This window comes from Mobula hypostoma, chromosome 7, assembly GCF_963921235.1.
Source record: "Mobula hypostoma chromosome 7, sMobHyp1.1, whole genome shotgun sequence".
In the NCBI taxonomy this organism is placed as follows: domain Eukaryota; kingdom Metazoa; phylum Chordata; class Chondrichthyes; order Myliobatiformes; family Myliobatidae; genus Mobula; species Mobula hypostoma.
The window spans coordinates 106,396,426-106,468,514 of NC_086103.1; positions in this window are offsets into that span (position 1 = coordinate 106,396,426).

Genomic DNA, 72,089 nt, shown 5'->3' on the forward strand with positions numbered 1-72,089 from the left:
TTTGTTAAGAACATTGTACATAGAGAGGCAAGTCAGATTTCAAATAAAATACAACTCCTGGATTACTATCAGACCAAATAAAGTGTGTTAGGTAAAGTTACAGATTTAAGAGTAGCCATACAAATACCACAAACTGAAGTTAAGCAAAATGAGTTAAATAAAAGGCTAAAGCAATAACTCACACAGAGACCTACACCATTCTGCAATGTACAAAAGGAGCTTCATCAGTAACTCATCTCACACAGGTACACATGGTCACTAAAATAAATCAACCAGAAGGATCAGCAGTACTGTCACTCAGCTTCCCTTATGGACTAGACACTGGCCCAAGCATGTGTGGGCAACATGCTTAAGGCCATCGGGGGAGGAAGATCCTGCAATATATTCCCTCCTGCCAGAAACAACAAGCACAATTCTCTGATCCACCTGCGTACAAGAATTTCAGAGGTTCTCATCGTGAATTCATTAAATTGTTTCAGTTTCATCAGTGTTTCTGACTGCACTTTTGTGAATGAGTCAGTTGATGTGACACTAGCCACTGAGCAACACATAGGTGAAATTTGTTAAATGAAATCAATCTGACTTATCATTTTGCCAAAATTTGCAAGTATTGTATATACCCAAGTTAATTGTATATATGATAGGTAGATCTAAATATACTAAGGCTATGCATTTTCTGAAAATATCTTCCCAAGTAGCAAATCCTGCTTTCAAAAAATCATAAACAAGACAAAATCTGCAGATGCTGGAAATTCAAGTAACACACACAAAATGCTGGTGGAACGCAGCAAGCCAGGCAGCATCTATAGGAAGAAGTACAGTCGCCGTTCGGGTCGAGACCCTTCATCAGGACTAACTGAAAGAGATAGTAAGAGATTTGAAATTTGGAGGGGGAGGGGGAGATCCAAAATGATAGGAGAAGACAGGAAGGGGAGGGATGGAGCCAAGAGCTGGAAAGTTGATTGGCAAAAGGGATACAGAGCTGGAGAAGAGAGGCCTAGGGAGAAAGAAAGGGGGAGGGGAGCCCAGAGGAAGATGTAGAGCAGGCAAGGAGTGATTGTGAGAGGGACAGAGAGAGAATAAAAAGGAGTGGGGAAATAATAAATAAATAAGGGATGGAGTAAGAAGGGGAGGAGGGGCATTAATGGAAGTTAGAGAAATCAATGTTCCTGTCATCAGGTTGGAGGCTACCCAGATCCGTCATCCCCATCCCTTATTTATTTATTCATTATTCCCCCCCCACCACTTTTTTTCTCTCTCTGTCCCTCTCACAAACACTCCTTGCCTGCTCTCCATCTTCCTCTGGGCTCCCTTCCCCCTTTCTTTCTCCCTAGGCCTCCCGTCCCATGATTCTCCCCCTTCTCCAGCTCTGTGACCCTTTTGCCAATCAACTTTCCAGCTCTTGGCTCCATCCCTCCCCCTCCTGTCTTCTCCTATCATTTTGGATCTCCCCGTCCCCCTCCCACTTTCAAATCTCTTACTACAGTTGGTCCTGACGAAGGGTCTCGGCCCAAAACATCGACTGTACTTCTTCCTATGGATGCTGCCTGGCCTGCTGCGTTCCACCAGCATTTTGTGTATGTTGTTCAAAAAATGATGCTCAACAAAAAAATCCACTTGTTGTACACATAACTAAAAATAAAAATATTTTAATCTGAAAATTGGATGTATTTGCACATACACTAAAATGCTATTTACATAAAGTTGCCTGTACACATAAATGACCATAGAGATTCATGTCACTAAAGGAAACCTCATCATTGTTTCAAATTTCCAGCTCTTGGCACAATGCCATTAAGTGGTTCTCCGCACACTGTTTAAATGTAATGTAGTTTTCTGCCTCTACAACCAGAGAAACAGAGAAGTCAGACCGCTGGGTGAAAATAATTTATAATTCACCTGGAACCTTTCAATTCCCCCACCACCAAGTCTCCATCACTCTAAAGGAAAGAACCTCATCCTTTGTAACCTCTCCTCCAATCTAGCATTCTCCTGGCAAAATTTGCTGCACACTCCCTTACCTCAGATCTTCCCCCTCCCTCAAGACACACTCTTATTCTACTGTTTCACTCTCTCCACCATGTCTCACTCCCTCTCTTTCTACAATAACCTTCTCTTCTTCTGTTCCTATTCTCCCTTTCTACGTCCATCAAATCAGTCAAGACTTTCCCCAGTCTCTGCCAGGGCTAAATTTCAACAACTAGTTTGAGGTCTAACAAGACCAATTCTGCTCCCAGACTCTGCCCGCTGAAACTGAGTGAAACTCTTGTTGCCTGCCAGTGCTGTCTGACTGCCCAATGACCTGTGAGCTGGTCAGAAGCCCTGGCTCAGGTTTTGTAAGCAGATCGAGTCAGAATCAGCGTGGGAGCATTGGACTGCACAGCTCAGTCAACAGCTGTTACTTGGGAGGTTTGAATAATCTGACACCAGTCTCTATGGGGACTGGGTCATGGGTGTTGGTCATAACACATGTGTCATAGTGGAGCAGTGGAGAATGATGAAACTATTCTGAGGACTGCAAATTTAAGAATCCTCTATAATTCTCCCCAACTAGAGAAGTAAAGATAAAATATGCATTGATTCCGCCATGGAATACTAAAACAAAAAGAGCATCTTAGCACAAAAACTGAATTCACCGATGCTTATTCATATGCAAATCAGGAATAAAAATAATTTTACCTGGTTTATATTTCCAGATGAATTTGCTTCCATAGGAAATTTGTCTAGGCACTTAGACTACAAGACCAAATGATATAGAATCAGAATTAGGCAATTCAGAATATTTAATCTGCTCTGTCATTCAATCATGGTTGATTAATTTTCAACCTCACTCTTTCATCTTCTCCTTGTAACCCTTAATCCTTTTATTAATCAGGAACCAATCAATCTCTGCCTTAAATACACTCAATGACTTTGCTTCCACAGCTCTCCATGACGACAAACTCCATAAAGGTACTACCTGATGAAGAAATTCCACTTCACCTCAGATTTAAAGGGACATTTCTTAACTTTGAGCCAGTGCCCTGTCATCCTAGACACTCCCATTAATGGAAGCATCCTCTCTATGTCCACTCTACCCAAGCTATTCAGTTCAGTATCCAATAACTTAATTTTTCATACTTCTATGCATAATCTAACACCACAACAGATATTGTCTGGCCACCCATCATACATCAAGTGACATTATTGGTAGTTTGCAGCACACTTCCACATTAGATTAGATTATGAGGACATGCAGTCCTCCTTTATTGTCATTTAGTAATGCATGCATTAAGAAATGATACAATGTTTCTCCAGAATGATACCACAGAAACACATGACAAACCAACTGAAAAACTGACAAAAACCACATAATTATAACATATAGTTACAACAGTGCAAAGCAATACCATAATTTGATAAAGACCATGGGCACGGTAAAAAGTTTCAAAGTCTCAAAGTCCCATCATCTCATGCAGACAGTGAACCTCCAGTGCTGCAAAATTGCCGATGCAGCATCCTGGAAGCATCTGGCCACAGTCCGACTCTGAGTCCGTCTGAAAACTTCGAGCCTCCGACCAGCTCTCTGACACGGAGCACCGAGCACCATCTCTGCTGAGCACTTCGACCCCGGACCCAGCAACAGGCAATAGGCAAAGCCGAGGATTTGGGACCTTCCCCTCCAGAGATTCTCGATCGCACAGTAACAGCGGTAGCAAAGCGGGCATTTCAGAAGTTTCTCCAGGTGTTCCTCCGTGCTTCTGAAATCAGGATTGTGCACGGCCCCCTAGTTAATACATATGATATCATTCGGAACGGCCGCGCGCGCTGTGTCGCGCCACCCATTAGTGAGATAAATAGAGATTTTGGTTGTGACTTACGATCTCCATTGATCACTCACAAAAAGCCGAGGAACAGACCATACAGACATTGGCAATGTATCCGGTTTGTGACACTAGTGGTCTATACACAGCACCTGCCAGCCTCAGTTTTCAACGCTTCGAGATATGGAATCTGCATCACTCTTGTTTGCTTCTTTGATTGTTTGTAGTACTGTGCAGACACAATAGAGGCATTGATGTGAAGATTCGGTGAAGAACTTTAACAACCCAGTCTCTACAACAACAAGGTACTGCCTAGCGGAGCAGTCACCGTGGGACCAGTCATCATCGGTGTAGTCTGAGGCAGGTTAGTAAGACCTTTTCTCAACAAGACTTTGGCGAGAACAGGCAGAGGCAAAGTAAATAGGTGAGTTCATTCCTTATTTCTTATTCTGAATTAACTCTAGAGAGAATAGGGGGTATGTCTACAGAGCTAGTGCTCTGTTCTGGGTGTCAGATGTGGGATTTCCAGGAGTCTTCCAGCCTCCACAATGGGCACATCTGCACTAGGTGCAATGAGATGCAGCTCCTAAGAGACCGTGTTAGGGAACTGAAGCTGCAGCTCGATGACCTTTGGCTTCTTAGGGAAAATGAAGCAGTGATAGACAGATAAATGGGTGACTGTCAGGAGAGGGAAGGGGGAACATCAGATAGTGGAGAGCATCCTCTCAAAGATAAGTACTCCATTTTGAGTACTGTTGGGGTGGACGACCTACCTTGGGTTATGAACAGTTGCCATGACTCTGGCACTGAATCTGGCCTTGTAGCTCAGAATGGGAGGGAATGGAAGAGGATGGCAGCAGTGATATGGGATTCTATAGTCTGGTGGACAGATAGGCAATTCTGTGGATGCAAAAAAGAAACACGGTTGGTAGTTTGCCTCCTAGATGCCAGGGTCGGCAATGTTTCTGAACGTATCCACAATATCCTGAAAAGTGAGAGTGAGCAGCCAGAGGTCGTGGTACATATTGGTACCAATGATATAGGTAGAAAACGTTCCTGAAAAAAGAATACAGGGAATTAGGAAGGAAGCTCAAAAACAGGACCTCAAGGGTCGTAATCTCTGGATTGCTATGTATGCCATGTGACAGTGAGGATAGGAATAGAATGAGGTGGCAGATAAATGTGTGGCTGAATAATTAGACCAGAGGGCAGAGATTCAGGTTTCTTGAGAATTATAACCTCTTCTGGGGCAGGTTTGACCTGTATAAAAGGGACAGGCTGCACTTGAATCTGAAGAGGACCAATATTCTTGTGGGCAGGTTTACTAGTGCTGTTGGTAGTGGTTTAAACTAATCTGGCAGGGGGATGGGAACCAGTATGATAGAGCTGAGGATGAGTCAGCAGGTTTACAGACAGATGATGGATGTAACATGAATGTAAGGAAGGACAAGCCAATGACTGGGTACAAATGCAGAAAGAGCAAAAAACTAGATTGTACGTAGCCTGGGGAAAAGTACACACTCAGGACGACAAAGACTTTTTCGGGTTTTAATTCCTTTATTGGTTTTCGATGTTTAAGTGCCAGAAGAGGATTGCGAAACAAAATGAACGAACTTACAACCAGTTCCTGCTGTTACAATCCCAGTTTAACTTTCGATCCACACGCTTGTGTATGGACAGAATTGCATATACAGTTTAAAAAAAAACAGAACTAATACGGTACTAATACGGTACAGAGACTAAACATTCACGCTACGTGGTTACATGCACAATCAGTCCGGATACAATAAAGTTAGACAAAAGGTACACTTTGGCACAACTTTTACAAGGTATTGCCTGGTAGTTAAATTACAGGAAGACTGACCTACTTGGATGGTGAGGAACTTGGTATAAGCCACGCTACCCAGTGTTGATTTCTTTACTGGTGGAAATCTAAAGCATCCACATGTAAAACATGTCAAATTACTGATATTCTCGATCCGCCAACAAGCATAAACAAATTCACATGGATATGTCAATTAATGCTCACCTTTCCTCACCATGCCCAGCCTCGGGAGGAACTCAATTCCAATGCCCCACCAGCATCTTCAGCAGAAAGTCAGAGAATGTTGAATCTTTGCGGCTGGAGTTAAGAAACTGGAAAAGTAAAAATAAACTAGTACGTGAATCATATACTGTATAGGCCTCCCAGTAGCCAAGGTGTAGGGTTGAGATTGCAAAAGGAGCTGGAAAAGGCATGTAATAAAGGTAATGACACAATTGTAATGGGGGGCTTCAATATGTGAAGGGATTGGGACAATCAGGTTGGTGACAGATTGCAAGAGAGGGAATTTGTAGAATGCCTACAAGGTAGCTTTTTAGAGCAGCTTGTACTTGAGCTACTCGGGGAAAGGCTATCTTAGATTGGGTGCTGTGTATTAACCCAGATCTTATTAGGGAGCTTCATGTAAGGGAACCGTTAGGAGACAGTGAACATAGTATGATTGAATTCATATTGCAATTGGAGAGGAAGAAGCATAACTCACATATACCGGTATCACAATGGAGTAAAGGGAATTACAGAGGCATGAGAGAGGAGCTTGCCCAGGTGAATTGGAGAAAGATACTGGTGGGGATGACAACAGAGCAGAGATAGCAGAAGTTTCTGGGAATAGTTCACAAGGCACAGGATAGATATGTCCCACAGAAGAAGAATTCTCAAATGTCAGGGGTAGGCAACCGTGGCTGACAAAGGAAGTTAAGGAATGCATAAAAACCAAGGAAAGGGAATGTAAGGTAGCAAAAGTGAGTGGGAAGTTGGATGATTTTAAAATCCAACAAAAGACAACTAAAAAAGTTATAAGAAGATAAAAGATGAGAGCAAACTAACCAATAGTATAAAGCAGGATACCAAAAGATTTTTTCAGTTATATAAAGAGTAAAAGGGAAGTGAGAGTTGATATTGGTCCACTAATGGGGGACAAAGAAATGGCTAATGAACATAATATGTACTTTGCATCTGCATTCACTGAGGAGGGCATCAGCAGAATGCTTGATGTCTGCGAGTGTCAGTGAGCAGGAGTGAGTGTCTTTGCTATTACAAAGAAAAAACACTGAGCAAACTCAAAGGTCTTAAGGTGGATAAGTTACATGGACTAGATGGACTATGTCCCAGAGTCCTGAGCCAGGTTGCTGAAGAGAAAATGGATGAATTGCTCATTAGCTTTCAAGAATCACTTGATTCTGGCATAGTCGCTGAGGACTGGGAGATTGCAAATGTCGCTCCCCTCTTTAAGAAGGGAGGAAGGCCAGTTAGCCTAACTTCTGCGGTTGGGAAAGTGTTGGAGTATTATTTGGGGTACTTGGAGACTAATGATAAAATAAGTCAAACTCAGCATGATTTCTGTTAATGGGAAATCTTGCCTGACAAATCTGTTGGAGTTCTTCGAGGAAATAACAAACAGAATGGATAAAAGAGAGGTAGTGGATGACATTTACGTGGGTTTCAGAAAGCGTTTGATAAGGTGCCACACAAGAGGCTGCTTAACAAGATAAACTCCTATGGCATTACAGGAAAGATACTGGCATGGCTAGTAGGCAGGAGGCAGCAAGTGAGAATAAAAGGGGCCTTTTCTAGTTGGCTGCCGGTGACTAGTGGTGTTCCTCAGGGGTCAGAATTGGCACCACTGCTTTTCACATTGTTTGTCATTTTTCGATAATGGAATTGATGGCTTTGTGGCAAAGTTTGTGGATGATACGAAGATAGGTGGAGGGGTAAATAGTGCTGAGGAAGAAATGCATTTGCAGCAGGACTTAGGCAAATTGGAAGAATGGGCAAAAAAGTGGCAGATGTTCAATAGAGTGTTGGGAAATGGATAATAAAGCAGTTTGGTAAAATGAACAATAGTGCCAACTATTATCTAAATGGGAAGAGGGTTTACACGTCAGAGGTGCAGAGGGACTTAAGAGTCCTCAGGCAAGACTCCCAGAAGGTTAATTTACAGATTGAGTCTGTGGTAAAGAAAGCAAAAGTAATGTTGACATTTATTTCAAGGGGAATATAATATAAAAGCAAGATAATGCTGAGCCTTTATAAGATACTCATCAGGCCCCACTTGACGTATTGTTAACTGTTTTAGGCCTAACATCTCAGAAAGGATGTGCTGTCATTGGAGAGAATCCAAAGGAGGTTCATGAGGCTGATTCCAGGAATGAAGGGGTTAATATATGAGACGTGTTTGGCAGCTTTAGGCCTGTACTCACTGGAATTTAGAAGAATGTGTGGAGATCTCATTGAAACCTACCAAATTTTGAAAGGACTAGATAAGGTGGATGTGGAGACGATGTTTCCTATGGTGGGGGTATCCAGAACTCAAGGGCACAGTCTCAAATTTGAGGAGCGACTTTTAGAACAGAGGTAAGGAGGAATATTTTTAGCCAGAGAGTAGTGGATCTGTGGAATGCTCTGCCACAGACTGTGGTGGAAGCCAAGTGCGTGGGTATATTTAAGACGGAAGTTGATTATTTCCTGATTGGTTAGGGCATCAAAGGATATGGTGAGAAGGCAGGTGTATGGGGTTGAGTGAGATCCGGGATCAGTCATGATGGAATGGTGGAGTAGACTCAATGGGCTGAATGGCCTAATCCTGCTCTTATGGCTTATGGTCTTCATTGTGCATGACATCTTCGTACCAAAAAACTCTGAGCAGCACCGTGTAATCATAGCCCTTTGATCTGCACACACCTTTCAGCTGATTGGGGCCTCTCACAGCATGGGAAGTGGTTGAACTAGCTGAATGTGTGGATGCCCTAATACACAAGAGATCTCTCCTCCTCTGTGACTTTCCTTATTCATTTTAGCGATACAGCAAGGACCCAGCCTTTCTGGTCCAACAAGCCTCAACAGCCAGCAACCCACCTATTTATCCCTAGACTAATCACAGAACTACGTACAATGACCAACTAACCTACTAACTGTTACATCTCTGAATTTGGGAGGAAACTGGAGCACCCACAGCAAACCGAAGCGCTCAAAGGAAGAATGTACAGACTTCTTTCAGAGGATGCTGGAATTGAACTCGCAACTCTGAGACCCCAAACTGTAATAGGATTGTGCTTACCACTACACTACTATGGCACCCTTCATGGTTATTGACTGCTATGGGCATGGTTCCTTAAACTTGGACTTCTCTTTCCGTGCTGAGTGAGGTAATGTCATGGAATTTACAAAGTCTTCATGCAGTTCTTGATACAAAGCCTACAAATCACGTTTTAAAGTACAAAACTGTATACAACATACCATGTTTTTGTCCTACTGAGTGGGAATTAACACACCTAAAGTCAATGGAACCTGATCTCCAAGAACTTGTGTTTTATACAACCAAATAAAAAAGGACTGTGTATCCTCATAATCTAATCTAATCTAATCTAATATTCCACTATTATTATGAAATTTGTAAAGAGGTGTTATAGAAATATTATTGAGAAAGGTGGCTTTGCATACAGCATTTTGTCATCATTTTATCACCAAATTACCTGATTACAACAAATACAACATGCTAGCAAGGCATGATATGCCATTGGCAAACAGGCTATTTAATGTACTCTACATAACTGGGTGTGTGTGTAAATGTAGATGACTAACAAATTTTTACCTTCCAGCAAGAGGTTATTTTATTTTTGGAAGATGCTTTCAACAAATAAAATCTGTGGGTAAGGTACAAATCATATATAAAAAATCCACGTGTGCTGGATTTAACAGAATGTGAGCAGAACCACTTCTACTATTAAATCCCAGCACCAACTTTAAAACATCTTAAAGCATCATACTGTCAGCCCTGTAATCGTTTAGACATTTCTGACGTGATGTTTCTAGCAGTGATAAATGACTAGACTTGTCAGTGAAACAATGCAAACAAAGAAATCTCAAGCACTATGAGAGTAAAGGCACAAAGAACAGACAACTCGCTGTCCTGTTGATATTGGTGAATCAACCTCCTCAGGGATGAAGGAAACTGCCAACCCATAAATCTTCATCTAAATCTCAGTATTGCTAGCAAAGTCATCTTCAGAGCTTTATTTAATTGACAACTACATCTATTTGTTTTCTGTTATTTAACACTTTAGTTGCTTAAATGAAACAATTTAGATTTAAAATTGTAATATTAAACTGCAGATAAATTTATCAAAAATGTCATGGGACTTTCAGCTGAAGTGCCTAAAGGTGAACGACTGCCTGAAATACTCAAGTTCTACTTAAAGGATTAAAATGGGGAGCACACAAAATCATGTGCTTGGATTGTGATGCATGATTAACAGAGTCCATTTAATCTCTTCATCCACTGAGTAACTTTTGGCCTTAGATTCCTTCATCACAACTAAATCTACAGCACATAGAATACAGCCTCACCACTTCCTTCAAACATAGATGTGACTCTTGCAAAGTAGTGCAGGAGTTACCAATTATTCTATTGGGAGGTTGGTGCTCAACCTTAAGATGGACACATAAACAAATGGGTCTGGCTTTTGATTTACTGCATACCAATCCAATAATTTTACCCCTGTACTTTCCATAACCCTTAATCCTGTGGCCAAATGATGCTCAAAATCCATTGCTACAATCAGCCATGGCAATGCCAATCATAGTAGGCACGTGGGCAAAGTAAATCTGTTAGGTTCCTAAACTATTACTGACAGGAATTGTCAAATAAATCTTGCTGTTGAAATCAATCTACAGAATCCCACCTGATCTCAAAAAGTAAAGATCTAAGCTTCATAAAATAAGTTGATTTTCTTTTAGGGTAACATGTAAAAAACACTGGAGAAACTCAGCAGGTCAAGCAGCATCTATGGACAGGAATAAACAGTCATTTTTGGGGGCTGAGACCCTTCATTAAGACTGGAAAGATGCCAGAATAAAAAAGTAGGGGGGTGGGGGAAGGAAGGACACTAGCTAGAAGGTGATAGTTGAATCAGGTGGTGGGAAAGGTAAATGGCTGAAAAATCTCCAGGGCTGACAGTGGCATCTATGTTTGATGGAAAATACAGAACAATTCCATAGACATTTGTTCTTTTTTTGTAAATGTACTGGCTAAGAGAGATGTTAGGTGGAAGAGGAGAGCTTTTAAAACACAGCAGTCTTTCAAGTTCAGTCCAGATCTGCTGCAGATTTAGTTTAAGATGAGAGTATTCCAACAACAGTGCGTCATCAGGAGATGAACAGGAACAGTAAGTTACATTTATGCACAAGAGAACGAAATTCCAGAAAAAAAGGTTCCTGGAACATTTTTCACTTGGCCGACAATCTTTCACTGATTATAGAAAAATGATGCCTGCCGTCTGACAGTAATTCATGATGTGCTTTGATAAAACTATAGAAAATCCTTGGAGCTTGTAGAAAATAAACTGTACATAGTGTGTGAGTAGGCAACAGAGGTGGAAAGGTGTGGTAAGGGTTAGTATCAGACCTGGTTGTGATTGCAAGATTTACCAGGCGATTGGACAATTGGGTGCACAGGGACCTTGCGTTTTCTCCCAAGTTTTTCTAAGTAGTTAACTCCAGCACATCTTTTCAAATTTATATTGGCTTGCAGCCAGCTGTTTTGCAAGCCAATAAGGTTCACACGGGTTTCTAACGTTACAAGTACAGTTACTAGCGGACATACTAGAGCAATGCTTCATTACCAACTTGTAATGACAATTATAATCTGCCTTGGTATCTGCACTTCCCCTTTTCAGAAAAAAGAAACCCAGCGTGGTTCTGGATTCCTCTGTGTAATTAGATGGATCAATGTGTCATAGTATAAGTCAGCATTTAATTAGCAATTACTCTTAAGGAACGATTAAAATATTGCTCTGGTGTAATACTGTCCTGCAGCTGCTCATATCGCACATAGGAGAGGTATCAGAGACAGGTTTGTCCTACATCGTTACATTATTTTCTGCCTAGGGCTTACCAAGGCAGCAGTGGATTTCAAAAAAGAATGAAGACATTGTACTCATCAACATCCTGCATAATGACCAGTTTATAAATAAACATGTATTTTAAATCACTACAAAGATCGATTTACTGTGAGGGTAATACTTCCTGCATAATTTCACTCTGCTCAGACATTAGGATGCAGGAAGAGCTGATAAGCAGTTGAGTGTCCTGTAAGGCACCCCCTGAGTGGTCTGTGCAACTGACTTATTTTTGGAACAACACTAGCCTACAGTATTATAATTGCTAATGGTATCAGGTCTACATTACCGGAGCATTTTCCTTTAGTAGAAACAACAAGATGTGCTGATTAACCTTAGTACTTGATGGACAGGTAATATAGCTTAAGGAAACCAGAGACGGTAGCAAACACTGTGAGAGATTTGCAGGTACGGTAAATAGTATTGACTATCTGGATAAGGTCAGAGTACAGACTAAGGGAGGAATATCATTCGATTAGATTAGATTAGATTATGAGGACACGCAGTCCTCTGTTATTGTCATTTAGTAATGCATGCATTAAGAAATGATACAATTTGTTCCTCCAGAATGATATCACAGAAACACAAGACAAACCAAGACTAAAAAAAACTGACAAAAAACACATAATTATAACATATAGTTACAACAGTGCAAAGCAATACCGTAATTTGATGAAGAACAGACAATGGGCACGGTAAAAAAAAAGTCTCAAAGTCTCTCGAAAGTCCCATCATCTCACATAGATGGTTGAAGAGAGAAACTCTCCCTTCCTTGCCAATGCAGCATCCTGGAAGCACCCGACCACAGTCCGACTCCAAGTCCATCTGAAAGCTTTGAGCCTCCGACCAGCTCTCCGACACTGAGCACTGAGCACCATCTCTGCCGAGCGCTTTGACCCCAGCCCCAGCAACAGGCAATAGGCAAAGCCGAGGATTTGGGGTCTTCCCCTCTGGAGATTTTCGATCACACAGTAGCAGTGGCAGCGAAGCAGGCATTTTAGAAGTTTCTCCAGATGTCCCTCCGTGCTTCTTCACGTCTGTCTCCATCAAATCAGGATTGTGCACGGCCCCTACTTAACAAATACAATATCAATTCGGAGCGGTCACGCGCGCTGCGTCGTGCCACCATCTTCTCGTCCTCTCCTACCCTCAAAAATCATTTGAGGGTATTATGCATTTCTGGATTTTTAAGTGAAGCTTTCAAGCTGGTATGGATGCAGTCAAGAGGAATAGATAGAGTGGATAGCTAGCGCCTCCTCACCCGGGCACCACTGCTCAATACAAGAGGACATGGCTTTAAGGTAAGGGGTGGGAAGTTTCAGGGGGATATTAGAGGAAAGTTTTTTACTCAGAGTGGTTGGTGCATGGAATGCACTGCCTGAGTCAGTGTTGGAGACAGATACACTAGTGAAGTTTAAGAGACTACTAGACAGGTATATGGAGGAATTTAAGGTGGGGGTGTTATGTGGGAGGCAGGGTTTGAGGGTCGGCACAACATTGTGGGCCGAAGGGCTTGTAATGTGCTGTACTATTCTATTTTCTATGTTCTATGTTCTATGTTCAAGCACTCAGAGTCCAGGTACTGAATTTTACCCATCTGCACAGCCAAGGGGAAACATAAATTCCAGTGTCTTCGACGAAAGGGCCTTTGTTACTTTCCCTGATTTTATTGGATATATGGTGGCAAATCCCCTTCTTCATCAAGCTAGAAATACCTGGAGGTGACGAAATTGATAGCAACAATCATTACGACTGCCATTGACAAAGTTGTCTCTGGGCTGACTTTATAGTTTTGACTACATTATGTGACAGATGATGAGCATGAATGGACACCAAACTGAAGCCTCATACACCCTTATGTCTCAGAAACTTTCAACACTTCTGCAAAAAGGCCAAGTTAGCAACTGTGTGTTCCCAGAAATGAATCAACAACAGATATGAAAACACTGAAAACATTAAGATTCACTTAAACAGTGCATGACAAAGATAATACTTAACACATTTTACTGTTGGCCTATCTCATGGCATTGGTTGAATTTTCGCAACTAGACTCGACATTTCTGTCATCCAGTCAGCAGCATTACTCTGCTTGCTCTGCTGCACACTGTGTTTTGTCTCTGATGCAGTGTACAATAAGTTAGAATCCAGCTAGTGAACCTGATAGTGAAATGAATGCCTCTAAGTTTGAATTGTTAACAACAGACTATTGTTTATAATAAGCAATAAATGTGAAGTGTCCTTGCTGTTAAAATAAATCCTTCTCAATTTGAACTATTCATGAGAATCTGGTTCCTACATTCAGTGTACAAGGTTCTTTGTCCTTCGGCATAGATCATCGATGAAAGCAGCAGCCCTATCATGCTCATGCAATACTTAATTATCATTAATACACATGGGTAAAAGAGATCCAAGATTTCAATTTATAATAAAAATATCTTTTGAAAACTTTCTAAGCAGGAAATCCCCAATCAGAAACAATAATGAATATGTATATTTAGGTATTTTTTTAAATCAGCTCACTAAATTAATTAACAGGGCGTGGCCTCTCCAGTGATGAATATCTGTTATCTGTCAAGTAGGATGCCGTGCACAATCCTGATTTGATGGAGGCAGACATGAGAGCACGGAGGAACATCTGGTGAAACTTCTGAAACGCCTGTTTCACTGCCACCGCTACTGTGTGATCTGAAATCTCCAGAGGGGAAGGCCCCAAATCCTCAGTTTTGCTTGTTGCTCGGCGGCCGGGGCGGGTTCAAAGCGCTCGGCAGAGATGGTGCTCGGTGCTCAGTGTCAGAGGGCTGGTCGGAGGCTCGAAGTTTTCCGACGAACTCAGAGTCGGACTGTGGTCGGGTGCTTCCAGGATGCTGCATCGGCAAGTTTGCAGCGCTGGAAGCTCATGGCAGGGAGAGTTTCTCCCTTATACCGTCTTCTTGAGATGTTGGGGCTATTGGGACTTTGAGATCTTTTTTTACAGTGCCCATGGTCTGCTCTTATCAAATTAGGGTATTGCTTTGCACTGTTGTAACTATATGTTATAATTATGTGGTTTTTGGCAGTTTTCATCTTGGGCTGTCTTGTGTTTCTGTGATATCATACTGGAGGAACATTGTATCATTTTTTAATGCATGCATTTCTAAATGACAATAAATGAGGACTAACTGTCCCCATAATCTAAATTGAACCTGGATAATGATTAACAGTTTACATCCAAGACATTGGCAACTTTTTTTTCCCCATTTATCACACAAGTACAAGGGATCTCTGTAGGAGTCTGTAAACTGAATTTTGCCCAAATACATTACATGAAATCTTTAGCACTTAGGAACTGATGTGCAAAGAGTAGACTGGGGAGGTTCAGTGTAGCGATATGAATTGTTTCCAGCAAGTCAACTGTGAAAAAAGTTTGTCTGAATGCAGCCTGGGTGGGATCATGGAGATTTGTGAGAAAAATATCACCAATTTAATTAAAGAGGTGTATCCCAACAAGAGGCTCAAGACGTTGTTTGCAACATTTTGAGTTTGGAGAAGGCATTGGATTTTTCTATAGGTGGCCTCTGCATTGTTTCCTGGTGAAGTGATTCCATTATTTTTATCTGAAGTCTAAGTCTGGGAGAACTTACATAAATTCAGATTTCCCTATATCAGGCCACCCATAGCCCGGGACTCTATGTATAAATGGGTAAAAAAACAAATTAGCTGATAATTCAACTTGGGGTGGACATTGTCTTAGATTACAATTATCCATTCATATATTGAGGTCTGTTAGCCTGTGTGCCCAGCACTGGGTTTATTGGTCATACACATCAGGTAAATTCACCCCTGTAAAATTTATTCGCCACTTACCACCCTTCAGTCTTACAATATTTTTAGGCCGTCAATGAAAAAAACCAATGGAGCCTTCTTGTGGGCAATGAGAAACTTGTCATGGCATATACAGGTTGCTCAGAGTAAAATCACAGTCAAGATCTTCAGATGAACTTGCAGAAGTTAAAGATAAACCATGTTGGATGATGTTGCAGCAATAGTATTACTGTACTTCAAAACATAATAAGATGGCAAATTAATTGAGTAGAAATCAATATTTTGAATGTATAAAATGGGCACAAGGAGCACTAATTAAGCAATAGATAATTTTGTCCTCAATCTTCAAAAGTATTTTTCTGAGAAGAAAAGGTATCCAATGCCTTCAGTAGAATTTTATTAGAGTGGGTCCTTTCCCTGCTGAAGGAATCCATTAGTTGGTGATACGTGGGACAGACATTCGACCAGTGCTGCTCAGATTGTTCACTTCAATGTGTGCCATTTCAACACTGACACTAACTTGATTACTATCAATCCGTTTATTGCTATGCTGGAAAAAAAAGAAGAATGCTATCTAAACAGATCAATAATTCTGAGCCCCAGAAGGCCAATAATCTGTTCTTGATACAGTTTTCTGCAAGGTTATCTCATGTTAATATTTTTTTCTGCACTCTTGGAGTTTAATGACTGAATTGTTGAAAGCATCCTATGGTACATAAAAAGGAGTGCTGATTGCCTGAGCTGCAGATCGGCTACGACTTTCAGAAGAGATGTTAGTGGTGCTAGCGAACCTCAGTGACTCCTTGCTGGCAGCAAACAAAACTACCAACTACTTTATTAATCACTCTTTTTCTGGTAAGCAATCACTCTAATCAATAGCCTGTGACTTCCCTTTCGGAGATGAGCTTTTGAACCTCCCGTATAAACTGGCATTTTTCCAGTATGAACTGAAGTCTTGGATGATTGTGGTGTGTCGAAGCAGATGGGCCTGGGCTCCAAAGCAGGGAAAGAGCCAATGTTTGGCTGTTGGACCAGACTTGGAGGCAATTTGATGCAGCAGAACTGAGGTAAGGCAGAGCCCAGGCCCGAGAGCATGAAAAGATCCAAGGCTTGATCGAATATGTGCCGGGCCGAATTGGAAAGGTCGGGAACGGGCTGGATGAGGCTTTGGGGCCGGGCCCAAGAGTGGATCGTAGCGGCACGACACGGGTCCGGGAGCAAGGAATGACCTGAGGTTTGGACGATTGAAGCACTAGGCCAGATCGAAAAGTTACGGGTGTTGGAGCCGGAGGTAAGAAATAGACAGCTTCAGCTCACTGTTCCGTGAGGTTTGCTCATCTGTGCACTGAACTGAGACTGTGGCCTACAACTGGACTCCCATACTGGCAGCTGGCTTCACTCCTGTGGACTCACTTATGTGAACTTCAGTTCTGAATGCTATTTGCTTACTTTTATTGTTTGCACAGTTTGTTTTATCTCTGCACATTGGGTGCTTGGCAGTCTTTTTTTAAATGTGGGTTTTATTAGGTTTCTTTGTTTTGGGGCTGCCTGTTAGGAGATGAATCTCAAGGTTTTATACAGATACATACCTCGATAATAAATGTATTTTGAACTTTGAAAGTAAAGCCAGTTACCAAAAGCAACTGGTTTTACGTGGTTCGTACTCTATTAACCCAGAGAGATGGTGTGTCAGAGGTAGTTTCTCTCCATATAAAGTCCAGTTAACCTGTGAAGCAGATACTACCTGGACTGTACTTGTCTGAGTGGATCCTTTTATTGGTGACAGCACACACACACAATCTCGGCTTAATTTTTAACCACCCAATATAATGGAAGTCTGCACAGAGCAGAAGAAGGAAAAAGGAAGAAGTGGGACAAGACAAGGAAGAGAAAGGAGTAAGCATCCACTAATGGACTGAAAGATTAATAAATAAACTCAATTCTAACTGCCTCATCTTACACTTCCACTATTGCAATACAAAAATAAAAAACAACATAAAATTAGCACCCAGAGCAAAATATCACTTAAGGCAAACATCACATAGAGTATTTCTCTTGCATATTTTCATAGTATTTATCACGTTTTTCTTGACCTGTCTTCATATTTGTATGTGAAGCAACACACAGTGCACTCTACAGTTGACCTTGCTGGACAAGTTTGAGCTGCCGTGGACATAGAAGAGCTGAAGTCAGACGGCATCGGTAGAAACTGTGTGTTGTGTGGTCAACAATCAATATTAATGTTGCAGTGTTGGAGTTATAAATGCTGTCATACTGTAATTTGTGCTCAGTGGAGCTCCCACAGAACAGTACACCAGAAATGCTAATAACCAGTTGAGGAGCAGGTAGTTGGAGTACTGTAAAATCTTTCCTTTGAATGTTGGTGCCAGACTCGTGATGGAAGAAGTCTGAAATCCCACTGCAACTGGCTTCAGACAGTACAAAAATAGAAGCTGAAGCTGAAACAGCAACCATCAGATGTTGCATTATGATTGGATCCACAAGAATTCGTTCAGTAGGATGTAATGCCTGTGCAAGGTTGCTGCTGGATTGTCCATACATTATGTTTGAGCTTTCTGGCAAACCTGCCGGTGTCCTAGATATTTCACTGTAAATACCCTGAGAATCATTTGAGATTAATTACTTCCTGAACTCTCTGGATGACACTAGCTTTTTATCATTTACCATCTCTTGTTTTTCCTCTTTCCCCTCTTTCCCTTTTCACTCATTCAGATACCCATCCAGGCTTATGTGAAAGTCTTGATGTTTAGACAAAGATGTTCAACTGCTGCTACACCACTCCCTGTAAACATCAGCAATGAACAATCCTGAAATGCACCAAACACATAGAAGCGAGAGTGACAGGTAGCAGATCAAAAAGCCACTCATCTTTTAGGAGTTAATGATAATTTTCAATAATGCTACAAGTAGGACTGAACCCTTTGTCAGCTGTGAGAAGTTAAGAGAAGCTATTAGTCCATAGTAGTAGACTGGCACTAAATTAGCAATTGTTATGCTTTGCAGCTTCAAAACATTAAACTAACCAAAATTAAACTTCGGAGTTAGGAATAACATGTCTGACTTCGTTTATACTTTAAGTGAGGTGCGCACATATGACATGTTGGCATGATGATGTATGTAATTTGCATATATTTACATGTAACCTGTAATAAACTATGTAACCAACAAGGTATGCTTAATCAAACAATATATTTACAGTATCACTTAAATATTACTGAAACATTAAATAATCAACACTCTTGCCTGCTTAGCTATAAACTCCAACTATTTTATTCCAGCTGAACGATTTAATCACTCTGAAGGATTTCTTAATCTTATGGGATAACATCTTTCCTGACAAGAGGAGTTGGTCTGCTTGTCAGGTGAGATTTGTGGCTGTGAAACAATCTCTGGTTCTGAGTCTTCCTCCATGGAGGTTGTTGGAGTTGACTCTGGGACTGCAGGAAGTGGTCCTGACAGCTTTGGACTCCTTTCTTCTGGATATATTGGCATCCCAAACAGTGCATGGCCAGCTATTCGATCAGCTGATCTATCCCAGGCCAGCAGACAAACTTCAGGCCAATGCTTTTACTTTGACAGTGCCCAGATGACCATCATGTAGCTCCTCCAATACTCAATCCCCACATAAGGCAAACACTCCCAGGGGCAAATTCATCCCACACTGGTAATAATGGTGCAGCTGGGCCTTATGCTGCTCATTCTAGTCATTTTGGGTCGCCATGTAGACCTGAGACAGTGTGGGGTCTTTTGTGGTTCCCCCTTGGATCATCTCTACCATAATAGGGAGACCTTTGATTTGCATTGGGCAGAATACATCAAGAGGTGTGATCTCTTTTGTAAATTTTTCAGGTAATTCCTTTTCCAAGGGTAAACAGGACAATCCATCAACATTTCTATGGTTAGCTGTCCTCTTGAATTCGAACTTCTAATTGTGTCCTCCACGAAACAGAGGCCATCTCTGCAGTGGTGTGCCTGCTGTTATTGCAACACCATTCCGTGAATTGAAAATGGGCACTAGTGGTTGATGATCAGTAATGAGGGTAAACTCTCTCCCATAAAGGTACTGGTTAAAATGTTTTACACCCCAAACTAGACTCAAGGCCTCGTTCTCAATCTATGCACAATTTTTCTCTGCAGCAGTAAGGAAACATGGCACAAAGGCCATTCACTTCCATCACTCTTAACATGTGATATTAGAGTTCCTATACCATGAGACAAAGCATCATAGATAAGCTTCACTGGATGGTGTGGATCATAATGTGTGAATATAGTGTGTGACGTCACCATTTCTTTGAACTTTTGGAAAGCCACCTCACGCTGCTTTGTCCATTGCCATTTCTTCCCAATCTGTAGTAATGAATTCAAGGGGTGGAGCACAGTAACCAGGTTTGGCAGGAACCTGTTATAGTAATTGACAAATCCTAGAAAGTACCGCACTGTGATACATCCTTCGGTCTTGAGGCATCGACCACTGCTTAAGTTTTCTCAGCACACTTGTGTAATTCTTGTGCACAATAGTATAACCATAGTAAGTGAAGCTTGGTCTAAAGAAATCATATTTGTTGCATTGTGTTCTGAGACCATAATCTTATAAACCTTTTAATGCTGTCCTGAGATTTTGGAAATGTTCCTTGTCATACTTACCAGTACCAATGATGTCATCCAGCTACCTTGAGTGCCAGGGCAGCCTTGTAACACCTGGTCCATAGCTTTCTGTCAGAGTGAAGTTGCAGATGCTACTCCAAAAATAAGCCTATTATAGAGAAAAGGCCCTTTGTGAGTGTTTATGATAAGAAATATTTTGGTCTCTTCTTTCATCTCCATCTGTAAGTAGGCCTTATCTAAGTCCACCTTCTTGAAGTGTTTTTGAGGTCTGCAAAGATATCCACTGTTCTGGGCAGAGAGCATTGATCTACTTTCAGTACTGGGTTGATGGTGACATTAAAATCGCCACAGATCCTGACTGATCCATTCTTCTTGGCTGTTGGGACCACTAGCATTGCCCATAGGCTCCACTCAACCTTCAAATTATTCCTTCAGCCTCCATGCGATCTATCTCACTGATGGCATAAGGAGCCAAATAGGCTTCGTAGAATTTGGGTGAGGCATTTGCATTTAACACTATTTTACCTTTAATATGTTTGAGTTTTCAAATGCTCTCCTTCAACATTGCTGTTGCATCATTTAGTTATCCAGAACTTTTCTTATTTCAAGTTCAGATGACTCTGTTGCAAGGATATGGCATGCAAATGGCAATGGATCTCCATTCAAGTTGTAGCTGTCTCAGCCAATTATGACCCCACAACGCTGGCCCTTCTGTTTTTACCATCTATAAGCCGAATGTGGCTTGATGGTTGTTGTATTTCACTGTTACGGATGTCATTCCCACAGGAGTTATCTTCTCTCCAATAGACTGTAAGTTCTTAGTTGGATATCTGCAGGCTCTATTTCAGTATCTTTGAAGTGCTGTTCAAACTCATTTTGTGGAATGACTGAAATGGCTGAGTCAGTGTCCAATTCCATTTTGATTAAAAGGATCTAGCGCTTTCCAGACATATATGGAAAATAAACTCATCCCAGGCTTCAAGCCGGGTACAGATATTGATTATAATTGATGTTTCCATGACAAACTCTGTTCTCTTCCTCAAGGAGGGCAGAGTTTGTTATCAAAACATTGGTTAAAAGAGATAACTCTAACTGGCTTGAAGCTCGATAAGAGTTTATTCATCTATTTTGATTAATTTGCTGTTCACTTCTGATGTAAGCCATATTGCTTGACTATAGTTAGTTTTCACATTGTAAATCTCAAGGCTACCTCATCTTGTGTCACTGTCATCATTATCAGATTTTTCATCAACAGCATGCAAATTAGTGCTCGTTTTGAAACTGCAAGTTGAAATTTTATCTTTTTTTCTTCCCTGCGTAGTCTGTTTATTTTTGTCTGCCTGACCTGTGCTTTGTATGTGTCCTATTTTGTTGCATTCTCTGCAACTTTTGCCTTTAAGTCCACATTGGTCTGGTGTATGTGAGCCCCTGCAACAACAGTAACATATTTTGTTCAGCCAGGCAAGTTTTTGTTTAGATATTTCAATTTTGTTCATGCTCGCTTTCATTCCTGACTGCAATTCAATAGTGTATCTGGCTGTTGTTTCCATTGATACAGTTATTTCAACTGTTCTTTTAAATGTGAGTTCTGCTTCAATTAGGAGCCATTTCTAAATATTTTCCTATAAGATTCCACAAACTAGATTATCTTCTAGTGCATCACTAAGCCCACCATTGAACTGACAATGTTCAGGCAAGTTCTTCAATTCATTCATGTACACTGAAATGGACTCCCTTTAATTTTGATTCAGCTTATAAAACCTAAAGCATTCTGCAATCAGCAATAGTTTTGCTTCTAAATGTCCCTGTACTGAGTTCATGATATCAGCAAAGCTCATTTGGGCTGGTTTGGTTGGGACCCTTAAATTTCTAAGCAAACTGTATGTTTTCCCATTTATTTCATGTAGCAAAGCTAGCACTAGTTCTCATTGGCCATTTAATTTGCTTCAAAATACTGATCAATTCACTCAGTATTACATGAGCCTATTATCCATTGTGGAATTGAATGTATCCATCTTTCTGATGTAGCCAGCCATTTCTACCATTTCTTTATTTATGATTATTATCAGCTGGTACTCATTGTTTATGAACATCTGAACATGTTCATTTTCTACCTCTTTAAAAAACTCAGTTGTTTTTGTCCCTTCACAAAGAAGAACATGCAGTGCTGTTTTTTACACTTGACCTTTTCTTGCCATACTTTTTTTTAAAGATTTAAATGCCTCACGGCACTTCAACAGGTAGATAGTCATATCAGGTTAATTTAAAACTTCTTCATTGTCACTGTTATATTTTGAGCTCCAAAGTATAAAATTAATCAAAATGAAGACATTCTGTGGGGAAAAATACGTTTAATTTAATTTTCCTTTAAGTACATAAATATGACATGCTGGCGTGATGACCTATGCCATTGATGTTCGGTACTTTTACACCTAACCCGTAATGAATTATATAAACAACAAAGAATGCTTAATCAAATAATATTGTATATTTACAATATTACTGAACTATTAAAAAATAACTGCAATGCCTGCTGATTGGCATAATTATACATCTACTTTGGATACTTTCAGCAGCTGTTAGCTAAATGTGGACTAATATGGCAGCTGGTACTATCTGTACACATGCAATATCAGTAGGAAATCAACAACTGGAGCAAAACTATGTGACAAAGTCTAAACTAGAAATTATTAATGAGAGCAATTAATGCAAAGTTAAATTATGCACACAAAATAAAAGAGAGAGAAATAGATAAAGGAATATAAATGTGGTAGAAGAAAGGAAGAAAAAGTAAATTAATTTGTAAATCTTCAACAATAAATAAAAGTAATATGAATTAAACAGCATGGTTAATTTTCAACCTCAAAGAGATCAGTTAGCAGTAATTGTGACTTAGTATAATGTTAAAAATTCATTTACAATAAAATGGATTGGGGCTAATTTTTCCTGGTGTTTAATGGTTATTCATTGGGCATTTTTTATTAATCTACTCACAGTTTATGTATGTCACTGAAAATAGTGCTATTTTGCCCAAGTATAATTTCCCTTAAACTGAGGAGGAAGCTAAGAATCAACCACATTGATAGATTAAGATTCATATATAGTCCAGACCAGTTAAAGATTGCAGATTTCTTTTCCTGAATATTTTCATGACAATCCACAAGCCACAGTACTGAGGTTGTGCTTCTTGTAAAAAAAAAATCCAGATTTTCTTAATAAACTGAATTTAAATTCCCCAGTTCTATGATGCAGTGTAAACTTGTATCCAGGATCAGTGGCCAAATGACTCATTTCTTTGTCACAGACCACAGAGCAACATCACACGTTCCGTGTTTTTGAAGGCAGAATCTCTTAATAAGCCTTATAGTGACTTTTCTGGAAGTGCAGGGCAAATTGGACAGCAACGTCTAGAGTTATGCATTTAGCTGCACTTAAAAGAAAATTTTAAAGCTACTATCCAATTTATTGCTGATTTATAGTGAACATTGTAAGCCTCTGCATTTCTCCCAATGCAAAATCTGGACTGATATGTTTGCTTACAAAATCAAGATGCAGTAGAGAGCAATGAGATTCATGGAGGAAATGAGTTTCTATCTGTTCAATATAGTTCAGAAGATCATGTATTCTAAGTCTGTGCACTTTAATAGTGCTAACTGTCAGTGGCAGAGAAGCGGCTGGCTGCAGAATAAAAAGAATGATGTACTGCTACCAGAATTTATAACCACGGGACACGAAAGAGAGTCTCAATCACTGAAATCACCTCAAGAACAACCTTGAATGTTATAATAATCGGAAAAGTGTGTCAGTCCATCTCTGGATTTGGACAAGTCACTAATCAAAAGAAAACTAATTCAATTTTTTTTAAGGAACAGCAGACCCTGAAGAAACCAAAAGCTTGTGCCCTGTCCCACTGCAAAATGAGAAATGAATCATCAGTGATAATTTTAGGACTATGTTTTTCATTTCTAACCATTGCTTTCAGCCAAAGGCAGGATAATATATTAGAAGTTTCTTACAGCTTTGGATTTATCTCATCTTTTGTACTGTCAAATTAACTTTTTGCTCACTATAAAATATCATTTGACTTTTAGTCAGGAGAAATAAATTCTGATAAAATGAAAATAAACTGGCTACAAATTTGTATTGGCAAGGAAAATCCTACCGGTGTGGGGAAGGGTTGTAATGGGGCTTATGGGATCAATTACAGAAGGAAAGGGCTAAAATGAACTGTCGAAGGATTGTTCAAAGTTCAAAGTAACATTTCTTATCAGAGTACATACATGTCATCACATACAACCCTGAGATTCCTTTTCTGCAGGCATGCTTAGCAAATCTACAGAACAGTAACTGTAAACAAGATCTGTAAACTGTAAACAAACTGTGCAAATGCAGATAATAAATAGCAATAAATTGCAAATATGAAATAACAAGATAAAAGAGTTCTAAATGAGTTTAGTTATTCTCTTTTGTTCGAGGGCCTGATGGTTGAGGGACAGTAACATGGTGGTGCAGGTCCTGAGGCACTTGTACCTTTATCTGATGGCAGTAGTGAGAAAAGAGCATGACCTGGGTTGTGAAGATCTTTGATAATAAATGTTGCTTTCTTACAGCAACGTTTCATGTAGATGTGCTCAATGGTGTGTGGCCTTACTAATGTGTTAAGACATTTCAGAGTTTACCCTGCTGTATATTGTTATTTTTGTTGCTGTTCGTCTCTGCACCTTGTGGCACATTGGGTGGCAACCTTGCTGTTTTGTTAGCACTTGTCTGTTTTGTTTCTATGAGTCTGAGTTGCTAACTCGAAGTTCAATTCAGCACGGTTGGAAAGTTTTCAAGGAGCCGGCAGGAATCAAACCCTGGACCACTCACCTCCAAGTCCCATGGGGATACCACTACACACTGGCCAGCTACCATATATTGTTATTTCACCTTTCACAGACCATGATGCCTTTGAACAGGATCAGAGACAAATAATTGAGTCCTAACTTTGAGATTCTATTTTGCGACTGCCTGTAAGCAAACAAATCTCAAGGCTGTATACTTTATACATTCTTTGATAATAAATGCACTTTGTTTTTTTTTAAATAAATAAATACACTTTGAAACTTTGAACATATAGACTTTGGTTCAAAGTTGCAAGTAATTGCAGGAATTAAACAGTTTCACTCTTTGGCAGTAGGTATATAAGAATAATATGATGCAATAGATCCCTTGATTAGTTCTGATAAACAAACTTAGCACTCCTTGGTTAAATTGTCCTTGATTTGTAAAGTCTTAAAATCAAACCTGATCGAACAAAATAAAGAATTATAAGAGGACAAAAAGAAAAAGACAAGTAATTCAGGGCTATTATATTCCTAGATAAAGTGGATGCAATCAATTTATTTTACCCAGATTGCTAAAGTGGAGAAATTCAGATCAGGGGAATTGAAAGAGGAGGCTTTGATTATCTCATCATGATAATGACTGGTTCGCAAAAATGAGTGCAGTGTTTAGTCCTCAGTGGGCCGGAAGCACCTCAGGGATAATCTTAGTCGTGGACAGATTTGGAGAACAAAGTTATTTACTTAGATTCAAGTTACTTGTTCTTCCAAAGCATGTTGCAGGAAGCAAATTTAAAAATTACCTGGATGACCACTGGACAATCAATAACATATAAGGCCATGAGGTAAAATTTAGGATCATCTTAGTCTGTTTTTTGACCTGGATGTAAACAAAGCCCTAAATTTCTCCATTTTTATGTCAGATTGCAGATTTAAATGGGTAAATATTGTGCTCTTTGCTCAGGGATGGGGGCTACATACAAAGCATTGGATGTACACAATGATAAACTCAGTACTCAGGCAGAACAAATGCCTCTTACTTCTGTGCTACATTCAGAAGTTTGTTTGTGTTCACAATTCTTGTCTTTGAAATCATGGTCCACGCCCTCATGAGTTTGAAACTAATTCTTCCTCAACTTCAACCTAGGAGTTCCTTTTCACTTAAAATATTTTCCATTTTCCTTTAACACAACTTTACCTTTGCTCTCTGATTCAGCCTACTTCTCTCTGGCTATACTGCAGTGATGGATGGAATGTCACAGTGAGGATCTTTGTTGAGATCGGTGACAAATCACTGCTTGGGTAATGAGAACTTGAAATACATACAGGCATTACCCACCTATTTATCTCCTTGAACTATGGGGCTCTGCATGAAGTAATATCTGCCAAAATAATACAGCGGATTTTCTTGTAAATTTCATTGTGTGTTGATGCTTTGAACAAACCCACTTTGGATCCAATATCTCTACGTTTACTGTTTTCAAACACTCATGAACAATTAGGGCCACATTAACTCTTTCTCCTGATGTCCTTGACAATTTCTACAAATTGCGGACTAATTTCCTTAATTTAAATAAAAGCAATCTCCTAATTTTCAGGTTGCTATAGAAAACATATACATAAGCTTATATTAACAAAAAAAGTCCCAAAATGTCACAAAATGGGCATATATTAAAGAAACCGATCTTGGAAGGATCCATGGTACAGAATAAAAACAGGTGTAAACTTTGCGCTTGTTGAAAACTCACTGCATAGGACAAGAATATTTAAGGTATATATTTGGTATTGGTTTGTTTGGTTACAAGAATTACACGTGGTACGAACTGCTATGACAAATATCTTGCTAATATTATGATTGAACAATCTTGTCCTGACTTTGCTGAGGCTTCAGGGGATCATAGAAGTTTCATGCATAGTTGCCTCATCAACCCAAGTTGGTTAATTAATAAACTTTGTTATTCTTTTGTTGCATGCATCAAAGTAACACCCTCCTTTCCATTTCCAGCTAATGGATGTTTTGAATGTGAGGTCATATGGAATAGTCAGGTGGCTTAGTGACGCAACTAGTAAAGGTACTGCCTGTGTGGAGTTTGCAAGCTCTCTCTGTAACTGGTGTTCTTCTGCATGCTCCAGTTTCCTCCCACCTCCAAAATGTGTAAATTTCTAGAATAATTAGCCTCTTTAAATTGCCCCCAAAAAATCTGGGGGAAATTGAGAATGTTGGGAGAATAAATAGTACAGGATTAATATAAATAGTTGTCAGTGTGGATTTAGCAAGCCAAAAGGCTTCGAAGACAAAGACAAAACAAAGTTTATTATCAGAGTACTTATCTGTAACCATGTATTACCTTGAGATTCATCTTCTTGCAAACATCTACAGGAAAACAGAGAAAAAGAATAAAATGTATGAGAAAGTTACATAGTCATACACTGTTAAACAAACAATGTGCAAAAGAAGACAAATTGTGCAAATAAAAAATAGGCTAAATACTGAGAATATGAATTGTAGAGTCCTTGAAAGTGAGTCTTTAGGTTGTGGAATGAGTTCAAAGTTGAGGTTCAGGAGCCTGATGGTTGTAGAATAATAACTGTTCCTGAACCTGGTGGTGTGGGACCTAATGTTCCTGTACTTCCTGCCTAAGAGTAGTAGTGAGAAGAGAGCATGGCCTATATAGTGGGGATCCTTGATGCTGAATGCTGTTTTCTGGTGGCAGTGCTCCATGTACATATACAGTGTCTATAAAAAAAAATATTCAGCCCTCCCCCATTTGGAAGTTTTCCTGTTTTATTGTTTTACAACATTGAATCACAGTAGATTTAATTTGTTTTTTTTTACACTGATCAACAGAAAAAGACTTTTTCATGTCAGTGTGAAAACCAATCTCTACAAAGTGATCTAAATTAATTACAAATGTAATACACAATGTAACTGATTGCATAAGTATTCCCTCCCCTCCTGAATATGACACACCAAATCATTACTGGTGCATCCAATTGGTTTTAAAAATCACGTATTAGTTAAATGGAGATCTGTTTTTGGAGCCTTGTGTGCAATCAAGGTGTTTCAATTGATTTTAGTAATAGTACAACTGTATCTGGAAGGTCCAATCGCTGCTGAGTCAGTACCCTGGCAAAAATTACACCATGAAGACAAAAGAACACTCCAAGCAACTCCATGAAAAGGTTATTGAAAAGCACAAGTCAAGAGATAGAAACAAGAAAATTTCCAACTCACTGAATATCCTTTGGAGTACAGTTAAGTCAGTCATCAAGAAATGGAAATAATATGGCACAGCCGTAATCTGCCTAGAGCAGGTCGTCCTCAAAAACGGAGTCACCATGCAAGAAGGGGACTAGTGAGGGAGGCCATCAAGGGACCTATGACAACTCCGGAGGAGCTACAAGCTTCAGTAGCTGAGATGGGAAAGACTGCGCATACAACAACTGTTGCCCAGGTGCTTCACCAGTTGCAGCTTTATGGAAGAGTGGAAAAGAGAAAGTTACTGTTGAAAAACACTCACATGAAATCTCAGCTACATTTTGTCGGAAGGCATGTGGGAGACTCTGTAGTCAGCTGGAAGAAAGTTCTGTGGTCTGATGAAACCAAAATTGAGCACTTTGGCCATCAGACTAAACGCTATGTTTGGCATATGCCAAATAGTGCACATCATCAAAAACACACCATCCCTACCGTGAAGCATGGTGGTGGCTGCATCATGCTGTGGATATGCTTCACTGCAGTAGGCCTTGGAAGGCTTGTGAAGATAGAGAGTAAAATAAATACAGCAAAATACAAGGAAATCCTGAAGGAAAACCTGATGCAGTCTGCAAGAGAACTGCAACTTGTGAGAAGATTTGTTTTCCAGCAAGGCAATGACCCTAAGCATAAAGCCAAAGCTACACAGGAATGGCTTAAATGAACAAAGTTAATGTCCTGGAGTGGCCAAGTCAGAGTCCAGATCTCAATCCAAATGAGAATTTGTGGCTAGACTTGAAAAGACTGTTCACTCATGATCCCCATGCAATCTGACAGAGCTTGAGCAGTTTAGTAAATAAGAATGGGGAAAAATTGCAGTGTGCGGATGTGCAAAGCTGATAGAGACCTATCCAAGCAACACACATCAAAGTTGCTGGTGAACGCAGCAGGCCAAGCAGCATCCATAGGAAGAGGCGCAGTCGACGTTTCAGGCCGAGACCCTTCCACACAGACTAAAAGCTGTAATTGCTACCAAAGATGCATCTACCAAATATTGACCTGAAGGAAGTATAAACTTACGGAATCAATTATTTTGTTTTTTATATTTGTGATTAATTTAGATCACTTTGTAGAGATCTGTTTTCACTTTGACACGAAAGAGTCTTTTTCTGTTGATCAGTGTCAAAAAAAGCCAAACTAATCCATTGTGATTCAATGTTGTAAAACAGTAAGACATGAAAACTTCCAACTAGGATGAACACTTTTTATAGGCACTGTTTTTAATGGTGAGGAGGGTTTTGCCTGTGATTGACTGGAATGGAGCCACAACTATCTACAGAGTTTTCCATTTCTGGGTATTGGTGGTTCCATACCAGGCCATGATGCAAGTAGTTAGAATACTCTCCACTGTGCATATATAGAAGCTTGCCAAAGTTTTTGGCGACATGCCAGATCTACACAAACATCTGTGAAACTAGAGGTACTGCAATGACTTCTTTGTCATGGGACTTCTGTATTGGTCACAGGACACATCCTCTGACATGATAACTCCATTGAATTTAATGTTACTGATCCTCTTCACTTCCAATCCCCAAATGAAAACTGGATCATTGACCTCTGGCTTCTTCCTCCTGTAGTCAAAACTCTTTAGTTTTGCAGGTGTTGAGTGAGAGGTTGTTGCTACGGGATGATCAAATAAGATTTTCAATCTCCCTCCTATATTCCAATACATCACCACCTTTGATTCAGCCAAAAACAGTGGTGTCATCAGTAAACTTAGGTACATCATTGGAGCTGACTTAGGCACACAATCATAGGTATTGGGTAAAGTAGGGGGCTGAGCATACAGCCTCGTGGTGCACCTGTGCTGGTGGTAGCTGAGGAGGCAAACCATACTGAATGAGGTGTGCAAGACAGGAAATCAAGGATCAAAGGAGGTCTTGGAGAAGAGTGATGAATTTTGAGGGGACAACAGTATTGAATGCTGAACTGTAGTCAAAGAAGATCATCCTGATGTATGCATCTTCATTGTCCAGGTGTTCCAGAGCTGAGAGAAAAGCCAATATAATGGCATTTGATGTTGACCTGTTGTTATGATACTCAAGTTGGAATAAGTCCAGGTCACTTCTCAGGCAAGAGTGAATATGCTTCATAATCAACCTCTCAAAGTACTTATCACAGTTGATGTAAATGCTACTGGTCTATAGGACAATAGCTTTGAGGCAGATTACAATGTCCTTGAGCAATAGTAAGACTGAAGTGTAAGTTTTTGCAAAACAAATGATATGAGGTGTTTCATGTTTAAGAAAAATCATAGCAATTGATTTAATGTAATCCAAACACTGAACACAAAAGCACGATAACAGAACTTCACGTAATACTTTATCACATCTGACCAGCCTCTTAAGGTGAACCCCAGCTCACTTTGGGTTGTGAACTATGTACATTTCCACCAATTACATTACCCTACAGAAGCAGGTGGGTACCTCTGATTGCTGAAGCAAGAGGCTAAAGATGTCAGTAAACAATCCAGCCAGTTGATATAGCACAGGTCTTCATTACTTGGCCAAGAACACCTTCTGAGCCAGATGCTTTCTACGGGTTCACCCTCCTGAAGAATGCTCTTATATTGACCTTGTTTCTGTGCCTTAACTCTCTATGAGTCTAAGAGGACCCTGGGTCTCAAATTTTTCAGGAAAATGTTTGCTTCCTAAAGTGGCAATTGGAATTATAAGACCATAAGACTATATAACACAAGAGCAGGATTAAGCCATTTGCTCCAGGCCAGCTGGTGGCACAACGACATCGGTGTTGGACCCAGGAATGGAGTTTCCCGGGTTCGAAACTAGTCGGGTCCACCCCCAAACACGCTTTCCATCCGTGCAGGGTTGAGTGTCAAGACCGCAACGCAACCTCGTAAAAAACAAAGGGAAAATACTGCAAAGATGTCTGTGTGGGGAGTGGCGCACCACACAGTCTCTCTCTCTTGCTTTGCACCTTGGAAAAAGCCATGAAAAATCCATCACCACAGATGCACGCATGGACGTGCAGACGCACACAGGCACACGCCAAAAAAAAAAGCCATTTGGTCCATTGAGTCTGTCATGACTGATATATTATCTCTCTGCCCCATTCTCCTGCCTTCTCCCTGTAATCTTTGATGCCCTTACTTATCAAGAACCCATCATGCTCCATTTTAAATATACTGTACCCAATGAGTTGGCCTCCACAATCTTCTGTGGCAATAAATTTCACAGATTCACCAACCACTGGCTAAAAAAATTTCTCCTCATCTCTGTTCTAAAGGATGTCCTTCTATTCTGCCCTCTGGTCCTAGACTCCTCCACTATTGGTAACATCCTCTCCACATCCAATGATATTTAGAACCAACCTGCTAGATTGGGTCCCATGAGACAGACTGGCACAGCCACCAGTGGAGTGGTTTGGAGGAAGGGGATGTAGAGTACAGTGAAGCAGCAGGCAGTGTTGTGGTTGAACAGATCCGGCATTCTGGTTTCAATCCTTAGATTGGATGCTTCAGTGTGGAGATTTTATATTCTTCCTGTGACTGCATGATTTTCACTCAGGGGCTCCAATTTTCTCACACATCTCCAAGACATGATAGTACGTTAATTGGTTAAAGTAAATTTACCCTTGTGCAGGTAGTTTGCGGGAGAATAGGTAGGAGAGTGGATCTGATGGCAATATGAGAGCAAATAGTTTAGGTAAAATAACGGGGAGATGGGAATAACATGAATTTTCAGAAAGCCAGCATAGACTTGGTGGGCTGAATGATCACAGTGTTATGAAAAATGTTAGAATCATGGAGGATTTCAGTTCCAGAGCTGTATCAGCCCTACTGTGCCTTTAGGCTACCGAGGAATCTCTTGGCCTCAACCACTCCCAGGAATAATACAAGCCTTAGTTCTGCTAGATCTCTTGGTTTCATGATTTATAGAACAGATCAGCACACTTCAATTTCTAACCTCTCTATCCTAAAATGACAGAGGGTTCTATTTACCCCTAATTTTGAGAGAATTTTCATCGGTTTTGAAATTTCACAGCTACCCTCTTCTAAAGGGGGGATTAGCTTCATTGCTACAGTTAATAGATCCATAGAAGAAGGATCTGCCGATTTTGAATCCTTCAGAGAATGTAAGAGAAGTGTAGAAAAGTAGCAGATTTGTCTTCTTGCAAAGTCAGTCTTTTAGGAAGGAGCAGGCCGTCTTCCAGATCCCAAACTTGTGGCATTTCTGTATTAAGGAAATTTCTCCCTGCTGCTTTCCTGGAAAGAGGAGCATCTTTTCAGACTCTCACTGATAAGACAGAGCCTAATTAAGTGAGCGGAGAACAGGGCTGGGCTTCAAGTGACAGTGGAAATTCTTGGAAATCCTTCCTGTCTACCTGGCTTCAGACACAGTAATAATAAAAGTACAAAGGTAAAAAAAACACTGGCAATTTATCACTGATATGATTCACTGCGGGGTTTGAGAGGCTCCAATTTACAGAAATCATTAGGATGAAGTTTGCAGTGGAGGCAAGGGTGAATCTCGGGAAGGCACGTTGCTCCTGCGATTATTTCCAAAGTATGCATAAAACTTCCAGAGCTGTGATCTAGGAACAGAAGGGGTACACTTATGTCAGTGTGTAGGAGGGGGTTTCAGCAATATCTGCAGTTTTTATTATCCATGGAAAGATTATGTCTCTTTCCCTTATTGGATAATGACAACTGCAGCTACATTGCAGTCGTGGCAAAGGTAATAAATATTCATTATAATGGATGACATACAAATCAAATTGTCTGATTTTTACTTGAATGGTGTCAGATGTCTTGAGTGTTGTGGAATTCCTTTCATTCAAACATGTAAGGAAAAATTGATCAGATTCCTTACACTACAGGTTCTGGACAGTCGAAGGCTTAGGAGTGTCAAAAAGTAACCCATTCACAGAAGTATACCTAGTCTCTGATCTGTTCCCATAGCCACAGTGTTTACAGTATACATTTGAAGGCACAAAAGACTTCAGATGCTTGAATCTGGAGCAACAAACACTTTGCTGGATGAACTCAGAGGCTCAAGCAGCGTCTGTCCTGATAGGGGCTTGAAACATCAGCAAATCCTTTTCTCCCACAGAGAAATCCTTTCCCCCCCCCCCGCCCTATGTATATTGCTAATGGGGAATTCAGTGGTTGTAATGCTGCTGAATAGCAAGGGTAGGTGGCTAGGCTCCTCCTTCTGGGAGATGGTCACTGTCTGCCACTATTGTAGTGCAAATGTTATTTGCCACTGAGAGGACCATGATTCGACCAATGTCTAGATTTTTCTTCATGCAATATGGATTGTTTCAGTGATGAGTGGAATGGAACAAGGCAAAATGAGCACACAGCAACCACATTTCTGTATACTATTGTCATTGTCATCTATACATTTGGAATTCAAGTCTTTGGACTCTATTTAAACTTAGGTTTTGATGACTTCTTCAGTGGTCCTTGCAAAACCCGAACTAGATATTGGTGAGCATGTTATTGCTGAGTAATAGGACAGCGTTGTTGCTAACACCTTCCATCATTTGGCCAATGATTGATGGTTAGATGTGGAAGGACAGCAAAGCTTTGGTGTAATATGCTTATTCTAAGACTGCACAGCCATTGCATGCAGCACTCCCAGCTCTTTTGCAATCTCACCAGGTTGGCACCTCATTTTTAAAAATGTCACATGCAGCTTCTAACATACCCTAGCATCATCCTCATTAAACTATCATTGCTCCTTTGTCTTGATACCAACAATGAAATGAGGCATAGGTTGGGCCATGAGACCAAAAATAGTGTTGGTGTACATTTCCGCTACTGATGGTTCACTGAATCTTACTGATATTTAGTGTTCTGCATCCATCATGTTAAGTATGATTGGTAGTTCATGGCACAAAATAAAGGGTGTTCTTATGTTTGAAGAGATTACTTTAAGTGACAGTCACTTCTACCAATGCTATCTTAGACAGATTCAATTGATATCAGTGAATAGGGCAAGTAGGTTTATCAGTCATTTTGGTTCACTGAGTTCTTGCAAGTTTCAGTGCTTCTTCCAAGTGTTCAGATTCATCATCTGAAGGAAGGCAGTAGGTGCTAACTATGAGGTTTCCTTTTTCATTCTAAGAGTTTTATATAGACTGGTGTCAACGCCAAGGATTTCAGGATGGTTGCCTCCTACCTACTATGTTATGTTACTTTGAGGTGTCTCTTCTGCTAGTGTGGTTGTGATTGAAGTGTTTCGCATGTGGTCAGTAGAGTATGATTCTGTGACTTTGACTATATCGTGTTTATTGGAGTAATCTGATGCCTGTGAAGAATATAATTCATCGGGTTGGGAGCACATTTGCAGTGCTTTGACCAACATTAGCTGCAGAATCTCTGTCCTACCAGTGTGATTATGGATGTACTGAGAGGCTTGTTCAGAAAATTCAGAGGACAGTGGAACTTCTGGGATTCAGACAGACTAGGTAAGGATGGAAGATTTCCTTCTCAAAGTCTTTGATGAACACAAGGGAATTTTACAATAATCCTATGTTTTATGATCATAATTACTGAAAATTTATATTGTTAACTGAAATTAGAGTTCTGGTGTTGCACTCAGATCTCTGGAATTGTTAACCCACCCTGTAGATTACCATTTCCATTCTATTAACTTACCTGTATAATTTATTGAGATAACATTTGTTACTGGTTCTGATATTCCTTGTTACATGAACCTGTTCTGACTTGTCAGTCCATGGCCCTCTCTTATGTCAAGATAAGGTCACCTTCAGGGTAGAGGAGCAACACCTTATACAATGTTTTGGGTGGCCTCCAATATGATGGCATGAATATCGATTTCTCCTTATGGTAAACAAATTCCCTTACCCTCCCTTTCCTCTATTCCGCACTCTGGCCCTTTAGTTCTTCTCACCTGCCTATAACTTCACCCTGGGCCCTGTCCTCCTTTCCTTTCTCCTATGGTCCACTCTCCTCTCCTAACAGATTCCTTCTTTTCCAGCTCTTGACCTTTCCCTCCAACCTGGCTTCACCTATCACTTTCCAGCTTGCCTCCTTCCCCTCCCCTCACCGTTTTATTCCAGCATTTCCCCCCTTCCTTCTCAGTCCTGGTCTCAGCCTGAAACATCAACTATCTATTTACTTCCATTATGCTGCTTGACCTGCACAGTTCCTCTGGTATTGTGTACGTGTTTTGCTGAACTCCGATATGTTCTGTTCCATACATGGACATTTTTACATGGTTTACTCCTTCATATTCTTAAAATGCTGAAATGAAAGGAGTCAGAGAAATTGTCACTGGCAGTACCTGGAACAAAATGCCAGGTTTTATTTTTATAGTTATCCACAATCATACTAATTCTGTTTCTAAGTACTGTATTTATTTAAGTAGTCTTGAGAAACTCGGTAGAAGACTCATTATTGAAACCATTTTATTAATTGCACATATGTTTTCTCTTTGGCTAAATTGCATGAATTCTTCTGCACAGAAAGTATGAAGTCTCATATTTATAATACAACATTATTGGTCTGTGGATAGAAGCTTTTAGCTTTGCATTTGCAGTGTTTAACATAATCTGTCACGAACAAGAAGTTTAGAAATATCCTTCTGCATTTTTTTTTGTTTTTCTTATCCTAACCAACTACCTGTCATAACAAATTTATTTTATATGCATAACACTTAAAGGAAGAGCGGATCCTTCAGAGCACATTTACACCAAACAATATATTTCTTGCACTACAAGCGCATTAAGTGTATGCTGCTGCCAGTGAGTCTTCTTTGTTTCTCATAAAATTGGTCCATTTCACCTCCATCACATTGTGGGTGTTCATGTCAAATCTATTTCAACAGCACTTTCTGCATATTGTCAGTATAATGACCCCAGAAAGCTCCCTAATGTATTAATATATCTACAAGTTTAAACCATCGCTGCAACACTTGGCTTCAGATACACTCTCCTACTCCCAACCAGTTATATTCTAATTCTGTAATGGAACAACCAATGTATCTGTATTATGCTTAGCAAGATCAACATAGAACTGATGGTGCAATCAGATGAAATCTGAAATCTTATCATTCAAGAATGATATGGTTTATACCCACAAGGCAATCATATAAAGATGAACAGTTCGGAATCCAATAATATAGAATTCTCTGTTCCAGTTATCTGCCTTCCTGGGCTAAATTGGTTGCTGATGTACTGTGGCTCACTGGACTAGGATGGTAAGGAAGTGAGGCAGCTGTTCATAAAGGGTTACAACTCAACATTAAAATGGAACTCGTGGCAATGTCAAAAGATGTGCAGAGATTGTTTACAATGGCACGCTTTGCAATATTTATAAGGGTGGCATTGGTGGTGTTGCTTGCATTCCTAACAGACATTGAAAGGTGTTATGGATGTCGCAATTAAATCCTTTGGATCTCTCTCAATACCAGACAGAACCTGAAGATTTATGTAGTCTTTTCAGAATTACATTGTTTGTACGTTCTGTGTTTAATTTATCACAATGCAACATTTTTGAACTGTGGGACAACTAACTATTCTACGTCCTCATTTTAGGCATCACTGATGAACATTTGGACAATATTCTACCATGAATGCTGAGGAGTTGAAGGTGCTGCATGGCAGAGTCCACAGCTTCTGTAGAAAGATGTGTGGGGGTGTGTGGGAGGTGGATTGAGTCATTTGATAGAAGTTTATTGCTAAATCACCAGTGCTGTAACCAAATAGCTTATTTCAAGTAATTATTTTTCCTGGTGCCAGGAAGTCCGTGAAGGTAATAATATTTCTCATAGTTAAAAGCACATATCTCTCCTGACACACTAAAAATGGCATAATTCCTTTGGTACAATGTCAACAATGGTACATATACTTCCATTGTTCCAAAACTGATCATTATTTTTATACAAATATCACATTTCCAGATGTTTAAAAGCTAGTTCTGATCACTTAATCATGGTTGTATGGTTTTTCTTTTCAATAGATAGGGTATTATGTAACTTCTGCAAAGTTACTGCAGATTTCAGCTAAACATTTGAGACCAGGAATTATGGGAGTGTGGTATTATGGTACTCTTGATACTGTTCCTCCTCAAAAAGGAGTCGTTAAAACGCCACAACACAAGAAAATAAGAGCAGAATTAAGCCATCTAGCCCCTCAATCTCCTTTGCATTTTATATGATTATGGCTGATCAAGCCCAGGCTCCAGCTCCTCTTATGTGCGAGTTCTTCATAGTCCCAAATCCACAATCTTTCAAGACTATACTGTATCAATCTTCATCTACCCGATCTATAAATGTTTCCAGTGATGTAGTTTCCTCCAGAATTAGAGAATTCTAACAACTGACTTGAGAAGAGAAAAAGTCAAGCTAATCATGGTAATTTTGGCATCTTCCAACATTCAAACTGATATGACATGAGCTGTACGCCATTGATGTTGATTCTTGAGATATGCTGAGAGTAGAGGTATAATCCTGCTTAAAAACAGAAAATGTTGGAAGTATTCAGACTGTCAAGCCATATCCATGGAAAAAGAAACAGAGTTAATATTTCAGGTTGGTGGCTGTAAATTGGAGGCAGATTCGAGGATCCACTGTGTGAAACAGAAGATGCAGATTGTGAATAGGCACGTTAACAACTTATTTATAACTGAACAGGAAAACAATAAACCAGCCATCCAGCTAAACAAGTGTTCATATAAACTATGGTAAACTACACAGAACTACAATACTGAACTTTCTGTCACACATAAACTTAAAGGGCACTCCATTAAATCTCACTAAATTATACAAATGAAAAACTAAACATGCTACAAACAAATGCTTAACTAAACAAACGCAAGGGGGTTGGGCGCGTTTATGTCTGCAATGCTCTTTCCCAATGGTCTTTCAATGCTGGTCGTGACTTCAGCCTGAAGCGGGTCTTGGGGACAATGGAAAGAGACTGAGTCTTTCGCATGTGCTATTCCTATACCCTCAAGGCACCATGACCTGGAAACTGGTGTCATGGCATGCAAGCCAACCAAAGGGAAAGAGTGCCTGCATCCTTTGAATGGGCCAAACATTGACCGACACAGCAGAAGCAGCTTTCAAATGGGAAATGAGCCAACCCCTTGCATGACAGAGACACATTGTCATGCTTTCTATATACTGGGCTTTAATCCACGTCATAATGCAGTTGTTGCTTTTCTGACAAAAATTGATGTAGACTTTCTCATATTTACATATTTGCAATATTTGTTAGGATGCCTTTGGTGGTGGTGTTCTGCAGCCTTAGCAGATTGTGAATGTTGGAGCTATCTCCTCTGGATCTCTATCAGCACTGGACTATGTGGAGTTTCTGGTAGCAACTTTCATAATTACAGCTCAGGTATGATTTAATTATAATTTACTTCTGGTTCATTTTGTCTAGACAATGGGGTAACTCTTCCATGCTTACTCTTGAGATTGATTTAACTGAAAATAATAATCAGTATCAGGTTTATTATCAGTCTTATGTGACATGAAGTTTATTGTTTTGTGGCAGCAGTGTAGTGCAAAGACATACATCTACTATAAATTACGAAATCAATAAATAGTGCAAAACAAAGGAAATATTAGGTGGTTTTTATGGGTTTGTAGACCATTTGGAAATCTGATGACCGAGAGGAAAAAGCTGTTCCTGAATTGCTGAGTGTGGGTCTTCAGGCTCGTGTATCTCTTCACTGATGGCAGTAATGAGATGAGGGCATGTCCCAGATGATGAGGGCCCTGCCACAGCTTCTGCTGAGACTGTATCAAGATCCTGTGTCACCAGTAATGGGCACTGCTCACTATTGACCATGTAGCCGAGGGTCACGTTATAGATTCTACATTGTTCATCGTCTTGTCATGCTTGAGTACGAAAATGGTCTAGTTACCCATTCACTTTGAGCCATTTTAATTGAACCTTCATTCCTTCTTAGTTACTATATTTCTTCTTTCGTCTGACTTTTCAATGAATTCAATAATGTTGAGTTAATAATATGCTGATTTTGCACCTATGCAAATGTGTGACCTGTCAGAAATACCAGTATGAGTATCTTTAAAGATACCTTCACATTAGTGTAAAAGCATCCCCGGGGTAATTTCAGTGTTTTTGCAGTGACATCAAACATACCTAACAATTGTTTCTTTAACCAATCTTTTCCTGGCAATACTGGTCATTCTGTGTAATTTGTTACAACGTTAGGTAGCTTTAACTACTGGCTTGAGCACTTGGCACATGTAAATAAGTACACTAAGTACTTCACCAGAATACGTCTTGTCACAATTGCCACAATATGTCTACAGCAGATATAATCTCACTGGCTTTCCACTTGGCCTTGAATCACCCAAACACTGGTAAAACATGTGTCAACCTGCTGTTTATGACTTAATAGCAGATTACAAAGTTAATGGCAGGAGTCTTAGCAGTGAGGAGGAACAGAAGGATCTTGAGCCTGCTCTTCCAGCAGCCAACACTGTGGTCACCAATAACTATAATGAGGTCCACCAGCTCCCACATCATGTTGCTGCAACACATCATTTTAGTTAGGACTTAGATTAAGATGAATTTCTTCACTCAATGAGTGATACATTTTTGGAATTCTTTAACCCATAGGGCTACAGAGGCTTAGTCATTGAGTTCATTCAAGACAAAGATCAATAGATTTCTAGAAATAAAAAGAAACATATATATGGAGATACATTCAAGGTGAGTTGATAGATAAGAGCTACAGGGAGGCATTCACACCTAAGTTGCAGGAGGCAGGTGACTGGGTGACTGTCTGGAGCACGAAAGGGAATAGGCGGACAATGTGGATGTTCCCGACAATAAAAGGAATAAGGCTTTCAATACTTTTGTGGGGGAGGGGGTGGTGTTTGGAATGACCTGCCAGTGAAAATTTGCAGCATATAGGTCTCTAGTATTGAGTCTCTGGTTCTGTGGCTCTGAAGAAAAGAGGACAGGATAGAACAGTGGGCCTTCAATACTTACGTAGAGCAGAGGTACCCAACCTCTCTTATGCCATGGGCCAAAACCATTAAGTAAGGGTCCATGGACCCCAGGTTGGGAACCCCTGACTTAGAGGAACAGACAAGATATTCAGTGAATGTGCAGAGATTCCAGGGTGACATGCTGCCTCCCAGGTGCCAGGATCACAGTCTTCTTAGATTAGGTGCACAGCATTCTCAAGGAACAGTGTGAGCAGCCAGAAGTCGTGATATATATCGGTACCAATGAAATAGGTAGGAAAAGTGATGAGGTCCTGAAGGGTGTACATAGACAGCTGGGTAGGAAGCTAAAAAGCAGGTCATCAAGGGTACTAATCTCTAGATTAATTTTTATAGATGCACTGTAGAAAGCATTCTTCTAGGGTGCATCACAACCTGGTATGGAGGTTGTCTTGTCCAAGACCAGAAGATCGTGAACACAGCCCAGCACATCAGACAAACCAATCTTCTGTCCTTGGACTCACTTTACACCGCACAGTGTCTGAGCAGTGCTGCCAGGATAATCAAGGACACCACCCACCCAGCCAACACACTTTTCGTCCCTCTTCCCTCTGGGAGAAGGCTCAGGAGCTTGAAGTCTCGTATGGCCAGATATGGGAACAGTTTCTTTCCAACTGTGATAAGACTGCTGAACTGATCCTGACCCGGATCTGGGCCGTACCCTCCAAATATCCGGACCTGCCTCTCGGTTTTTTTTTTACACTACCTGACTTTCCCTTTTCTATTTTCTACTTATGATTTATAATTTAAATTTTTACTATTTACTATTGATTTGTACTCCAGCGAGCGCGAAGCGCAAAATCAAATATCGCTGTGATGATTATACGCTCTAGTATCAATTGTTTGGTGACAATAAAGCAAAGTAGATTGCAGCCTGTGCTAAATGCCAATGAGAGCAAGAATAGGATGATTTGGCAGATGAATGTATGTCTGAAGAATAGGTGCAGGGAGAAGGGTTTCAGATTTGTGTATCATTGGGTTCTCATCTGGAAAATGTATGATTTTCACAAAAGGGACAGGATACACCTGAACACAAGGGAGGCCAATATTCTTGAAGGAAGGTTTACTAAACCTGTTGGACTTAGTTTAGCAGGGGATGGGAGCCAGAGTGATAGGTTAGGGGATATAGTTGTTGGTGTAAAGGTGTAACATGTAGAGAGATTGTGAGGAAGGTTAGGCTGTAGATAGAGCATAAATGTAGTCAGTTGGGTGAGGTGAAATGCAAGAAGTAACAGGAACAAGGGTGGTGAACATAAAGCATGGATCAGTATATAAAACAACAACGTTGTGGCTATTGCAGAGACTTGGCTATCACAAGGGCAGGAATTGCTACTGGATGTTCCAGAGTTCTCAGGTTTCAAAAGGAATGGGCGGTGGGGAGTGGCGTTGCTAATCAGGGATAGTATCACAGTTCCAGAGAGAGAGAACGTCATAGAGGAATTGTCTACTAAGTCTCTGTGGGTGGAAGTCAGAAACAGGAAGAGAACAATCACTCTATTGGGAGTATTCTATAGTATTCCCAATAGCAACAGAGACACTGAGGAGCAGATCAGGAGGCAGATTTTGGGGAAGTGCAACAATAACAGGATTGTTACCATAAGTGACTTCAACTTCTCTAATACCGATTGGCACTTCCTCAGTGCATATGGTTTGGATGGGGTATAATTTATTAGACATGTCCAGCAAAGATTCAAAAGGCCTGTACTGTGCTGTACTGTTTTATTTTCTAAATAAGAGTTCTGATAGAAGGTTTATGAAGAGCTGGTTCAAAGAGCCAAATAGCTAGCTTCTCCCCCTAATTCTAATGAGTACTTTGTTGCCTGTAGCAAAATTACCTATTCAGTTGGGGGCATGAGTCTGTGGCTATTGAGGAGGGACATCCACTGGTGTCTCACGTTGTCCTTCTTCTCTGCCTTTTACTGATCTTCGGCTTGGACCTCATAGCGCACTATTAGATTAGATTAGATTATGAGGACACTCAGTCCTCTTTTATTGTCATTTAGTAATGTATGCATTAAGAAATATACAACTTGTTCCTCCAGAATGTTATCACAGAAACACAAGGCAAACCAAGACTAAAAAAAACTGACAAAAACCACATAATTATAACATATAATTACAACAGTGCAAAGCAATACCATAATTTGATGAAGAACAGACCATAGGCACATTAAAAAATGTCTCAAAGTCTCTCAAAAGTTCTATCATCTCACATAGATGGTTGAAGGTAGAAATTCCCTTCCATAAGCTTCCAGCACCGCAAACTTGCCGATGCAGCATCCTGGAAGCATCCGACCACAGTCTGACTCTGAGTCCGTCCGAAAACTTCGAGCCTCCGACCAGCCCTCCGTCACCGAGCATCGAGCACCATCTCTGCCGAGCGCTTCGATCCTGACCCGGGCAACAGGCAATAGGCAAAGCCGAGGATCTGGGGCCTTCCCCTCCGGAGATTCTCGATCACACAGTAGCAGCGGCAGCAAAATGGGCATTTCAGAAGTTTCTCCAGATGTTCCTCTGTGCTTTTTCACGTTTGTCTCCATCAAATCAGGGTTGTGCATGGCATCCTACTTCACAAATACGTTATCATTTGGAGCGGCCGCACACACTGCGTCCACTCTGTCTATGATCTTGATATCTTGAAAATAAGAACCTACACAATAGAAACAGGAGCTTGTCATTGAGAATCTCTTGCTTGTTCCACCATGACATAAAATCACAGTTGATCTTTTATGTCTCTGTTACTTCCCTGAATGAATCCCATAATCCTTAATTCCTATAAATCTAACCATTCTGCTTCAACTACATTCAGAAACTGTGCCTCTGCAGCTCTCATGGCTGGAGAATTCCAAGGATTATCTAATCTCTGATTAAAAGAAATACTTCCGATTTGACAGAGGTTCATATAATGATAAGAGGCATAGACAGAGAGGACAGCCAGTGTCATTTTTCCACAAGGTACAATGGCTATTACAAGAGGACATACTTTTGATCGAAGCAAAATATAGGGGGATTGTCAGAGTTTTTTTTTATATAATGAGTGTATATTAATACAGGCTCTTATATAGGCAGAGGAATGGAGAAAAATGGAGGGCTATGTGTGAGGGAAGGGATAGATTGACCTTGCAATAAGTTAAAAGATCGGTAGAATATCATGAGCTAAATGGCTTGTTGTATTGTTCTATATTCCATATGGAGTTCAACCCAGATAAGTGTGAGGTGATTCATTTTGGTAGGTCAAATATGATGGCAGACTATAGCATTAATGGTAAGACTCTTGGCAGTGTGGAGGATCAGAGGGATCTTGGGGTACGAGTCCATAGGACACTCAAAGCTGCTACACAGGTTGACTCTGCGGTTAAGAGGGCATACGGTGCATCAATCGTGGGATTGAGTTTAAGAGCCGAGAGCTAATGTTGCAGCTATATAGAAACATAGAAATGTGGCGACCCACTTTCTGGCACACACGAACCGGCTCACAACAGCGCGCGCAGGCAGAGGGCCGGCAGCAAAAAGGGCGCCAGGCCATCTTCACCAGCAGGGGGAAAATCCCGCGCACAGAAAGGGTCTGGGAATATGCATTCCCCACAGTAGTCCCGCCCAGGGAGGGCGGGAACGGGAAGGCTTTAAAGCGGGCCGCGAAGTTTGAATAAATCTCTTTCATCGCAACTCTAACTCACCGACTCCGTGTGGTTATTCTAGCGCTGTGTGTAGCACACCGCTACAATTGGTGACGCCGACGGCCCAAACGATATTTGGACCAGAGATGACCGACGCTGCATCTGTTCACGCAGTTTCGTTAAAACTGCCAAGCTTCTGGACACTGCGACCTCAATTATGGTTCGAACAAGCAGAAGCACAATTCCACATTCGGCAGATAACCTCGGAGTCCACTCGCTACTACTACGTGCTGAGCTCCCCCGACCAGGAGACTGCTGCACAAGTTGAGGAGTTTATACAGTCACCCCCGGAGGACGGCAAATACACAGCATTCAAAGCCCTGCTCATAAGGACTTTCGGACTCTCACGGCGCGAACGAGCACGCCGCTTAATGCACCTGGATGGTTTGGGAGACAGGCCGCCGTCAGCATTAATGAACGAGGTGCTGGCCCTGGCTGAAGGACACAAACCCTGCCTCATGTTTGAGCAGGCGTTCATAGAGCAACTGCCCGAGGACATATGCCTGCTGCTGTCCGACGCAGATTTCAGCAACCCCCGGGAGGTGCCCCCAAGCAGATGTGCTGTGGAATGCCAGGAAAGAGAGAGGGGCACCCGTTGCACAGATCACCAAGCCGCGTGCCCAACGACAGACCAGACCAGGCCCGGCAGCAGAACCTACAAAACCCGGCGACGGGAGTGAGGAGCCCAACGAACAATGGTGTTTCTACCACCAGCGGTGGGGCACAGAGGCCCGCCGCTGCAGACTGCCCTGCAAATTCCCGGGAAACGCCAGGGGCAGCCGCCGCTGATGGCTACGGCGGCTGGCCATCAGGACAGCCTCCTGTACGTCTGGGACAAGCAGTCAGGACGCCGCTTTTTGGTTGACACCGGAGCGGAGATCAGCATCTTACCTCCAACGAGTTACGACACCCGCAACAGAGAACCGGGACCCACCCTGAGGGCCGCTAATGGCAGCACAATACGAACCTACGGCACCCGCACGGTGCGGCTACAGTTCAGCTCCAGCCGGTTCACGTGGGACTTCACACTGGCCGCAGTGGCCCAACCACTGCTGGGGGCAGATTTTCTACGAGCCCACAGCCTGCTGGTCGACTTGCAAGGGAAGCGATTAGTCCACGCCAAGACTTTTGAAACGTTCTCCCTGTGTGAAGCACAGTTGCCAGCCCCACATCTGGGCTCCATCACGCTGTCCGACGATGAATTCACCAGGGTCCTGGCAGATTTCCCATCAGTACTGACACCGTAGTTCATGGCAGCCATGCCCAGACACAGAGTACAGCACCACACAACTGCCTACCACCCACAGTCGAACGGACTAGTGGAGCGCTTCCACCGTCACCTGAAATCGGCTCTCATGGCCCGCCTGGAGGGGCCTAACTGGGTGGACGAACTTCCCTGGGTCCTGCTTGGAATCCGTACGGCACCCAAGGAGGATCTACACACCTTGTCGGCCGAGTTGGTGTACGGCGCGCCCCTGGTTGTCCCAGGAGAGTTCATACCAGCCCCAAGGGGGCAAGAGGAAGAACCCACAGCAATCCTGGACAGACTACGAGAGAGGCTCGGTAACCTGGCCCCCATACCCACTTCACAGCATGGTCAGAGCCCGACCTGCATACCCAAAGACCAGCAGAACTGTAAGTTTCTTCTTGTACAACGGGGCGGACACCGGGCACCGCTACAGCGGCCCTACGAGGGGCCGTTTAAGGTGATCAGGAACAACGGGTCCACGTTCGTGCTGGACATTGGGGGGAGAGAGGAGGTACTCACGGTGGACCGACTCAAACCGGCCCATGTGGACTTGGCGCAGCCGGTCCAGGCTCAGGCACCGCGGCGCAGGGGCAGACCTCCCAAACAGAGGACGATCCAGACTGTGGACATTGGGGGAGGTATCGCCGGTTCTGGGGGTGGGTGGGTTATGTGGCGACCCACTTTCTGGCACACACGAACCGGCTCACAAAACAACGCGCGCAGGCAGAGGGCCGGCCCCAAAAAGGGCACCAGGCCATCTTCACCAGCAGGGGGAGAATCCCGCGCGGAGAAAGGGTCTGAGAATGTACATTCCCCACAGTAGTCCCGCCCAGGGAGGGCGGGAACGGGAAGGCTTTAAAGCGGGTCGCGAAGTTTGAATAAATCTCTTTCATCGCAACTCTAACTCACCGACTCCGTGTGGTTATTCTAGCGCTGTGTGTAGCACATCGCTACAGAAACATAGAAAATAGGTGCAGGAGTAGGCCATTCGGCCCTTCGAACCTGCACCTCATTTATTATGATCATAGCTGATCATCCAACTCAGAACCCTGCACCAGCCTTCCCTCCATACCCCCTGATCCCCGTAGCCACAAGGGCCATATCTAACTCCCTCTTAAATATAGCCAATGAACTGGCCTCAACTGTTTCCTGTGGCAGAGAATTCCACAGATTCACCACTCTCTGTGTGAAGAAGTTTTTCCTAATCTCAGTCCTGAAAGGCTTCCCCTTTATCCTCAAACTGTGACCCCTCGTTCGGGAACAATCTTCCTGCAGCTAGCTTGTCCAATCCCTTTAGGATTTTATACGTTTCAATCAGATCCCCCCTCAATCTTCTATATAGGACCCTGGTCAGACCAACTTGGTGCTCAGTTCTGGTCACCTCACTATGGGAAGGACGTGGAAACCATAGAAAGGGTGCAGAGGGGATTTACAAGGATGTTGCCTGGATTGGAGAACATGACTTATGAGAATAGGGTGAGTGAACTTGGACTTTTTTCCTTGGAGCGATGGAGGATGAGAGGTGACCTGATAGAGGCGTGTAAGATAATGAGAGGCATTGATCGTGTGGATAGTCAGAGGCTTTTTCCCAGGGCTGAAATGGCTCGCACAAGAGGGCATAGTTCTAAGGTGCTTGGAAGTAGGTATAGAGGAGATGTCAGGGGTAATTTTTTTACGCAAGGATTGGTGAGTGCGTGGAATGGGCTACTGGCGGCGGTGGTGGAAGTGGAAACGATAGGATCTTTTAAGAGACTCCTGGATGGATACATGGAGCTGAGAAAAATAGAGGGCTATGGGTAAAGGCTAGGCAGTTCTAAGGTAGGGACATGTTCGGCACGGCTTTGTAGGTTTTCTATGTTTCTTTGTTTCTGTGTTCCATTTTCATTTTAATAGCACTGATCTGTTTAGCTATTTAGGATTTAGATTCAAAAACTCTTGTTATATATTCTATCTTCTATCACAGAAATATTTTGCCACCATAAAGAAATAGACATGCCAAATAGCTGTCATTCCATCTAGAACATAGAAAACCTACAGCACAATACAGGGCCTTCAGCCCACAATGCTGTTCCAAACATGTACTTACTTTAGAAATTACCTCGGGTTACCCATAGCCCTCTCCCTGCTGCAAGAATTTGTGCCACTTGCACTTAACTGATACAGACATTGTTTGGGGAATTGAACTTTTGCCATTTATTTCTGAAGAAACACCACAGATAGAGCCTGGTGTTAAATGAAATCTGTTGACATTTTTTTTTGATGCCACTCCCTTTGAGCTTGTAATTTTGCAAGCCAGGGCCAAAATATTGTGTGCCCAACAAATTTGGACTGGGTCCCATTACGATATAAGACTCACAGTGATCCATCTCACAGCCCCTGGTTTAAGAATTCATCGAAGTGGCAATGCATGGATAAATTCTTTAATGCAACAATATTTATTTATTTATTTATGGCTACAGTGCAGGTTAGGCCCTTCCAGCCCTTTGAACTGCACCACCCAGCAAGCCCAATCAACCCCAAATTAACCCTAACCTAACCACGGGACAACTTGCAATGACCTATTAACCTACCAGATACATCTTTGGATAGTGGGCGGAAACTAGAGGAATCGAGGAAAACCCAAGCATTCCATGGGGAGGACGTACTCAAACCCCTTACAGACGATGCTGGGATTGAATGTCGCGTTCTGATGTTCTGAGCTCTAATAGTGTCACACTAACTGCAGCACTGATGTTTACTGACCGCTTTCCCTACTCTTCATGCTAAGTTTAGTACTTCACTACTTCAAATGGCTGTGCATTAAAATAATCATCTGATATTTTGCGCTTCCATTGGGTGTTAGATTCATAGAGATAGAGAGTGCAACAGATCGTCTGGACCACTGAATCCACACTGATGATCAAACACCCACCTACACTGACCTCACATTAAACCCACTCTAGTCTCATGCTTCTCACAGATTCTACATTAGGTGCAATTTACACAGGCCAATTAACCGAGTAAAGATGCATGTCTTCAAAATGTGAAGAGAAACCAGAAGTCCCATACAAAACAAGCAGGGGAGAACGTGTAAGCTCCTTACAATCCGCGACCAAGGCCAGGACTGAACTGTGCCTGATGCAGTGAGGCAGAGTTCTGCTAGATGCACCATCATGGCTATCAGATTAGTTTGCATGCTACACCTCTCAAAGTTAACAGAATATCTGTGTTGTATTTTGCTATCATGACATTGTGAGACTGCACATTTCTAATAGGAACCTCACCTTCTGAGATATCTTTTGCAACATAAGGTATTCCATTCTGTCTGTAAACTCTCCGAAAGAATCCAATGCTTGATCATACACATGTATGCTACCTATTTATCCTGCTTTTGCTTGAGTTAGCATCTTATCGTGTTTTCTATCAATATTGATGCTGCTCTACTCAAAACTTCTCTGCTCTTTACCCAATTTCCTGCATTTATTTCTTCTTCCTGACTGTACAGCTGGGTTTTGCTCACTGCCCCTGTGCTCTCAATTCAAGATTACTGACACAACTCTACAAGAAGACAGTAATCATGCACGTGAGAATGTACATTCCAGCCAATTACGTTTTCTTTGAAATTGCAATTGACTCCCTTCCTTTTGTTTCACTCTTGACAAGTCTTGGCTGAAGCAGAGCAATAACAACACTCCCTGCTTACCTTAGCCCACGTTCCAGGAAAGAGGTTCAGTGATTTAGGTAGACGCTCTTAATGGAGCGGTATTAATTTAATTCTAGGTTACTGCTTTCAAGCTGTATTGATGGCATTAGTATTTAGTTAGTCTGGGAAATTTTAGTTAGCAGTCCTATTGACATTGCACTTATTATTTTCCTTGTACTGTACAGTTCTTATTAAAACTGAATGAACTGTTAATCCATGTCTGTTTCTCTCCTTCTGCACTTGGGCCATCACTAAACTCCTATCGTTTACTGACCGACTACTTCTGTTTGCAGTTTGAAGCTGATAGTAGGTCCAGCCTCAGGTTACTTCCGACCATCAAAGTTGTTCATTTTATTTCTGTCCATCTATTATCTTCACCGATTTTGATGTGTATCGGTGATATTTCACTGTGAATCAGAATCAGAATCAGGTTTATTATCACCGGCATGTGTCGTGAAATTTGTTAACTTAGCAGCAGCAGTTCATTGCAATACATAATACAGGTGTGCACCGCTTAACGTCCAATCGCGTATACGTCCGTAGTCCCGATCAGAGAACTTAACGTAGCGGACGTAACCAATCTTGTGTATCACGTGCCTCTTGAATGTAGTAGCGCTAGCTCTCTGTTTAATTTTCTTACACTATACAGTTTTAGTGTAAGTTCTTGGCTATTTACTCCATACAGGTACATTACAGCACTCCATATAGGTTTGCTAAGTATATAATATGGTGTTCGCACAACGTCCAAATCACACAACGTCCGATTTCACAGAACGTATCATGGACGTTAAGCGACGCATGCCTGTATAGAAGAAGAAAAAGATAATAAGATAGTAATAATAAATAAATCAATCAATTACAGTATATATATATATACAGAATAGATTAAAAATTGTGCAGAAATAGAAATATTATATATTAAAAAGTGAGGTAGTGTTCATGGGTTCAATGTCCATTTAGGAATCGGATGGCAGAGGGGAAGAAGCTGTTCCTGAATCACAGAGTGTGTGCCTTCAGGCTTCTGTACCTCCTACCTGATGGTAAGAGTGAGATAAGGGCATGTCCTAGGTGCTGGATGTCCTTAATAATGGACGCTGCCTTTCTGAGACACCGCTCCCTAAAGATGTCCTGGGTACTTTGTAGGCTAGTACCCAAGATGGAGCCAACTAAATTTACAACCCTCTGCAGCTTCTTTCAGTCCTGTGCAATAGCACCCCCCCCCCCCACCCCCCCATACCAGACAGTGATGCAGCCTGTCAGAATGCTCTCCATGGTACATCTATAGAAGTTTAGAGTGTACTTGCTGACATACCAAATCTCTTCAAACTCCTAATGAAGTATAGACACTGTCTTGCCTTCTTTATAACTACATCAATATGTTGGGACCAGGTTAGATCCTCAGAGATCTTGACACCCAGGAACTTGAAACTGCTCACTCTCTTGACTCTGATCCCTCTATGAGGATTGGTATGTGTTCCTTCATCCTACTCTTCCTGAAGTCCACAATCAGCTCTTTCGTCTTATGAACGTTGAGTGCCAGGTTGTTGCTGCAGCACCACTCCACTAGTGGGTATATCTCACTCCTGTACGCCCTCTCATCTCCATCTGAGATTCTACCAACAGTGGTTGTATCATCAGCAAATTTATAGATGGTATTTGAGCTATGTCTAGCCACACAGTCATGGGTATAGAGAGAGTAGAGCAGTGGGCTAAGCACACACCCTTGAGTTGCACCAGTGTTGATTGTCAGTGAGGAGGAGGTATTATTATCAATCCGCGCAGATTATAGTCTTCCAGTTAGGAAATCGTGGATCCAATTGCAGAGGGAGGTACAGAGGCCTATGTTCTGTAACTTCTCAATCAGGATTGTGGGAATGATGGTATTAAATGATTATGAGCTATAGTCAATGAACAACATCCTGACATAGATGTTTGTGTTGTCCAGATGGTCTAAGGCCATGTGTAGAGCCATTGAGATTGTATCTGCCATAGACCTACTATGGTGACAGGCAAATTACAATGGATCCGGGTCCTTGCTGGGGCAGTTCAGCCTAGTCACTGTAGATGAGAATGATAGTGATTAAAGCTGCTCACATTATTCTTCTTAGGCACTAGTATAATTGTTGCCTTTTTGAAGCAAGTGGGAACTTCCACCCTTAGCAGTGAGAGGTTGAAAATGTCCTTGAATGCTCCCACCAGTTGGTTGGCACAGGTTTTCAGAGCATTACCAGGTACTCCATCAGGACTTTCCACCTTGCGAGGGTTCACCCTCTTTAAAGACAGCCTAATATCGGCCTCTGGGACAGAGATCACAGGGTCGTCATGAACAGCAGGGATCTTCACAGCTGTAGTTGTGTTCTCCATTTCAAAGTGGGCATAGAAGGCGCTGAGTTCATCTGGTAGTGAAGCATCGCTGCCATTCATGCTATTGGGTTTTTCTCTGTGGGAAGTAATGTCTTGCAAACCCTGCCAGAGTTGTCGTACATTAGATGTCACCTCCAACCTCATTTGAAATTGTCTCTTCACCCTTGAAATGGCCCTTCACAAATCATACCTGATTTTCTGATTCAGACCTGGGTCACCAGACATGTACGCCACAGATCTAGCCTTCAGCAGACGACGTACCTCCTGGTCTATCTACGGCTTTTGATTTGGGTATGTACAACAAGTCTTTGTAGGCACACACTCATCCACACAGGTTTTAATAAATTCGGTAACAACTGCACCATGCTCATCCAGATTCAAAGATGAATCTCCGAATACAGTCCAGTCCACCAATTCAAAGCAGTCCTGTCATCGTTCCTATGCTTCCCTTGTCCATACCTTCTTGGTCCTCACTGTTGGTGCTGCAGTCTTCAGTCTCTCCCTATACTCATGGAGTAGAAATACAGCCAGGCGATCAGACTTCTCAAAGTGAGGGCGTGGAATAGCACTGTAGGCATTCTTGATGGTGGTGTAGCAATGGTCCAGTGTATTGTTTCCTCTGGTATTGCAAGTGATCTGTTAATGGTAATTGCTTAGTGATTTTTTCAGACTGACCTGGTTATAATCCGCCAGTACGATGACGAAGGCATTACAGTGTTCCATTGCATGTATGTTGATCCCATTGCTCAGAAGTAGGGACTAGTGTTTCAAATAAGCTTCAGGAAATATGGAATGTTTCAGAACACATGCTAACCTCTTTATTGTGACTAACTGCAACTCTAGGTATGCACACACCACACATATGATGACATCAGTATTTCAATTACACCACTGGCTACATTCACATTTGCTTACAAGTGGATCTATCAGGCTTTCTCCAGTTGTATCTGTTCCTCTCATTCAGAAAACTGTTCATTGCATATCAGTAATTTTGAGATGTTATGGAGTTTGGAAAGTTGTTACTAAATTAAGTTTCTTATTCTTTCTTATGATTTTGTTTTCTTCAAGTATGTTATCCAGTTGTATCAAAGCCTAGAAAGAATTTTCTGTCCTCACCTCTGACTGCCCCTGCTGAAAGAACGGCAGTGACCAAGGGTAATAATAGAATTCAATGTACAAGCAAATTGCAGAACTACCAGAAATATCCAGCGAAACAAATTAATACAGAAACATCAATTATGCTCACAAAAGAAGAACAGCTTTAACAGTTGGCTTGCTGTGTGAATCTGGCTCAGTCTGACCATGACAGCATTTTAGGCTTAACGTTAACGATCTTAACATAACATTTGGAGGTTATGAATTCAAAACTTATTCCAGTGACTTTGTTGAATTAATTCTTGTGAAATGAGGCTGTTCTAGGTTGTCAGAGGCATTGACTTACAAATGATTTGGTCAAGCAAAGCTTTGCTTGTTTTCACAGGGGACCCAAGTCACACAATTGTGTAATTCTCACCACCATTCATCATCACCCAATATCTGTAAAACAAGTTGTCAATTTATTAACTCATAGCTGTTTTAGGCCCTTTTTGGCTGGTTTTAGTTTGGCATTTCTCTTCATTACTGAAGTGACTCAATTACCATCAACTGTGAAGAGCTTTTGGACAACGCGAAACAGTGCCTGGTGATTTATAAAAGGAAGGTTTTTTTATATTAGGTGAAATATTTGATTTTGACAAAGTATCATATGAAGTCTGAGAACTATTATAGCATAGAAATAAACATCCTACCCTGAGAATGTTCATAGATCAGTTCCTGAAATCAAATACATAAGTCTGGAAGTCTCTCTGCTGGTTTGTACTTGCAGCCAACCAGTCACTTTATCACTGATGGACTCTTGTAAAGCCCGACTGGTTTCCCCATCAATCGATATCTGTCAATGGAACTTGTTGATTCTCCTCTCCATTGCTTTCCCGTTGAATCTGTGAATTGCAGACCCTATTCTCACTTCCCTGTTAGAGACTCTTTAGTTCTGCAGTTTGGGAAAAACATCTGGAAAGATGATGTCATATTAACCAGACATTATCTCAGTGAAGTGATTCAATACTTACAGCCTGACACATTTCCTATAATTCCACAAATTCTTGCAATTTCTCAACCTTGATCCTCAACTTGTTAATCTTATTCAGAGCAGCATAATTAGTAACAATCTGACTGAAACTATGCATTTCAAAGGACCTACACAACTTCAGGCAGATGCTTTACTCAAATTCTGATGATTATTATGGCCTCACTTTGAGCTTAGAGCATGATTTCAGTAAGCCGTGCTGTGAACATTGTTTTCTCTGTAGTTATCAATACTCAATAGCACCAGTTCCAGCTTTACTGAAGCAGCCACACCCTGGATGAATTGCCACTCTTTTTCCCATTTATTATCAGTCAACCACATCTTAGACTCTTTCTGGAAACCAATACAATATAGTAAGATCATTCCTTGCTTCATAATTCCAAACCATTTCTTCAAGATTCATTCATTGTTTCTATGTCTTCACTGTAAAGTTCACATTCCCACTCTCCAGTCTCATACGTTGCCTTGGCCATAGTGACCGTGCCAGTTTTTCATACCCACTGAACAAGAGCATTATGTCAGATTTATCCTGCCTAAGAACCCACGTGACCTATTGTTTGACGAAACTGCCCAATAGTTAATAAGAATTTTCGGAGGGCCATCATCTGTTCTCAGTGTTTGCTCCCACTATCTAAAACTCATCCATCACGACGCTGATGATACGTGCCAGTATCAACAATCGCAAAAGTGAAAAGTTCAAGCTGGGTAACAGTTCAAATGTCTGAATTTTATTTGCAGACATTGGACATCTGGTGATGCAAGCATTCTCAAACAGGTTCTTGCAAGACCCTAATATGAATCTGCAAGATGTCACTCAAGAATGTAGAACATAGAAATTCTGTGCTGACCACGCAATCCTACTCTAGAAACTGCCTAGAATTTCCCTACCACATAGCCCTCTATGTTCCTAAGCTCCATGTACCTATCTAAGACTCTCTTAAAAGACCATATTGTATTTGTCGCCGCTGTGCATTCCACACACCCACCACTCTCTGTATGAAAAGCTTAACCCTGACATCCCCTCGGTACCTATTTCCAAGCACCTTAAAAACTATGCCCCCCTGTGTTAGCCATTTCAGTCCTGGGAAAAAGCCTCTGACTAACAACACGATCAATGCCTCTCATCATCTTATACACCTCTGTCAAGTCACCTCTCATCCTCCGTCGCTGTAAGGGGAAAAGGCCAAGTTCACTCAACCTATTCTCATAAGGCATGCTCCCCAATCCAGGCAACATCCTTGTAGATCTCCTCTGCACCCTTTGTATGATTTCCATATCCTTCCTATAATAAGGCAACCAGAACTGAGCACAGTACTCCAAGTGGGGTCTGACCAGGGTCCTATATAGCTGCAACATTACCTCTCAGCTCCTAAACTCAATCCCACAACTGATGAAGGCCAATGCACCATATGTTTTCTTAAGCACAGAATCAACCTGGGCAGCAACTTTGAGTAATGAAGTAACCAGAACGGAACACAGTACTCCAAGTGGGGTCTAAGTAAGGTCTTATATAGCTGTGACATTACCTCATGGATCTAAAACTCAATCCCATGGTTGATGAAGGTCTTCTTAACAACACTTTCAACCTGCACAGCAGCTTTGAGTGTCCTATGGACATGGACCTCAAGATCTCTCTGATCCTCCACACTGCCAAGAGTCTTACCATTAATATTATATTCTGTCTTCAAATTTGACCTACCAAAATGAACTATTTAACACTTATCTGGGTTGAACATCATTTGCCTCTTCTCAGCCCAGTTCTGTATCCTATTGATGTCCCGGTGTAATCTCTGATGACCCTCCAGACTATCCACAACACCCTCAGCTTTTGTATCATCAGCAAACTCACTAAACCACCCTACTACTTCCTGATGCAAACACGAGGAATTCTGCAGATGCTGGAAATTGAAGCAACACACATCAAATTTGCTGGTGAATGCAGCAGACCAGGCAGCATCTCTAGGAGGAGGTACAGTCGATGTTTTGGGCTGAGACCCTTCGTCAGGACTAACTGAAGGAAGAGCTAGTAAGAGATTTGAAAGTGGGAGGGGGAGGGGGAGATCCAAAATGATAGGAGAAGACAGGAGGGGGAGGGATGGAGCCCAGAGCTGGACAGTTGATTGGCAAAAGGGATATGAGAGGATCATGGGACAGGAGGCCCAGGGAGAAAGAAAATTGGGAGGGGAGAATAACCCAGAGGATGGGCAAGGGGTATAGTGAGAGGGACGGAGGGAGAAAAAGGAGGGAGAGAGAAAGTATGTGTGTATATAAATAAATAATGGATGGGGTTTTGGGTACAAGGGGGAGGTGGGGCATTAACAGAAGTTAGAGAAGTCAATGTTCATGCCATCAGGTTGGAGGCTCCCCAGACAGAATATAAGGTGTTGTTCCTCCAACCTGAGTGTGGCTTCATCTTTACAGTAGAGGAGGCCGTGGATAGACATATCAGAATGGGAATGGGATGTGGAATTAAAATGTGTGGTCACTGGGAAATCCTGCTTTGTCTGGCGGACAGAGCGTAGGTGTTCAGCAAAACAATCTCCCAGTCTGTGTCGGGTCTCGCCAATATATTGAAGCCCACATCGGGAGCACCGGACGCAGTATATCACCCCAGCTGACTCAAAGGTGAAGTGTCGCCTCACCTGGAAGGACTGTCTGGGGCCCTGAATGGTGGTAAGGGAGGAAGTGTAAGGGCATGTGTAGCACTTGTTCCGCTTACAAGGATAAGTGCCAGGAGGGAGATCGGTGGGGAGGGATGGGGGAAAACGAATGGACAAGGGAGTCGCGTAGAGAGCGATCCCTGCAGAAAGCAGGGTGGGGGGAGGGATAGATGTGCTTAGTGGTGGGATCCCGTTGGAGGTGGCGGAAGTTATGGAGAATAATATGTTGGACCCGGAGGCTGGTGGGGTGGTAGGTGAGGACAAGGGGAACCCTATTGCTAGTGGGGTGGCGGGAGGATGGAGTGAGAGCAGATGTGCGTGAAATGGGGGAGATGCATTTGAGAGCAGAGTTGATGGTGGAAGAAGGGAAGCCCCTTTCTTTAAAAAAGGAGGACATCTCCCTCATCTTGGAATGAAAAGGCTCATCCTGAGAGCAGATGTGGCGGAGACAGAGGAATTGCGAGAAGTGGATGGCATTTTTGCAAGAGACAGGGTGAGAAGAGGAATAGTCCAGATAGCTGTGAGAGTCAGTAGGCTTATAGTAGACATCAGTAGATAATCTGTCTCCAGAGATAGAGACAGAAAGATCTAGAAAGGGGAGGGAGGTGTCGGAAATGGACCAGGTAAACTTGAGGGCAGGGTGAAAGTTGGAGGCAAAGTTAATGAAGTCAACGAGCTCAGCATGCGTGCAGGAAGCAGCGCCAATGCAGTCGCCAATGTAGCGAAGGAAAAGTGGGGGACAGATACCAGAATAGGTTTGGAACATAGATTGTTGCACAAAGCCAACAAAAAGGCAGGCATAGCTAGGACCCATACGGGTGCCCATAGCCACACCTTTAGTTTGGAGGAAATGGGAGGAGCCAAAGGAGAAATTATTAAGAGTAAAGACTAATTCTGCTAGACTGAGCAGAGTGCTGGTAGAGGGGAACTGGTTAGGTCTGGAATCCAAAAAGAAGCAGAGAGCTTTGAGACCTTCCTGATGGGGGATGGAAGTATATAAGGACTGGACATCCATGGTGAAAATAAAGCGGTGGGGGCCAGGGAACTTAAAATCTTCGAAAAGTTTAAGAGTGTGAGAAGTGTCACGAACATAGGTCGGAAGGGATCGAACAAGGGGGGATAAAACCATGTCGATGTGTGCAGAAATGAGTTCCGCTAATGCCCCACCTCCCCCTCGTACCCCATCCGTTATTTATTTATATACACACATTCTTTCTCTCTCTCTCCTTTTTCTCCCTCTGTCCCTCTCACTATACCCCTTGCCCATTCTCTGGGTTTTCCCCCCCTCCCCCTTTTCTTTCTCCCTGGGCCTCCATCCCATGGTCCTCTCATATCCCTTTTGCCAATCAACTGTCCAGCTCTTGGCTCCATCCCTCCCCCTCCTTTCTTCTCTTATCATTTTGGATCTCCCCCTCCACCTCCCACTTTCAAATCTCTTACTAGCTCTTCCTTCAGTTAGTCCTGACAAAGGATCTCGGCCTGAAACGTCGACTGTACCTCTTCCCAGAGATGCTGCCTGGCCTGCTGCGTTCACCAGTAACTTTAATGTGTGTTGTTTCTACTTCCTCATACAGGTCATTTATAAAAATCTCAAAGAGGAGATGTCCCAGACATATGCTTGTGGAACACCACTGGTCACTGACCTCCATGCAGAATATGAACCATCCACAACCACCCTTTGCCTTCTGTGGTCAAGCTAATTCTGGATCCACAAAGCAATGTCTCCTTGGATCCCATGCCTTATTACTTTCTGAATGAGACTTGCATGTGACACCTTATAAAATGCCTTACTGAAATCTATATACACTACATCCACTGCTCTACCTTCACCAATCTGTTTTGTTACATCCTCAAAGAACTCAATCAGATTTGTAAGGCATAATTTGCCCTTGACAAAGCTATGCTGACTATCGCTAATGCCCCTCGAAATTCACATGAATCTTACCTCTCAGGATCTTCTCTAACAACTTGAATGTCAGTATCTAATCAAATTGAAACATGATTCCAACCTGGTTGAGCAGAACTATTCAATGCAGTTTCTAGTGTTCCAGATGTCATCACTTGGACCTGTGATGTGCGGGATTACACAAGACACTGCCAACACAAGGACCATATTTGCAAAAAATGCCAGTGCCGTGGTTATGAAGAAATCCTTTGCCAAATTGAAAAGTAAGTATTTTCATTGTCTTGTAGGCTAGTGAAACACAAAGACAAGTTTCAAAAGCCATCAAAATATACAAGGAATTTAATGGTTACATTCAAAGTTGACTTAGCCACCAGGAGATGGTACATCAACATATTTATCAATAATAAGTTGGACAAACTACAACTCAACACCATTATCTCCAAATGCACATGGTGGGCACTTGGGTCTCCAGGAGTAAAATCTACTTATCACTCCACCTGCAGTACATCAAGTGAAACCCTCCACTTGGTTGGTGAACTGCACTGTATGGTGAAGTTGAATAGTCATCAAATCAAGGGTATGTGTTACCTAACAGATGAACCAGATCTGACTGTCCTTGTCATTGACAGGATGGACGAACTTGAGCATCTCTCTGGATGAGGCTTGCATGAAGGCATTGGCCTTTCAAATCATGTTAGTCAATGCCATACCATCTTCAGTACATGAGAGCATACAGCAACAACTGCAACAGCATTGTATAGCAGTGTTTCAAGATGGTTTAGATCTCTACACTGAACTGCAAGCAGAACTCCATCTCCATCCAGACATAAAGCCAGTCTTCTGTCTCAAAAGACCAGTGCCATATGCTGCCTTAGCAATCACTGAGCAACAGCTAGATCATTTGCAACAAAGCAGCCAGCCACTCACATTGGGCAGCTTCGATGGTCAACATCAAGAAAGCCAATTGTACAGTGAAGTTCTTTGCAGACTTCTCAACCCGTATCCCTGGAGACCCACCAGTATCCACTACTGGTACCAGCAGATCTCTTCACCAAATTGAATGCTGCTTAATACTTTGCAAAGTTAGGCTTTGCTGAAGACTACCTCCAGGTAGAAGTTGTAGAAAATTCACAGGAGCTTTTCACCATTCCAACACATAAGGAGCTGTTTACCTTCCTACATCTGCCAATCAGTGTATAGATGGCTCCTTCAGTTTTCCAGGAGTTTAGGGACACCATGCTGAGTGGTACTGACGGTGTTGTTGATTACCTCAATTACATCTTATGCCATATGCCAACACTTGGACCATGTTTTGAACAAACTACAAGACTTTGGGCAGAAAATTGTAGCCTCCTGATGTCTTCCATTCAGTATCAGAGGTTTACCATGATGCGCACGGTCAGCACCCCATCCCAAAAAGATCTCTGATATCTTAAACATGCCTCCACCATCAAAGCACCTTACAATACTTTTTGAGCATGATATCTACCCTATCCAGGTTGATGCCTATTCTAAGTGGTCAAAAGTACAGTTCTTAGGCAATCTGGCTATAAATATATAAATACACAGTATGCCTAAGCCTTGTGCATGGTACTCTGTATGTTGAAAATGAACGTGTGTGGCTGTGCATCTTTGTCTGGGGATAGAGGGGTACAGAAACTAGGAGGGGAGGATTTTGAAATTTGTTAATGCAGGAAAATAGTTATCTTATACCAACTTCCACTTTACTTACTGTTAGCCACTGGCTAACAGGTTCTTAAGCATCAGGATGCACCCCAGTTGCCATTGCTATTGTTAACAATGTTTAGTTAGATACAAACCTTTACAATTTGATTTTCTTCTAGTTACTCAGATGAGTTTTGATGGCAGAGAATAATGTTCTGTCGCTACAATATAGAAACATAGAAACATAGAAAATAGGTGCAGGAGTAGGCCATTCGGCCCTTCGAGCCTGCACCGCCATTTATTATGATCATGGCTGATCATCCAACTCAGAACCCCGCCCCAGCCTTCCCTCCATACCCCCTGACCCCCGTAGCCACAAGGGCCATAGCTAACTCCCTCTTAAATATAGCCAATGAACTGGCCTCAACTGTTTCCTGTGGCAGAGAATTCCACAGATTCACCACTCTCTGTGTGAAGAAGTTTTTCCTAATCTCGGTCCTAAAAGGCTTCCCCTCTATCCTCAAACTGTGGCCCCTTGTTCTGGACTTCCCCAACATTGGGAACAATCTTCCTGCATCTAGCCTGTCCAATCCCTTTAGGATTTTATATGTTTCAATCAGATCCCCCCTCAATCTTCTAAATTCCAACGAGTACAGGCCCAGTTCATCCAGTCTTTCTTCATATGAAATATAGTTAGCTCAACACTAAAATTATTGCTACAATGAAGTGAATTTAGCATTAATGACTGACAATGAAATTCGAGGTAGACATTGCTGTTGATATCCAATGTGAGCAGGTTGAACATTTCTCTCATGCTATTTTTTCCTGTTATTACACATTTTAACAGTTATATGACTAATTAGACAATCTTTAAAGACTCATGTTAATGCACTCTGCTTTGGCACGTCCTTTCATTGAGTTAATTTTGTTTATCCTCATTATTCCTAACAACACCAGGGAGGTCTAGATTGTCTCTGAAAATGTGGTTTCAAGAAACTGTTCAAGTAAAAATAAAATGAAGAGTCCTTCAGTACTGTGGAAAAATCTTAGGCGCATGTAAAAAAAATTGTAAGGTGAAGATGCCTTCAAAAACAATGAAATGAAAAGTTTTTAAATATCAGAAAAATTACTATAAAGAGCAGTAAACCATAAAAAAACTAAATCAAATCAATAGTTAGTGTGACTACCCTTTACCTTTAAAACTTCATCAATTCTCTTAGGTACACTGTCCTGCAGTTCTATAAGAAAATTGGCTAGGAGGTTCCACCAAGCATTTTGGAAAACTTGCCACAGTTCTTCTGCAGATTTTGGTTGTCTTGTTTGCTTCTGCCTCACCAGGTAATCCCAGACAGCCTTGATGATGTTGAGATCAGGGCTCTGTGGAGGTTATGTTATCTATTGCAGAACTCCTTCTTCTCTTTCTCTCTAAAGATGTTTCTTATTGTTCTTTATGACCTTGGCTGTGTGTTTGGGGTCATTGTCCTACTGCAGAATGAGGTTGGGACCGATCAGACGCCTCTCAACATTGAAGATTCTCTTAATTCTGACCCAATTACCAACTCTATTTTCAGAAATGCAGCATCAAACTTGCAGGGAGCCTCTGCTGTGCTTCATTGTTGGCTGCTGACACTCATCCATGTAGCATGCGCCATCCCTTCTACAGACAAACTGCCTTCTGTTGAGCCAAAGATTGCAAATTTTGACTTGTCAGTCCAGAGCATTTGCTGCCATTGTTCAGCACCCCAGTCCTTGTGTTTTAGTGTGTATGTGAATCTCTTGGCTCTGTTTCTACTTCAGAGGAATGGCATTTTAATAGCAACTCTTCCATGAAGACAACTTCTGGCAAGACTTCTCTGGACTGCAGAGAGATGTATTTGGGTTCCAGTTGTTTCTGTGAGTCCAGACTTGACAGCAGTACTGAACATCTTCCAAATTAAGAAGGATGTCAGTTGATGTACCTCTCATCTGTTGCACTCAGTTTCTGTGGCTGACCACTGCATTTCAGGTCCTCAACCTTAACTGGCCCTTGGTGCTTCTTCAGAAGAGCTTGGACAGCACGTATTGAAACTCCTGTCTGCTGTGAAATTTCTGTTTGGGAGAGACCTTGCTGATGCAAGGTGACCACTTTGGGCCTCGTTGTTATGCTCACTCTTGCTATGGCGCAGGAGTCGATGATTTGAAGGTTAAGCTGTCATATATGTCACACCCCCGCCTTTTAGTTTTCTTGTACTTTGCCCAGTTTGATTCCTTCTACATCCATTTCTGTTTCAGTTAATCAATTTAGTTCATTCAACTCAAAATGCCATTGATCATTCGCACCTGTTTGTGATCTTTGTTTAATCACGCCTGGGTTATATACTGACAAAGTAATCAAGTTTTTATTTGAAAAGTGGTCTATTACTTTGAATGTTGTTTTCTTTAATGAAGTACACAAATTTCTCTGTAAGATTTAATAATTTTTGGAAAATGAATGTTTGGAAATCTAAAATATACTCTTTTCTACTGACACACTAATGCAGAAGACAAAAAAAAATATTGAAACAAAATTTGTAGAAAAAATCTAGGGTGGCTGTGTACATACATCTACTGATGCTTCTGGACACATCTTCAGTGATGTTCCTGGAATCATCGGGTGTTTCGGGTCTTTCAGCATCATACAACCTCCTCCAGGTGACCCAGCCGGGGCTGATCAGACCACATCTTGTGTTCAGATGGCTAGCTACTTATGACTCCATGGCTCACCTCTTTTGAGCCACAGTCATCTTGAGGCCCTCTCTGCCACATCGATGGTACTGCGGATGGCTCTCGTCTTCCTCTCTTCTTTGATACCCAAATTGCTGAAGGCTCTAACTAAGGAACGGGCTGCAAATCCCCTACAACCAACCTCCACTGGGAGACACCTAGCTCTCCATCCAGCCTGGTAAAGATTTTTGCACAGTACTGTATGCACACCCCTGCCAACCCACACAACATCCACCTAGCTAGTGTGCAGTAATTAGAAAACAACATTGAGGAGCCCAGAGCAACATAGCTATATCAGAGAGACATGAGAAACTGATGTGCACTCTGTTTGACAAAACATGGCTTACTACAACTCTCCTGACACAGCAATGATACCTGAGAATTTTATGATCAACAGCATTAGTTAAGGGAAAACGCAACAATGTCAACATTATGAGAGCCTGTTTGTGTTGCATGGATATGGTGATCTGAGACCGACTGCAGGAGTATCGAGGCCATGATCACCCAGTGTCAGCTGCGGTGGCTGGGGCATGTGATAATGATGTCCCCATGTCAGCTACCCCATAGAGTGTTATACGGTCAGCTACATCATGGTCGACGCTCAGCTGGAAGGCTGAAGAAGCGCTATAAGGATCAAATGAAGAATGCTTTAAGGAAGTGCAAGATCAGACCCGAGGACCTGGAGGATGTTGCTGCTGACCGTACCACTTGGCGACAGCTGTATATGGATGGGGTTCATATTCTGGAGATGGAAAGAACAGCCAGAAGACACCAGAAGAGAGCCAGGAGAAATGCAGCCATGGTTGTCACCACTACAACCACTACCACCACCACTGCTACATATGCATGTTCCAACTGCAATAGAGCTTGTGGGTCCAGGATAGGACTGTATGTTCATCAAAGATCTCACCGTTAAAGGAGTGAATGTCGTCATCGGATTTCGATGGACAGCCCAAGAGAGAGAGAGAGAGTGAGACTGTAAAAGTAATAATGTAAATGTATTTTTTGATTAAACATCCTTGGTTTGTTTAAATAAATTATTATGGGTCATATCTAAAAGTACATATGTGAATGTCATCCTTCATAATGTCGCTCTGTTGTATGCTCTGGAGTTACAAAACATAACAGTGGTGATCAAAAAGATAGAAGATGTACCTGAGATGACCACTTTCCCGTTGAAGTGCAGAGAGGTGTTACAAAATGTAACATTTTAGAAACAAATCAGCAGCAAGAGACCTCACACTGAGTCAGGTTTTAATGCTAAAACCACAATCTTTCTTATTATCTACTTATCATATAGTAACTTAAACAAAATAAGCAGAAGTTAACAGTGTTAGGTGCGTATACATGTGTAAATATAGCTCCCAAACTATTGAGCTTGGGGGAATAAGGCTTGACATCTTAAGATGGTAAAGTAGGAAAGTTCAGTAATCCATGAAATAAATGATGGGAGAGAGAGATATTTGTAATCCAGGGTGAAATATAGAGAAAAGGTAAGTATGAAGTATTCCACAGGTTCCACGTCAGGTAAAACGAGATAGCAGTCGCTGTAGATCTTGTCCGTCGTGATGTTCCAAATCCACATACGAATTATCACCAAAAGTGATCAGGAATATCGTCTTCCAATGATTACCACACAACATACCCGGGCAAGGGCTACACAAGTGGTCGCACAAAGTATCCCAAAAATCCACTCCTATGGATTATATGAAGTGACACTCAGACATTCGTTGTGCCCAGTAACGTTGATTAAACCCAATCTTTTGGGTAATGGGAAAGCTTTAGACTTCACCCACTCTGGAGAAAACTTGCCCAGGCAGTTCATAGTTCCAAGTCATGCAAAGACTGCGAGAGTTACTGTTCTTTCTCTCTCTCTCTCTCTTTCCACAGCAGGCTACCACAGCCTGTGACTGACGTCATAGTCCTGCCTCACTTAGGCGCTCTTAAAGTGAGACTCACAGTACAACTGCAGCTCGTAACAGAGGTGTTTGAGTTTTTAAAAAAAGCGCAGCAAGAAACAGTTGAGGAAAAAAAGCACAGAATGTGCTTCTTCATGAAGCGACAGACATAGATGAATTTGAAAAAAAGAGCCGAAGACAGATAAATACATGGGTTCATAAACAGTGAGTATTGGATAATAATAATCATAAATTTAAAAAAGCAGTAATAGCTAGCTACATTGGAAAGATAGACATGATCAATTGCACAAGAGATAACTGGATATTGTATATTGAATGAATTGAGCAGTATACTTAAGCAAATGTGATAGCTATTGATAAATGAGTGCCAGTTTTTAAGAGTGCATTTTGTTTATAGGCATACAGTTTACTTAGATGTTTGACTGGTCCAAGCAAACCATCAAAAATGAACTTTGCTGATATTGTTAAAGTAATGCAGGACTGAGACAGTTGTGGATTGCAAAATGCTTTAGGTTTCATAAATGGAATCAAAAGGAAGGGGAGTCCATTTCAGCTTATGTGGATAAATTGAAGAAATTGTGCGAGCATTGTCAGATCAATGATGGTATTGATGAATCACAGAGAGATTGTTTAGCTTGTGGAATCTTTCAAGAAAACATTCAAAAATGGCTCCGAACTGATGCACAATTAACATTTAAAAGAGCAGTTGAAATAGCTGTATCAATGGAAACAGCAATGAGAGATGCAATTGAGTTGCAGTCAGGAATGAAAGCAAACATGATCAAAGTTGAAATACCTAAACAAACAAACTGCCTGGCTGAACAAAATGTGTTACTGTTGTGGCAGGGGCTTACATACACCAGACCAATGCAGGTTTAAAGGCAAAAGTTGCAGAAAATGCAACAACATAGGAAACATACACAGCACAGGTCAGGCAGGCAAAAATAAATAGACTGCACAGGGAAGAGAAAAAGATAAAGTGTTAATTTGCAGTTTTAAAAAGAGCATTAATTTGCTTGCTGTTGATGAAAATTGTGATAATGATGAGAGTGAGATTTACAGTGTGAAAATTAGCAGGAGACAAGCATGATGGCTTACTCTAGAAGAGAAGAGCAAATTAATTAAAATGGATTTGGACGTTGGCTCGGCTGCTTCAGTTATTTCTCTAAATGAGTTTGAATAGCATTTTAAAGATACAGAACTTCAGATATCCAACTAAGCACTTACACTGGAGAAAAGATAACTCGTGTGGGAATGACATTCATAACAGTGAAATGCAACAACCAGCAAGCCACATTAGGCTTGTATGTGGTAAGATTAGAAGGGCCAGCACTGTGGTGATATGATTGGCTGAAACTACAACTTTATTGAAGTTCCATCCACCATTTGCATGCCACATCCTCTGCAATAGAATTAACTGAAAGCGAATTTTCAAAGGTACTGAATGATGCCACATCAGTGTTCAATGATGGCACTGGGAAACTCAAACATACCAAGGGAAAAATAGTGTTAAATTAAAGTTTACCCAAGTTTTACAAAGTCTGTCCAGTTCCTTATACTATTCTTGTTAAAGTAGCCAGTAAGCTGGATTGCATGGAGTCTGAAGGAAATCTTTCCAAGTTTGAGTGGAGCACATGGACACAATGCCAGTGATTCCTGTGGCTAAGAAGAATGGGTCTGTTAGGATCTGTGGTGATTTTAAGGTCACCTTTAACCCAGTACTAATAGTGGATTAATACCATCTGTCCAGGATAGAGGATACCTTTGCAAATCTTCCTAGAGGAAAACACTTCAGCAAAGTGGACTTAGATGAGGCTTACCTACAGATGGAGATGGGAAAAGTGTCAACATTGTTTCTCACCATTTTCTGTTGTTTTGGATGGCATGGGCTGGAAGGGGCAGACCAACAAAGGGTTTTATTACTGTAATAGGCTTACTTCTGGAGTAGCATCTACACCTGCACTAAAGCTATGGATCAGGTGCTGCAGAGTTCTCCAGGCACTCAGTGTTATCATTTTTACCATTAAGGATGGCAAGGATCATCTTCAAAATCTCAAGCCTCTGTTAAAAAGACTAGAAGATTATAGGCTCAGATCATGATACAATAACTGTGAATTCGTTAAACTAACCATCAACTACTGTGCTTACACGATCAATAGTCAATGACTATACAAGTGTGCAGAGAAAATTCAAGCAGTGGTGAATGCCCGAAGGCCAAAGAACATGTGGTCTTTATTAGGATTTTTCAATTACTATGACAGGTTCCTGTCAAACCTGGCTACTGTGCTCCACCCCTTCATCTATCTACCACAGATCGGAAAGAACTAGTGATGGACAAAGTCATCTGAGATAGCTTTGGAAAGGTAAGGGAAATGGTGATATCAGACACTATACTCACACAGTTTATGATCGACATTGTCAAGTGAAGTTTGCCATGCACTGTTCAGGATGCCAGCACATCCAGAAGAAAGGTATCCAGAGCTGTCAGAACCACTTTCTGCAGACCCAGAGTCAACCCCTACAACCAGAACAGAGGAGACCCGAGAATCTGAGATTATTTCACAACCAAATGTCTCTCCTGCCAAGCAAAGTGACTCCCCTTGTCAGCCTGGTCAGCAAAGACATCATCGTACAAGAGTAAGAAATCCTCCAATTGATTAAATCTTTAGTCCTGAATAGAACAATTTAACATTAACTCTGCTGTGGGTGTCGATATAGTAGTTGTATTATACAGTATACTGTGTGTATTTGAGTTGAGATGCATTCTATCTTGAGTTAGTAATCTGTGGATTGCTGCCTGTGATGTGCGACAGTGAGGATAGGAATAGAATGAGGTGGAAGATAAATACTTGGCTAAAGAATTGGAGCAGGGGGCAGGATTTTTCAAGAATCATTGGACCCAGGCATGGTTCCGGAGGGCTGGAAAATTGCAAATGTCACAACAATCATTAAGAAATGAGGGAGACAGCAGAAATAAAGCTATAGACCAGTTAGCCTGATCTCAGTGGTTGAGAAGATGTTGTCATTAATTGTTATAGATGAGGTTATAGGGAACTTGATGACACAGGACAAGAAAGGACAAAGTCAGCATGTTTCCTTATGGGAAAATCTTGTCTGATGAACCTGTTAAAATTCTTTGAGGAGATTACAAGTAGGATGGATAAAGGGGATGTAGTAGATGTTGTATATTTGGACTTTCAGAAGGCCTTTGACAAGGCACCACACATGAGGCTGCTTACCAAGTTAAGAGCCCATTGTTACAGGAAAGTTACTAGCACTGGCTGATTGGTTGGAGGCAGCGAGTGGGAATCAAAGGATTCTTGTATGGTAGGCTGCCAGTGACTAGTGATGTTCTTCAGGGGCTGGTTTTCGGACTGCTTCATTTTAGGCTGTATATCAATGATTTAGATGATAGAATAGGTAACTTTGTTGCCAAGTTTGCAGATGAAATGAAGATTGATGGAGGGCAGGTATTGTTGAATTGTCAAGAAAGCAGCAAATGAAATAGAATATTGGAAAGTGTATAGTCGTGCAATTTTGTAGAAGAAATAAACGTACGGACTACTTTCTAAATGGGGAGAAAATCTAAAAACTCTGAGACGCAAAAGGACTTGGGAGTCCTTGTGTGGAACACCCTAAAGTTTAACTTTCAGGATGAGTCGGTGGTGAAGAAGGCAAATGTAATGTTAGCATTCATTTGTAGAGGTCCAGAATACAAGAGCAAAGTCGTGATGCTGAGCTTTTATAAGGCAGTTGTGAGGTCTCACCTTGAGTTTTGTGAACAGCTTAGGTCTCCTTATCTAAGAAAAAATGCGCTGGCATTGGAGAGGATCAGAGAAGGTTCACAAGGATGTTTCAGTGAATGAAAGGGTTATCATATGAGGACCATTTAATGGCTCAGGGGACTGTACTTGCTAGAATTTAGTAGGATGGGGGGGAACTCATTGAAGCGTTTTGAAAGTTGAAAGGGCTAGACAAAGTGATGTGGAAAGGATATATCCCACGGTGTGGGAGTCCAGGACAACCGGGCATAGAGCAGCATCCAATTAAAACAGAGATGCAGAGAAGTTTCGTTAGCCAGAGGGTGGTGAATTTGTGCAATTTGTTATCACAGGCAGCTGTGGAGGCCAGGTCATTGGGGGTATTTAAACTTGAGATTGACAGGTTCTTGATTGGCCATGGCATCAAAGATTACAGGGAGAAAGCTGGGGAGTGGGGCTGAGGAGCAGAAATAGGGAACAACCATGATTAAATGACAGAGCAGACTTAATGGGCAAAATGGCCTTATTCTGCTCCTGTCTCATATGGTCTTATGGTCATAGAGCTTTCCACCAACTCAGCTTGCAAGTTAACCTTTATGGAGTCCTGCATGAGGACTCCCAATTCCCTTTGCACCTTCAATTTTTGAGTTTTCTCCCTGTTTAGAAAATAGTCTATCACAATAGGGAGGTATATCCGAATAAAAAGAGACAGCTTATCTTTAGTCATGTGGGCCCTATGAAACACTTTAAATTGTAGAAGGGAATGACGAACACATAATGATGAGGTATTAATCAATTAAAAAATTTCATTCCAAGTATCCTCAGAAATTGGAATCTGTAAATCTTGTTCCCAGAGATTTCTAATTTTGTCTAAAGGAATATTTCTCATTCCCAACAACATACCATAAATATTTGATATAGATCCATTATGGAAGGGTTTCAAATTAAAAATTATATCCAGTAAATTCTTATCTGGACTTTAGGAAATGTATGTACTTGAGAATGCAAAAAGTCTCTAATTCGTAAATATCGAAAAAAGTGGGTTTTGGGTAAACTATACTTAGCTGATAGTTGTTCAAATGAAGAGAGACTATCTCCAACAAACAAATCCTGAAAGCATTTAATACCCAATCTATTCCACTCTTTAAAAACTACATCAGTCATAGAAGGATTAAAAAAATAGTTAGCAAAAAATGGGACTTGAAAGTGAAAAACTCAATAAACCAAAATATTTTCTAAATTGCACCCAAATCCTCAAAGTATGTTTAACTACAAAATTATCAGTTAAGTTACTTAAAGATAAAGGAATTGAGGATCCAAGAAGAGAAATGATAGAGAAATTATTAAGAGAATTAGTTTATTGTGATAGATGTAACAATGGAGAAGCTTCAGTAATTCATATGTTTTGGACTTGTCTGAGTCTTGAAAAATATTGGAAGGAAGTATTCTAAACTTTTTCAGTGCTTTTTAAAGTAACCTAATCCTTTGACTGTCTTATTTGGTATTGTTGGAGGAAATGATATTATTTTGGAGATACATAATTTGCACATTTTGGCCTTTATTTCTCTCATAGCCAGGAGGGCATTGTTGCTTAAGTGGAAGGATGCCACGCCGCCTAGTCATACTCACTGGTTAAATGATGCTATGTCATGCTTAAATTTAGAGAAAATTCGCTGCTCAATTTCTGAACCTAGACAAAATGTTTTAACATTGTGGGGACTTTTTTTTGAATTATTTTCAAAATCTTTGATTTGCTAGTGGGTTTAGATTTTTTTTGCATAATAAAATTATCTCTTTTCAATATTAAGTTTAAATTTAATTTATATGGATTTAGGGTAATGAGACTCTATTTGTGATTCCAATATATTGTGATCGATGTATATTATATATCCTACTGTACTCTGTATTCTTTTATGTAAGAAATCAATAAAAATATTGAGAAAGAAAAGAAAATAGTCTGTCCTTTTATTCCTTCCACCATAGTGCATGATCATACATTTCCTGTCACTATATTCCATTTGCAACTTCTGTGCCCATTCTCCTAATCTGACACAGTCCTTTTGCAGGCTCCCTGCTTCCTCAACACTAGCTTCCCCTCCACATATCTTCCTATCAAGTGCAAGCTCGGCCACGAGGCCATTAATTCTGTCGTCCAAATCTTTGACATGCAATGTAAAAAGAAGTATTTCCAAAAACAATTCCTGCAGAACTCCAATCAGAAGAAGCTCCCTTTATTCCCGCTCTTTGCCTCCTGCCAATTAGCCATTGATCTATCCGTGCTAGTATCTTTCCTGTAATACCATGGGCTCTTGCTAAGCAGCATCATGTGCGGCAACTTGTCAAAAGTCTTCTGACAATCCAAGTACACAACATCCATCAATTCTTCTTTTTCTCTCCTACTTGTTATTTCCTCAAAGCATTCCAATAGGTATGTTAGTCAAGATTTTCTGTTACGAAACCATACTGACCCTTACTTATTTCATCATCTGCCTCCAGATACCCCAAATCCTCATTCTTAATAATGGTCTCCAGCATCTTACCAACCACTGAAGTCAGGTTAATTGGTCTTTAATTTCCCATCTTTTGCCTCTGTCCCTTCTTACAGAGCGGAGTAAAATTTACAATTTTCCGGTCTACTGACATTCCAGACACTGGCATATAGCCACAGTGAAGACTGATGCAAAATTCAGTTCATCTGCCCTTTCATTGTCCCCTGTTATGACCTCTCCAGCATCATTTTCCGGCAGTTAGATATCTACTCTTGCTTCTCTTTTACAGTTTACATATTATAAAAAATATTCGAAATGTACTATCCCTCTCAATTCAATTCTTTTCTTTTCTCCCAGTAACCTTTGATGCCTTTACTTAAACCTATCAACCTCTGTTTTAAAAATACCCAATAAATTGGCTTCCACAGTTGTCTGTGGCAATGAATTCCACAGATTCACAGTCCTTGGGCTAAAGAGATTTTTCCTCATCTCTGTTCTAAAATGACATCCCTCTATCCTGAAACTGGGTTCTCTGCTCCAAGACTCCCCCACTACAGGAAACATCTTCTCCATGGCCACTCTATCTAGCCCTTTCAATATTAGATCGGGTTCAATGATTATTCTAAACTTCAACAAGTTCAGGCCCAGAGCCTTCAAGCACTCCTCATACGTTAACCCTTTTATTCTGCCAGTCTGTCAATCTTCTGTCCGTGCCTGTATCTTCGCTGTAATACCATCAGCTCTTATCTTGTTTAGTAGCCTTCTGTCTACTTTGTACAAGGCCTTCTGAAAATTCAAGTTACAACATGCACTGATACTCCTTTATCTATTCTTTCTGACATTTCCTCAAAGAATTCCCAACAGATTTGCCAGGCAAGATTTCCCCTTAAGGAAACCATAGAAACATAGAAACATAGAAAATAGGTGCAGGAGTAGGCCATTTGGCCCTTCGAGCCTGCACCGCCATTTATTATGATCATGGCTGATCATCCAACTCAGAACCCCGCCCCAGCCTTCCCTCCATACCCCCTGATCCCCGTAGTCACAAGGGCCATATCTAACTGCCTCTTAAATATAACCAATGAACTGGCCTCAACTGTTTCCTGTGGCAGAGAATTCCACAGATTCACCACTCTCTGTGTGAAGAAGTTTTTCCTAATCTCGGTCCTAAAAGGCTTCCCCTTTATCCTCAAACTGTGGCCCCTTGTTCTGGACTTCCCCAACATCGGGAACAATCTTCCTGCATCTTGCCTGTCCAATCCCTTTAGGATTTTATACGTTTCAATCAGATCCCCCCTCAATCTTCTAAATTCCAACGAGTACAAGCCCAGTTCATCCAGTCTTTCTTCATATGAAAGTCCTGCCATCCCAGGAATCAATCTGGTGAACCTTCTTTGTACTCCCTCTGTGGCAAGGATGTCTTTCCTCAGATTAGGGGACCAAAACTGCACACAATACTCCAGGTGTGGTCTCACCAAGGCCTTGTACAACTGCAGTAGTACCTCCGTGCTCCTGTACTCGAATCCTCTCGCTGTAAATGCCAGCATACCATTCGCCTTTTTCACCGCCTGCTGTACCTGTATGCCCACTTTCAATTACTGGTGTATGACATTGGCCTATTTTAT